Source organism: Microtus pennsylvanicus, chromosome 11 (genome assembly GCF_037038515.1).
Source record: "Microtus pennsylvanicus isolate mMicPen1 chromosome 11, mMicPen1.hap1, whole genome shotgun sequence".
Classification (NCBI taxonomy): domain Eukaryota; kingdom Metazoa; phylum Chordata; class Mammalia; order Rodentia; family Cricetidae; genus Microtus; species Microtus pennsylvanicus.
The window spans coordinates 49,267,980-49,339,037 of record NC_134589.1 but is presented as its reverse complement, the minus strand read 5'-3'; the positions used below and the strand labels follow the sequence as shown (position 1 = coordinate 49,339,037).

The following is a 71,058-nucleotide window of genomic DNA, read 5'->3' as shown; positions in this document are numbered from 1 at the left end:
CTACTCCCCCCAAGGATCTTAGGGGCTGAGAGATGAAAGCACCTGTCTTTGCTTGTTCACACCCACTGAGGAGCAGAAGGCTGGACATGTCATGTGGTACTGCAGCGGCAGAGCCAGCATTAGGTCTTGCTTCCTCCCTGATTACAGTGCCCACTAGTGTCTCAACTAGGTGTTGTGACTGCCTCCACTCTGAGGGCCAGGACTTGCAATGAGGAGGAAAAGGCCAAAACCAGGGGACCAAGACACTGGGACAATATGTATATATACACACACAAATATATATATACAAATTTCTTACAATAATATCAGGATGAAAATGAGCACATAAAGGAAGGAGCATGTACACGCATGTGTGCAAGCCTGTGGGGGTACATGTGCCCTTGTACTATTATATACGATGCTTTGTGTGTGTGTGTGTGTGTGTGTGTGTATGTGTGTGTGTGTGTGTGTGTGTGTGTGTGTGTGTGTGTGTATGCATGATGCAGCATTCATGTGTACCCATGTCTCTATACGCTTAAATCTGTATATGATAGATTGGGAATCATCTCAATCCAATCTAAGGTTTCAACAAATTTAATATAGGGCTGTGAGTCATGCCTTGAGTAAAGGTGGTAAAAACATTGGGGCGGGAGGTGAGGTGGCCTGTACCGGGAAGGAAATATTGTAAATGCCTGCTTATGAGATGAAATTCTTTTTCTGCAATGTCTCCCTCTGGAACATTTCCTTCCCAGGTCTGTCATGGAACAAGCAGGGCTCTGTCTAGGCGGTTTCCGATAGCGACACAGTGCTGTTCGGGGATAGGACGCTGCAGCCCGAAAACCTCTCAATCTGTCGGTGGAAATAAAAGGCAGCAAAGACATGGAACACAGACGGAGTAATTCATTATTCCCAGGAGTCTGACCCCATAATGGATGGATGTTATTATAAGCGAGCTCTGTAAAGGTTATCTTTAAAAAACAATGAAGAGTTATTTATTCCTAGGAGACTGGTCCTCAAGATGGGTAAAAAGGTACTTGGGGTTTGCCACGGAGAAGCCAGATGTCTTTATGGACAATAAAAGATGGTTCTGATGAGGCTTAAAAGAGGAGTTCTGAAGATAGGAGGCTGTGGATATACAGGGGGTGGGGGTCCAGGAAAGAGCTGAGCCTGGAGAAGAAGAGTATGGCAGGGACAGGTGACAGGACAGGGACAGAGCAGAGACTTGCACCAAGGGCTTGTTTGTCTCAGCTGGACCGTTCAGGGATACAGTGTCTCTGAAGTGCCCTATTCACTAGGAGCAGTTTCATCTGCCTGCAAATCGGGGTGACACCATCTTAGTGATTCCTGGCACTTCCTGTCACTTCTTATTTCCCTGCTCTTTGCTGGGCAGATGGAACTGGGTGGAGGCTGGCCAGAGAATCTGACCCACACCTGAGTCCTGTCATTCCTCGGGAATGAGGGATCATTTGGATCCCTGTGCTTTGTTGCTGGGATGTTGAAACTGCTTCTAACCCAGGGGACCCTCAAGGGGGAAAGCGGGTGCCTCAGATATTGGTCCCAAACTCAGTCTGAGACTGTGAGAATCACCCTCATATAAGAAAACCAGAGAATATTTCTCCATGTGACCCACCACTGGTTGCCATAGCAACAGTCAGGCAGGCCCAGAAATGATGGTCAGGACCTACCATCCTTCCTTTCTCCAGATCATGGTTCCTGTCCACTACCAAAAGTCTCACTGAGGCTCTGGACAACAGGAGAAAGGCTAATCCCCTAGCAATTTCTAGTCTGTCTCAAGACTGCCCTGGGGTCCCCTGAGAACAGGAATCTGTTCCTCTTTAGACTTCCCTCAACCATATCTTCCTCTCATCATTATATAGTGCTGTTCATGGACCAGGGCGATGGCTCAGCAGTAAGGACCCTTACCACCAAGCTTGATGAATAGACTTCAATGCCCAGGACCCATGTGGTAGAATTGACTCCTACAAATTGTCTTCTGACTTACACACTTACACACACACACACACACACACACACACACACACACACACATGCCTACATACACATCCAATAAAAATACAAAAAAAAATTGTTTTCCATACAGTTTTTATTTTGAATGTTCTCAAAGTCTGTTTTTCCTTTTAAAATGTGCTTCTTTCTCTTCTGAACTGCCCAGGTCAATGAAAGCAAGGTCAGAAGGCTCTTTTGAATTACAGGCACCTTCTGTGTCCCCAAGTCCTTTGCCTGCCACCCCTCTTGCCCCCTACCCCTCAGTGTTCTGTACCCACGAGGTGCCTCACACTGTATGGGCAGGAATAGAGAGAGAGAGATGATCCATGCAGCACCAGGCAAGGGCAGACATGCCTTCCCTGTGTTCCACCTGTGCAGATGCAACCCTAGTTTCTGAGGGAGCCGTGTGGTGAACCCCAGCATCTGGGAAGGCATGCCTAAAGTCAGAACTAGATGTTAACCAGTAGATTTATGAATGAAAATAGAGCTATGGAGTATGACAAGGTGCTTATGAGAAAAGAAATAAGGAAAGTCACTTATGTATGTCAGGGGTGCAGTGAGTGTTGAGGATCCACCCAGCCTCCTCTCCTTTAATCAGTTTGCTCCTCATCTTTCAGGTGAGGAGACAAGAGCCTCTAGGCCAGTGGTTCTCAGCCTTCCTAGTGTTTCAACCCCTTGGTACAGTTCCTCATGTTGTGGTGAATCCCTCAACCAAAAAAAAAAAATGTTTTCCTTGTTACTTTGTAACTGTAATTTTGCTGCTGCTCTGAATTGGAATGTAAGTACCTGTGTTTTCCGATGGTCTTAGGTGACCCCTGTGAGCCCGGGGGAGGGGGACGTGACCCACAGGTTGAGAACCACTGTTCTAGGACCCACAGGTTGAGAACCACTGTTCTAGGGGAAGGGACTTGCAGAAGACACACAGTCATGTGGTCCTAGAGTAGCAGTCACCTCATCTGCTGTACCGCAAAGGCTGCTCTTTGAGCAGGCTCCTCTCTGTTCATTCTTAGTGCCTTTCCCCTTTGTTCTCCTGGGCACAGAGGAGACAAAGGGACAATGAAGGAGGGGCAGGCTCTTCCCTTAGGTGAGCATCTTTAAGTTCAGGCACCCAGTGGGTATGAAGAAGGAACTGTGTGCAAGTCTTCCTTCTGCAGATCTTCTCTCCTTCTCCCCAGAGGGCATCTCCTTCTGCCTCAGTGACCTCTAAGTGGCCAGGAGCTCCCTGTTTCAGGTCTCCTGTGATTTGACAGTGGCATTGCCGTGTTCCTGGTTAGTAACAACTCAGAAGCCCCTTTCTCTTAAAGTTCTTTCCCACTTTAGGAAATTGGTTGTGAGGGGAGGGGTGGGTATGTTTGTGCTGCCAGGAAGTTAACTACACAGTGAGTGCACCTGAGGCTTCTCTGGAATTTCTATCCCTGTGTGCTCCCTGGAGGTGGTTGGCTTGGGAGTAAGCAGGTGGGTAAACATGGCAGCTAAGGTTGAGCACATGGGGAAGGGATCCTCTGGATCCAAAATCTCTAGTTCTAGCATTTGTACTTTCTAGGTGTGTGGCTTTGGCTTAATCACTTAACCCTCCATGAGCTACAGTTTTCTCATCTGCAAAAAGGAGTTCCAACAGCATGCATTGTGCAAAGCTTTGGGGAGGGTTAAATAAAATGACATGAAAACAATTTTCATAGAGCCCAGTAACCCACAGAGTCTTCCTAAGTGTGAATACATCTCCTGCCTTCTTGGAGGAGAAATCAGTACTTTCTGAACAGTAACTTGCACCAGCTGCAATATGTGCACACATGCACACATATGCACACACATCATTGCATATACACATGTGCACATACACACATACATGCACATGAAAGCACACACCACACGTATGTACATACACACATGTACACACTGCACACCCACACCTGAATGCATGCACACCACACGCACATGAATACACATGAAAGCACACACACATGCATACCACACACACATATACACATGCTGAATATATACAATACACAGATACATACATATTCCCTGTTTCTCCTTGCTTTGATGGGTCTTCCCATCTTGGTTTTTAGTCTGAACATAAAACTATGGGAACCCCAACAGAAAGGCAGAGATTTAATTGCAGGTATAGAATCTTGGTGGTATTATATATTTGGATGGAGATAGAAATGTATCCCAGAACCCTGGAAGATGAAAAGTCTCAAAGATCAAGACAGAACAGAGATGAGATTCCAGGCAGAAATAACAGGGATTAAAGTGTGAAAAATGGATAGCATATGTCATGAGCTGATGGGAGAAAAAATGGAAACGAACACAGGATTCCACGTGTGGTATGGACTTAAGATGGGCTGGGGACTGAAAGGCCTTAGATGCCCAGCCCCAGAGCCTGGGTTTACTCTGTACACAATGAGAACAACACAAAAGGACGTGAGAATTGCCAAGTCTCAATCCATGCTCGACAAGAAGCACTGTGGAGAAAGTCTGAGAAGTTGAGAGCCACCAAAACAGGATTTAGGCAAGTGGGATGAATGAGGGTTTTCAATGAGATGGGCAAAAGGGAAGGGAATATGGAAGCTCAGTTCATTGGAGGATGCTAGAGCCATGAATCAGGAGAAGGTGTTCAGGGGACAGAAGAGGCTTAGGGACAGGAACAGGAGGATCACTGCCAGGTTAGGGATGAGGGGTGTTAGGAGACAGTCAGCCACTAAAAAGAGACCCTGGGTAGATAGCTGTGGCTGAGGGCAAGATAAGAGAGCTGTGGCTTGAGGGTAGAGGTTAAAGTGGAGGAGAGAGCAGATCTAGTGGAGAGGAGCAAACAGTGAAGAGCACTGGGTACAGAAATTTCAGGTTCATCTTTACAAATGAGAAAGAGAAGACAAACCTATGTATGAGAAAGGGATGAAGGTGGGAGTGGAGGATACTGGAGCCCCATGTGGCTGCAGAGTGGGGAGTGAGCCCACTGAAGAGTATGGGGAGGGATGGGGAAGCCATCCCTAGACCAGCATCAGGAAGGAGTGGTTAGCCTCGGGGAAGAAGGGAGCAATTTCTTTTATATCTGATTAGATGGTTGAGAAGAGGAGGAAGTGGAGAGGGCTCCTCACTGGTCTGCTGGGGGGTGTCTTCCATAGGGAGTAGGGGGAAGATTAAGGAAGGAGTATCTGAGGAGGGAGGGCTGGAGACACAGGTGTGTGAACAGAGGAAGAGCCCCAGTCACTGAGGAAATGGATAGATCTGTCCATGGGGTGTGAAGGTCAGAGCTGGACATGGAAGCTGGGAAGAGCTTCTCTTCCTCTTAGAAGGCCCCATCAACACCCTTGGGTCACCTAGGATTCAGATGACACCGGGAATGAATGAGTATCCCTGTCTGTGCCCTGGAGATACCTGGAATGCAGGAGGCACGGGAAAGGAAGAAGTGATCCCTGTGCCGTGGGTGTATTTCTGGATATCTGCCAGTGGCATACTCAGAACTTACCTCCAAAACATTATTCCATCCTCCAGCCATCTGCCAGGCCTGCTTCTGTTAGCACCTCTTCCATGGAAGCATCTCTCCCCTGCCTTTCCTCAAGTCTCTGCCCTTCCTGGCCAGTGGGCCGCATGTCCGGGAGACAGTGTTTATAGACATGTGGTGTCAGGAGCTTCAACAGCCACTCAAGGTAGAGATGCCCGGGAATTTGAGATGAGATTGAACGATATTGAAGTACTGAGGGACAGTACTCTTGAGATTGTCAAGGTCACCTAAAGCTCAGGCACCAGGAGAAACCATCACAGCCCAGAGGACACTGGGCAGACAAGACAACTCAAAGAACTCCGCAACCCTGCATGGCACCCCGGGGCAAAGAAAGGATGTTAATGGGGAAACTGGTGAGATCCAAATTAAGTCTGGAGTTTAGCTACCAGCCATGTGCCAATGTCAGTCAAGGTCTTAATTTTGACAAAATTATTGTAGGAATATAAGATGCAGACCACGGGGAAAATGAATGGGGGCATATTAGAACCCCCCATTCTCTTTGAAACTTGACTATGAGCTTTAACTTATTCTAAAATGAAAGTGATCTTTTATGTCTATGCTATAGGCATGAAGTATGCCAGTAGCTTAATTTAGATCATTTGCAAGTTCATGACCTTTGGTGGCAGACTTACAGGGAGATTTATAAAAGTGGGGAGAAGCTGAGCTGCTGCTTCTTTAGGCATCAGTGTCTGGTGGGCACAGACCAGATAGGCAGAGAGAGTAAAGCAAGGTGGAGGAGCCTCCACTGAAGCACTATTAATAAAAACTCGGAGAGAGAAATTGGGGTTCAACCTGAAGATCTGAAAAGCAAAACAGCCAGCCACTGGCTCTTACCTCAACCTCAGTCTGAAAGGGCGTCGTGCCTCCCAGAATCTCAGAATGAGACTGTATGTTGCAAGCTGCTGTCTCCTCCCATTTTATGTTTTATAATCCTCCCTAGGACTGGGATTAAAGGTGTATACCACTATGATTAAAAACATGCATCATCAGGTTTCTATGGTAACAAATATGGCTACTGGGATTAAAGGTCTGTGTCATTGCGGCTACTGGGATTAAAAGTGTACGTTACCATAACCCGGTCTGTAAGGCTGAGCAGTGGGACTGTTTTACTCTCAGATCTTCAGGCAGTCTTTATTAAAATACATTTGAAATGTCACTACACTCCGCCATCCTTTTGTACCGTGGCTTGCTTGCTAGTCGTATACCTTCCAGCTGACAGCCAACACCATGGCCTTCATGCCTACTGCAGCCCACACAGGTATGTTGAGGTTCTTCATGGTTTTCTCTTCCTCTGAATAACCCAGTTGCTGCCTTTGTACCTATGGGCGATGGAACCAGACAACTATAATCCCCCATCCCAGGACCCTCATTCCACGACATGCCATGCCGTTAGGCTCAGTGCCAGGACTGGGTGTCAGAGACGGATCATCAGAGATATGTTTTTTTTCCTTTTGCACTCTTCTAGATGCACAGTCTGGGCATTCAAACGTTCTCCCATTTTGCAGGCTGAACCATGATACTGTAGTGTTTTCCCCCATGGTAGAATTTCTTCCAAATCAGTGAGTCCTCTCTAATGCCACCTCTGCTTGTCTGCCAAGATGATGTGACTTCGAGACCCTCGGCCATTTCAGCAGTGTTCAGAGCATCTTCACCAGAGCAGATTCCATCTCCAGAAACTGCTTTGTTCACCATGAGTCTGGGGCAATTCTCCCCCATCCTCCAGGTCCGTGTCAAGCTCTTGTTGCCCGGCTCTGGCTTTCCCCCACCACAGTGATAACTACTGATGTCTTGAACTCCTCCATGAGGTGCAGATCAGCTCCTTCCAAACACCAGCTCATGTTACTATTCTGACCTCTTCTGTGGATCATTAACATTGTCAATGGGGTCTAGAGTGGCTAATCCTTTCCAGAAGGTTCCCAGCTGACTTTTCCCCTATCCATCAGAGGCAACAGTAGCTAGAGAGGTCATAGCCTCCAAAAACGTATTTTTAAATAGTCAGACAAAGTTGAAATTTCTCCTAGATCTATGAGCGGCAGCTATTGTGTTAGTAAGTGTGAAATTAAAATTAAACTGAACTAAGACATTACCTCTGAGGGAAGTACTATGCTTTCCTCAGCTGGACACGGGGATTCGGAGGCATAGGTTTGAACCATGCAGCACAGACTTCTCAGGTCTTGCCACCGAAACAAGTCGTTTGCACTGTGCCCTTTTGCTACCTCTGAATTCTTGCAGCTTTCTGGGTGTTTCTGGCCCATGTCTGGGGAGTGCAGAGTCTCCTATCCAGACCAACACTCAGGGAGGCTACCCAGTCCCACGCAGTCCCAGGCAGTCCCAGGCTTGCTGCTCTGTTCCACACCCCCACAGTCTTGTGCTCTGCAGACCTGGCACAGCAGGGGGTGCAATTACCATCTGTGTACCTGGCATTTCACAGAGGCACATTTAAGTCACTGCAGCACTCGCAGGAGAAAGCAAATAAGTATGTCCAGCCCAACGAAGGGCATAACCCAACCTCGAGTCCCACTGTGCACACAGACACAAAGTATCCATAGCACCAGGTGAAAGAGAAAGGAAACTGTGTGTTCTCTTTGGAGACGCTGTCGAAGGTTCTCTCTCCTTAGAGGTCACATCCTAGGGAAAGGGACAGGAGTGGAAGGCAGCCTTCACAGGCTACTTGGGGACTGTCAAGTCCCTGTGACCCTGAAGTCCAGGACAGTGGAGCAACGGCTGCGTGGGTAAAGAGGGAAACTTTCAAACACAGTCAGTCAAAATGTTATTGGCTTCCTCATTTTGGCACAGCCTCCTCCCCGACCATAGATACCAGAGAGTGAACCATTCTCTTTCATCCAGGATCTTCTTGATGGCTGGTTGACTCTGGTAGCCGGTCACGAGATGACTGGGAACCAACAGGGATGTCTGCAACCAGAACATTAGTAAGCAGTGTCTTGCATTTCTCAGAGGGAGCACAGCATCTGTTAGGGACTGACACTGACCTACCTGGGTTCATGGGAAATGTCATGTTAGACACATTGCACCTTAGAAATTGATTATGCTTAAGCCAGTCATGGTGAGTTATCTTGCTGCTAAGACAAAATATCGAACTAAAGCAACTCAAGGAAGAAGGGGTTTGTTTTGGCTCACAATATGAGGGCACAATTCTTCATGATGGAGAAGCCCTGGCAGCAGGAACCAAGGCAGGTGGATCCATTGTATCTAGTTTAGGTAGCAGAGAACACTGAACACAGTGCTTAGATCACTATTCCTTTCTACATGCCTGTTCTAACTGGTAGATGATAATACTCGTATTCAGTATGTGTCTACTTATCCCAATCTTAATAATTTTTCATAGCCAGCTCCAGAGACTAAGCTAATCTAGATAATTCCTCACAGATATGCCCAGAGACTTGTCTTCTAGGTGACTTTGAAGCTCATCAAATTTACAGTGTTAACCATCAAACTGGCTCACACCTTAGCACAGTGGTTCTTGATCTTTCTAATGCTGCAACCCTTTAATACACTTCCTTATCTTTTGGTGACCCTCAACACAAAAATTATGTTCGTAACTGTAATTTTGTTATTGTTATGACTGTTATAAATGGCACTACAAATATCTGATATTCAGTATAACTGATGTGTAACTCCTGTAAAAGGGTTGTTTGACCCCCACAAGTGGAGAACCACCACCTTAGCACCCGGGAATCTGAGCAAAGAGGATTGCTAATGAGTTCAAGTCTCTCTTGGATTATAGAGTGAGTTCCTATCTAGCCTGGGATATGAAGTAAAGCTGTTTCAAAAGCCAAATGAATGAATGAGTGAGTGAATAAATAAAAATTAATGAATATTGAGTAAGCATGTGTATGTACCAAGGATTATGCACTGAATGGCTCTTTAGGAACAAAATCCCTCTAGTTATCCAGGGCCCAAATTCTTGCTGTGTAGCCCATGAAGGTTAAAAAAGGACGAAGAACCAGCAGAGATGCAAGGTGGAGGTTGTGATCAATCTTATGAGGACTGGGAAGTGGACAGTGGGCAGGTGCTCTAGCTGGACTCCCATGCAGGACAGGCCTCCTGGGCAACAGGCCAGTTGGAGAAGGAGCAAACACCAAAAGCCTGGTGGGCCTGGAGAACACTCAATAGTGTGTGGTTACCAGGAAAAAAACCCACATGGGATATTTACAACAATGGATTACACGCTGTGTCCGGTGCTGTTTTATTTACAGATATATTGGCCCAGGTTTGAGGTTTGTTTTCTTGTCCAGCTGTCCATGCCGGATGCTTCTTTAGGGAGCCGGCTCAACAGTCTCCAGTAATCAACAGGAATCTAACACAGGATGGGCATCTTTCTCAGTGAGGAAAAGAAAGCACAACATGAAAGGAAGGGAGGGGGAGAGAAGGAAGGAGAGAGGAGGGGGATGAGGAGGAGAGAGGAGATGAAGGGGAGACAAAAAGTCCCGGAGACAGCATTAAGTTAGGAGGCAATGCATATACTTGGGATCCAGTGATTATGTCCATAAAGTGGAGCAGATGGAGTAAAGAAGCAAACACAGAGACAGGGCTAGGGTGAACCGAGACTATCTTAATTCTTAGTCTTAGACTTACAAGAGGAGAAGGGGCAGCTGCATTACTCAGGAGTAGCTGTACCCGAGGCAACACCATGGTAGGACCACCGTAGAAGTCCCTGAGACACTAGGATGTTGTTGCCACATGGGAACAGGTGATATGGAGATGATTAGCAGTGGATCTAGGCACAGGGAAAGGGTTGGCATGGTTTGAAGGTGACTATGTAAGGTAGCTTCTCAAAGCCTTATCTGCAACCAACACTAGAGAGGAGGGCTCCATCCCAGCACAGAAACACCCAACCTGCCTTTTCCCAGCCCTCTTCAACTACATGTTCTATGGGTTTTTTCTCACACCTCTTTTCTCATCACCTCTTGCTAGAGTCAGCGAGCATCTCCTTTCTCATCTCCCCTTTCTAGAGACAGCAAGCATCTCCTTTCTCGTCTCCCCTTTCTAGAGTCAGTGAGCATCTCCTTTCTCATCTCCTCTTTCTAGAGTCAGCGAGCATCTCCTTTCTCATCTCCCCTTTCTAGAGACAGCAAGCATCTCCTTTCTCGTCTCCCCTTTCTAGAGTCAGTGAGCATCTCCTTTCTCATCTCCTCTTTCTAGAGTCAGCGAGCATCTCCTTTCTCATCTCTCCTTTCTAGAGTCAGCGAGCATGCCTATACAGGTGTCTCTATACACAGAGACCAGGAAGCCCTTCCTGGAGTGCTGAGCATCGCAAGTGCAGTCAGATACGGAACTCTTCCCTTAATATCCATCACATCCTTCACATAGACAACTCAGCTCTCTTGTTTCAGGTTGCTGCTGCTTGAGGTGGCATCTTCTCCCACTTAGCAACTGCAGGGGAGTGTCTGGAATCCTGAGCAGCCGGTTTGGACATCCCCTGGGCTGTCCTTGCCTCAACCCTTGGATAATCAACTCCCTTTGTGCCCCAAGAACACCATTTGAAGTGGATGCATATGAAGTTAGTCTGTCATAAGTATTAAGTGGGACAAGGCTATAAGGGGGCCGTGGGTGACTTCATGGGCTTAAGGCCTGTGCAAGACACAAGACTGTGCTTCCCAGTGGCCGCTGAATTGTATTTTTAAATCATACCTGCATGTCTTGAAATTCTAATAATTTTTTTAGCACAGAGCCCACATTTTCTTTTTGCGCTGGACTCTATAAATTATGTAGCCAGTCCTGGAGAGGGTTTAAACACAAAACAGCATTGTGAAAGGGCACGGCAAGTTACTGCTGATAATGATTGTTAAAGGCTGTGGAGAGGTTACTTTTTTTCAGGCCTGGACTGCTGAGATAGCACAGAATTCCTCCCTCCCTGTGTTCTCATCCAAGACTCCCCCAGGCTCCAAAGAGCTCAGTCGTCATCTCCAGACAGCAAGATTCCTCTGCGCAAACTTCAGCAAGTCCTTCCGCTTTTCAGCTCTTCATGAGGGTGCCTTGACCTTCCAGAACTGGTCCCCTTCGAAGCCCCATTGCTGCCCTGCACCTGTTGAAATCGCACTTCTCTGAGTGGCTGAGCAGCTCTGCCCCTAGCGGAAGTTGGAAGCATAAAACTTCCATTCAGGAAGTCGGTTAGAGCCACTTCCACCTGCTCCTGCTGCCTTCTCTCATCCTGTCCTCTGCCTCCAGCAGTCAGTCCTGGGTGAGACCTGGGCCCATGACTGTTCCTGGCAGAGCAGGGTGGATACTGTGACTTGGGGGCTTGGAGAGGAGGAGTGGGACTTCTCAGTGGGGTAAGCCTTTGAGACTGGGTTCAGCCTTCATTTAAAGAAGAGGCGGTGTATAAACCTGTGTGTCCATTCTCTCTCTCTCTCTCTCTCTCTCTCTCTCTCTCTCTCTCTCTCTCTCTCTCTCTGTGTGTGTGTGTGTGTGTGTGTGTGTGTGTGTGTGTGTGTACCTGTGAGGCAATGTCCCTCTGAAGGTCTGTCATTATGTGTGGGGTGGGCAGAGTGATAAGCTGCTGGAAGAACCCCAGGTGTGTATGGAGATAGCGTGAGCACTTTTGTCATTGGGTTTGTGATTCAAATTTGTGTATCAAATGTGTGTGTGTGTGTGTGCGTGTGTGTTTCTAAGTGGATGTGTGAGACAGTGGATGAGGTGAATGTGCTTACCTCTGCATGGGACAGTGATCCAGTGTGTGTCTGTGTGTTAGTATTAGAGTGGTACAAACCGCGTGCTTTTGTGTGTGTGTGCACCTGCCAGCGTTCTTCCCTGTTTCTGAGTGAGTGGAGCAGAACCCACAGAGTGTGTGAGTGTGGGTGTCTGGTGATTCAGTGTGTATTTGTATCAGCCACTGTGCGTCTGCCACCACGTCTGCATGTGAGTGTGGTGGTGTACTGCTGTGAGTGGCAATGCCCAGTGTGTTCATGTGTGCGTCTGGTGTGAGCACCATGGTGCGTGCCAGAGCCAGTAAGGCTGCAGTGCTAGGCTGGTTGGGTGCATCAGACCGCTGTCAGTGTCTTGGCTTGGTAGTAGCGAGTAACGCGTGTGACCCGCGGTGTGAACGTCCTCCAGCAGGCCAGGAGAGATCACACCCCCCGCCCCTTATCCCGGCTATGAAGCCGAGACCCTTCTTGGAAGCCTAACAGCGGGCTTACGCCGGAGCCTCTAGGACCCGGCGGAGGCCGGCCGCTGTCCCCGGGCCGCGCGAGTGAGCATGTGCAGACTGGGCGCCCGTTCGCCCGCTCCGCGCCCGCCGCTCGCTCCACTCCGCGCCCGTGGCTCAGCTCGGAGCCCAGCGGCTCCGCCACTGCTCAGCGCGGAAGTCCGCAACCTAGGGGAACTGTGCGGCGTGGGCCTGGGCGCGTTGGTGTGCTCACTACGGGCGCCGGGGGCGTGCGGGCGTCTGGGCTCCGGGCACTGCGGGGCTGCGGGCTCGGCGCCCCGGAAGGCGGGCGCCCCAGCCGGCCACGATCTCGGGGTGAGTCCAGTATCCGGGGTCCCCCACCTAGGACCCTGGCGCAGGCTGCGAGCTGGATCTACCCAGTCGCGGGCAAACAAGTTTGTGTAGACACGACTGGGAGCGCGCGGGGCTGCACCTGCTGGGGCGCGGGGCGCACTGGCGGGGCGCCTTCCCCGGGCCGGCGCTCGGCGCTCCAGGACTGTGGCGGATGCGTGGGGAGTGCCTTGCCACGTCTGGTCCTGGCTGGGGTTGCACAGGCAGTTGCACCAGCCGCGTCTCCGCCAGGAGCCGGTGTACATCGGGTCTGAGTCCCCAGCGGGGCTGAGAACAGGATTTGAGGTGCGCACTGCTTCCCTCCTAGGTGGAGATATTCGCCAGAATCTGCTCCCCCTCTCTCGTTCCGTTCCCAAGCCAGGCTTCCGGTCAGCGCAGGGTTTTCTCCAGTCTCTCGGTGAACTTGAACACAGGCAGAGACAAAACCGAAACGTATGTATTTTGTTGGGAAAATTACCCAGTCTCGCTTTTTCCATCTTCCTAAGGTATGGATGGGGGGACTCGTGGCTTGATGGTGTGTGTGGCATTTTTCGTTGCTAGTCAGAAGCGGCCCTGGCTGGGTCAGCTGCTTCAGGGTAGCCTGTCTATCAGCTTTCCTGGTGTCTGTGCTCCGCGGATGGTACTTAGTCCTGCCAGCTAGCCGATGGGAGGTCAGAGTGGGAAGAGGTCCTATGCCTCATCTCCTTACTGGCAAATGGGCAGTTTTCAGCCCTACAGCCTTACCCTGGGATGCGGCCCTCACTCTCCATCGCAGGCTACTTTCCAGACAGACTGGACACACTCGGGACACCACTGTACTTTTGTCACCTCATCTCTCCCGTTACCGGTACAGCATACTTCTGTTTAGGGAGACTCTCGTCAGCCTGTGTGGGGACACATAGTTGGGATCAGGATCCATCAGGCACAGGAAGTGAGGGCCGTAGGGGATGAAAGTAGAGGAGTCTCGAGCTGGGTGACCCCGTTCTGTCTATAGTATCCCTTCTTGATCGCTAGCCCACTTATTGGATACAAGGGCTGGGGAGAGCTCCCTGGTGTAGGAGCAGCTTTCCTTTCTCCCAAGCATGCTCTCCCTCGACACACATAGCCTTAGCTGAAATCCCATAAAATGTCTGTGGGGAGAGGCTGCCAAGTCCACAGGTTCAGTTGCTAGTGGTTGAAGGCAACCGGGCCAGTTGATGGACTGGGAGAAGTAGGGCGACAGTCCCTTTATCTCCTTGTCTCCCTGACCTCGTGTTCCCCTCCATCCCGAAATCATTGTTCCCATAGAGCTTTGGAAGAAACTTATCTTGGGGTGAAGGAATCCCTCTTTTCAGTGGGCACTGAAGTCCTGGTATAGACAGTTCTGCACTGTGTCCTGACCAGAAGTGGAGAACAACTTGGATTTAGACCTAAGAGAGGACCCCTGTCCCTTTCTTCTTTGTGCCTTCCCCAGCAGAGGGCACCTTCTGGACCAGTGGCCTGTTGCTAAATGTGGGTCTCAGTTCAACCAGTTCAGCCCGGAAAGTGCAGCACAAGTAAGTATCATGGGTAGTTCTTGTAAAGTCACTGACTAGAACCTCGGAACCCACAGCCTCCAGGCCCAGAACGAGACATACGTGTGCAGGGCCTAGTGGGACAGATCCACTTCTCTTTGCAGACACTCCCAGCTTGTACTCCCATCTGCCTCCATCCTGGCCACTCTTCCTGAGACCCGCTCTCTGGGAAGTCAAGACCAAGGACTCAGCATTTAAACCTTGGGGATTTACACTGCATGAATGGTAGCCATACTCACAGAGTGGGATCCCAATATCTGATCCCAAGCTGATCTGGAGGTCAGCCCTGCTTATTTGGGGAACATGACCTAATCTGCCTCTGGACTTACTAATCTTGCTGTCTCCCTCTCATCCCTAATTTCTGTGCCTCTTAACTTTAATAACCACTATGTTGAGCTGTATCTGAAACACTATTTGTGTATCTCTGTATCTGTGTGCCTCCTTGTGGGCATTAAGACCCCTCCTCTCGGCTTGGATGTGAGCTCCCTCCCAAAAGATCATCACCTTGGTATGAGGAACCATGCGTAAGGACAGGAATGCAAAAGGTGTCTTGGGCCATCTCCCATAGCTTGAGTCCCCGTCCCTTGGCAAAAATGGAGTCAGAGAAAGACAGGGCTGGCTGACTCTTCTGGCCAGATTTATCCAAGTCCCTCAAAGGTGTTATAACACCCATCTAACCTGTCACATTCTATGCGAGGCCCAAGACCACCCCCAGGGATTCACCATCAGGGGAGGCACAGGAACAGATGAACGAATTAGGGTGAGGGTGCTAATTTAGGAGGGGTTGTGATTGGCTGTGCCATGTGGGTATGGGCCCTGAGTCAACCAAATAGAAAGGGGAACCCCCAGCCGCATGTGGCACTCCAGCACAGTGCATAGAAGGGTCCCCATCTGATACTAGGTAGATGAAGGCTATAGGACAGGGCAAGGGATGCCATACACTTGGAATCAGAAAGCTGGAGTTCTGCCTAGTGTTAACTGTTTATCTCTCTTTGAATTAATTGGCCCCCAATGTTTCACATTCTGCCTCTATGTAACAGGGATAATGACTTGTAAAATAATGTCATGAGCCTGCGAGAAGATCACTCATTCATTTCTTTATCTGCTTATTCATGTCACACACTTGTAACTCTAATGTGACATCTAAAACTTTACTGTTCGTATGAACTCCAGTCCTAAGTTCACTGAAGGTAATACACCTCATTTGCACGGAGTGGCATTTGACCTTATTAAGACTAGTTTTAACTATTTGTGACTGACAAATCTTAATTGTCTATTTTAACGGGATACCATGCGACATTGGACCTATGTGTATACTATGAACTAATTAAGCTAATTAGCTATTATATTTTATACTTGTAAAGAAACCGTGTATGTGGGTGTGGAGTCTGTGTGTGTGCACATCTCTGTGTGCAAGCACCTGCAGAGGCTAGTGGTTTTCTCTGCTGTTCTCCACAGTATTATTGTTGTTTGGGTTTTGTTTTGTTTGGTTGTTTTTGTTTGAGACAGGGTCTTGCTATCTAACTCCAGCTAGCTGGAACTCATTTTGCAGACCAGGCTAACCTCTGCCTCTCAAATGCTGAGATTAAAGGCGTGTACCACCACGTCTGGCCTCCACATTATTTTACAAGCCAAAGTGTCTCACTGACCCTAGAGCTTGCTGCTTCCGCCCTTCTGCCTGGTCAGCAAGTCCCTGGAATCTGCCTGTCTCCCCCTCACCAACACTGGGCTTAAGAAGTATAGCCATGCCTGGCTTCTGGCTTCTGCCTGGATATTGGGGATCTGAACTCAGGATCTCACTAAGCTATCTCCCCAAGCCCCTAGAAACATTCTTATTTGAATTCTTTCTCTGGAGTGCTGAAATTCAGAGTTTTGCCTCTTCAAAGATGCCGTCTTTACCCCATTCCTGCAAGGACCCAGCAGATTTGTGTTTTGTGTGTGCCTTACCTCTCTTTGCAGCCTCAGACCAGGAGCTCAGCACCCTGGAATGAGGGAGGTATTCCCAGAAGTGGGCAGAGATATTGACTGTACCTGGGAGTGACTTGCAGGCTGGGAGGGGATGTAGGGATATGGACAAGCGACCGCACTCCAAGTAGACCCAGATTGCAGCCACAGCTCACTGTGTGTCCAGCCTCTCTGTTGGTGCTGCAGAGCTACTCTGCTCCGGGGGTAAGGAGGTTTTATGGAGAAAGTGTTATTGGGCTGAGCCTTAAGGGCAGGAAAGTATTTCAGGCCTGTGAGTTGGGCAGAGCATCCCTGGCTGTCTGAAGAACATGCACCATAAGGAGACTTGAAACAGCTGATGCTGGCCAGGAACACTGTTTGGGACACTGGGTTCTGTAAGGAATAGTTGGAGGGAGGGGGCTGGGAGTGAACCAAGACAGGACACTGAGTGGCAGTGGAGGAGTTTGGATCAGTTCTTCCAAGCTCCTTCTGAAAGCTCTAGTATCACGGATGCTGTACACCGGTATAACTGCTTTCTTAGGATGCTGGGAGGACAGAATCTCTGGGAGAAGGATGGAGGTCAGTTGACAGGCATTGAATAGGGCAGCAGAGGGTGGAGAACGGAAAATTAGAGGTGGGAGGACACTGGAGCCCAGCCCCATTTACAGCTTCAATGAGGTTCCCAAAGCACAGCACCACTAGCTTCTGACTGATCAGTGACCCGAGGCTCTGAGCAGCTGGGGTTCTCATCTTGACTGGGGAACAAGCCTGTCGAACCCTGTGCTTTGTGTTTACGATGGTGCCCTATGTGCACACAGCTCAGAATCGCCTTTTCTTGGTGGCCACAGTGGCTAAGAGCCATGTGGGGGGCATTTGTTCTCCACTAATGCTTCTTCTCTCTAGCCAGAAGATAGACGGGAGGTGCAGTCACATGACTGAATCCCAGGGGCCAGCACTGGCTAGCCTTGGTGATTCTCTGGTTTATTGCCTTCCTATTTCTGCTGCCACTCCTAGGACTCCAACCCCGACTTGGCCCACAGGTAGGTGCCATCTTCCCTCTTCCAGGAGCCCAGTTTTCTGAGTACCCCTTGCTCTAGGAGTCTACTTTTCTTCCCTAAGACTCCTTGAGGCCTCTGGGTTCAATTATCCTCCTCTCATTCCTGGGGAACCTCAGCTGCTCCTTCCCTAAGCCCTAAAATACTTCCATAATTCCAAGGATGTATAGAGCACTGCTCAAGGTGGTGGATGGGTATTTGTCCAGTCTGCATGAGCCTCAAGGGCGGTCCCTCACCCCAAGTACTCTGTGGTCTCTAAATAAGGAAAAGCAGCAGTAAAGTAAGCCTCGGGGGAGATGTAGGAGACTTCCAGAAAAGGGGGAAGGGATCAAAGGCAGCCTTCCAGCTTGCCTATGGCAGTGACTGTTAGGTTTGGCTCTAGAAAGGCCAGAGCAGGAGGAGTTTCTGCCTGGCATAGTTTTAGCCCTGTGAAGGAGACACACTCCATATTAAAGAATACATCTTGCCACGTGCAGAACCAGAACTGAAGTGAGGAAAGGGGCAGCAAGCTTATTGGCCACATGTTCCAGGAACAGATGTCTGGGTGTGAATACTGACTCAGATCTAGGCAGGTACGGGGACAGTTCTCAACTGACGGGAAGCAGGCCTTCTGCCTCCCATGAGGATCTCGGGGCCCATGAGATACATAGGTCATCTAATCTATTTATTCACACTGTAGAAGCTTAATAAATGGTGTCACTGAAAATTAAGCAGTTGCCAACAGCAGTTAGATCAACTTCAAGCACGAGGAAGTTGTTGGGCCCTTCCTGGGAGGAGGAGGCCAGGACAGAAGGAGCCAGTTTCCCAGGAGCACTTGCTGTGGGCTTGTCGTCCAGCAGCTCCCATGCACCACTTTGGTATTCAGAGCCAGTGTGCGCCACAGTCTAGGCAACTAGAGTGTGGATTGACAACCACACCTACTTTCCCATTCACAGACAAGGAACCTGAGGCTCTGCCCTGGGATTGGGTTGGCTCTAATAAAGGTCGGCTGGCCTTGGGGTACAACAGGTCAAGTGGCCTACTAGGTCCAGTACAGATGAAAAGTGGCCAGATTCCTGCCAGGTCTCAGCTGGCTCTGCTGTCTTACACCTCTAAGCTTGTCTGTGAACTCTGCATGCTGCAGGTCTCCCAGTCCCAGCTCGGCCACTCTTGAGTTAACAGGTTCTTGCTGTTGCTACTCAACCAGCTGTTTGCTGGCATCTGGGGCTATGGAGACAGGCCAGGTCGATCTGTGACCTGGAGGGGCCTCATCCGCCGGACAGATGAGCGGGGCTGCACGCTAGCAATTGCAGCGGTAGAGTGTGGTGGAAGGATCAGGACAGGGCAGGTTCCGGGTGCTTCGATTGTATAGCACCCTGCCCACCCTCATTCAAGCTTTGCCATTTTAAGAATTGAGAGTGAATGCCTGTTTCTGGGATCCTGGGCTGTGGAACTCTGGCCTGCATGTGACTGTCAGACACTACCTGCATTAGAGAGACCGCTCCAAGGACTGGTCCAGGGGACTCTAGGAGGACTTGCCAGGTCTTGGAGAGCGGGAGTGAGTTTGAAGCCTGGTGGGTTCATGCTGAAATCTCTCCCCTACCCCCTTCCCTACTTGTCTTGTATAGCACAACCTATCTGTAGCATCAGATGGAAGTCCCAGCACACCTGGGGGCGCGGGGGGGTATCACCCACCTGTCTGTTCCATCACACCAGAAACTTTCTTCCCACAGTTGATGTGCCACCTTACACCTGTTATTGTGGTTTTCAGCAGTTCACGCCAGTAGGACTTTAACTTTCTGCATCCAGAACCCTTCTGCAAACATTACCTGGGAACCTTCTTATAGCACGCTAAAGGTCCAACATTTAGGTGTTTGGGTGTTCTTGATAATCCATGTGCATCTTACACTTCAACTCTGTGGTGCTGAGACCTCTGCTTGCCCACATGTTGGTCAGTATCTCTCCAGTTCAGGCTTCCTCCCAGCTATGGGTGAATGGAGTTTGAAGTCTGGCTGCTGCCAAACCCCTCAGGAGCAGACTTTTCCTGTCCACTTACCCATCCTTTTATTCATAAGTTAAAAACAAAACAAAGAGCAGTCTTCACTGGCAAAGACTACTGAGGTGTCACTTTGTGTCAGGCTTCATGCTGGGGGACAGTGACAAAATGAATAGGGGATGGCGTCCACTAGGGTTGATCAGAGTCCTTTGGGGTGGTTGAAAAGTGGGGAGACAATGCCAATTGCATCAAAGTGATGTGTGCTGGGAGGGCTCGGCACAGGCTGTTGGGGACCTGGGGTTTGGTCTGTCTGTCTGTCTGTCTACCTATCTTTATCTATCTATCTATCTCTATCTATCTATCTATCTATCTATCTATCTATCTATCTATCTATCTATCTATCTATCTCTGTGGGTGGATGTGATCAGGTAAATCTTGGAGGAAGTGACCTTTATGCTAAGCCTGGGGGTCATACACACTATGATTGCAGGAAACCCTGCTGCAATCATATTGTGTGTATGTGCCAGCATGGTGGAGACCCTGAGACACGGAGATTGGGTCTCGAAGGGCTGTATCACCAGGAGACCTTGTGTGCCATGCTAAGGAGCTTGCAGTTTATCCCCAAGCTCTGGAGCTATTGAAAAGAGGTTTTTAAGCAGGGGAACACCAGCCATGATCAGATTCGCTTGTTAAGGAGGCTCACCCAGGCAGCCTGTGCACTGTGGATTGGAGAAGCCCAGGCTGGGGGCAGACAGATCAGTCCGGATTTCATGGGATTTTCTCTGTAGTTTTACAAATCTGAAGCTGGCAGGGGTGGGTCTGGCGACACACCAGCTTAGACAGAAAGGAAAGACTAGGAGACCATCTGCAAAGGTTTGCCCTGCTCAGCTGGATTCCGCTGTCATTTGCTGATGAGGACCTGTGTTCCCATACCTCTGTCATCTTGGAGGCTCTCAGAACTTAATCCGGAAGGCTCAGCCTGGTCTGGGCCCCTTTGGATGGTCTCCTGGGTCCCCAGCCTCCTTGCAGCCTGGAATGCTGGGCCCCAGAGCCAAAACATTGTCTTTCTTCCCACACCCAGCAGGCCGTGTCTGTGCACAGAACAGCCATTGAAGCGCTGCCCTCACCATGTTAGTTACGGCCAGCAGCTTAGTCATGCTTCCAGGGTCCTTTCTTCTGGGACAGGCCTGTCCTTGTGCTCCGGGCCCTTCTCACACAGCAGCCCAGCTCGTGGCAGCTGCAGGGCCCCCCACCAACCCTAATAGCCACTTTAGAGATGCCGCCAGTGAGAACCACAGCTTAACATGAACACTGTAGCCTGGGCAGGCTTACCCGGTGGACTTTCCCTCCTCCACACCAGCTTCCCCGGCCTCTTGGCGTTATCCTGTCCCTTGGCACCCTAGCAAGGAGTCCACCAAAAATCCTCTCCCTCCCTCGGGCCTCTGTCTTAGTGAGTGTTAATGGCCAACCTCTGTAGAAACTGCTCCCAGAATACAGATGGCAGCGCCAGTGCATCCCAGGGAGCCAGGTCCCTGTGTGTATTTGTTGAGTACCTGCAGTATACCCCTGCCTGCGTGGGGCACACCTGCGTTTTAGCAAAGCTGTGTTTCCGGCCGAGCTGGGTAGCAGTTTAGAAAACAGGTCTGGAGAGACTTTGGAGCGTTGATTCCTGTGCTCCCCAGCTGTGCAGCTTCAGGAAATTGCAGTGCCTTTGTTTTTCTCATCTGTAGAGTGGGGACATTATCTAGCTCACTAGATTGGGGAGAATCAAATGAGATGAAGGCATAACTCATTGAGCTGAGTGCCTGGGGCTACTGAGGAGTCAATGGAAGCCGTGGTTGCTTGCCTTCCTCCTACTGTCTGCTGTCGTCATTACTGGCTCTTCATGGCCACTATCCAGAACAGTATTAACCTCATGTCACACATGAGGAAGCTGAAGCCCAGAGAGGTTCCACAACTTCCCCAGTGTCACACAGCTGGCCAGCAGAAGAGCTGGGATCAGAACTTTCTGTCGAGTGTTCCTGACACAAATCTTACCCCTTTGTTAAGTCAGCCATAGGGCTGGGGAGTACCCTGGTCCAAGAAGGGGGCAGTGGACCCTATCGTCTTAATATTATTTCTTCACTTTCCTAGGTTCCTGAGACTGACGAGGGCCAGGAGAACTGAGGGATGGGGGAGACGGTGACTCTTGGGCAGAAACTACCAACACGGGGCTTGTGGCTGCTGAAGAAAAGCGATGGTGACGTTTGAGACGCACAGGGACAGCAGCACAGGAGTGTACTGACAGGTGTCCAGTGCCAGGATGCTGGGATGACACCTCTGGAGGCCCTGGCGTCCCTCCTGCCCAGGTGCTAGGAGCCGTCCCCAGGCTCCAGCTGGGAGCCCTGCTGCCCAAGGGCATGGCCAAACCTTTCTTCAGACTCCAGAAGTTTCTCCGCAGAACACAGTTCCTGCTGCTCTTCCTCACAGCTGCCTACCTGATGACCGGTAGTCTGCTGCTCTTGCAGAGGGCCAGAGTGGCCCTCCCACAGGCCCTCCGGGCTCCTGGCAGCCTGCAGGCCTTGCCGGTGGCCACTGTGGCACTGGGTATGGGCCTTCTGGATGGCAGAGGTCTCCATGACCCCCACAGTAGCCCTGACCTAATACTTGATGTGGACACACTGAGGAGTCCTCTGGCCCGCCTGCCACCTGGAATCCGCTGGCCCCGCAGGAACCGCAGCTCACTGAGGCGGCGCTGGCTCCATCACCTCAACAATGACCCCCAGGGACCACCCACCCTGGGCCCTGAGGCCCCTGGACCAGTGAGCCGCAGCCAAGGTAGGTACTCTGCTGCTGCCAAGAACCCTACCCAGGCTTCCATGCATTGCCCCTCTTCTTGGCCCTGTGGCAACTAAGGGATGTGATACTGTCACCCAGAGTGCAGGCTTTGATCTTGACTCAGTCACGCCCTACTGGGTGACCTTGATTACAACATTTGTTTCTGGGTCCTCTCAGGTGGAGATAGAGTCATTGACTCTACCGTTATGTATTGGGATGGCCTGGAGCAGTATGTCATGGGTGTATGTCATGGGCCTCAGAGCCGGAGCAACTGCTGTCCTTCAGAACTGGTGACCAGCACAGTCTCAGGTTGTCATACATCAGACAAAGCAGAATCTCCTGCTTTGGTTGCCACCAGAAATCCCCTTAGCTACTCTCTAGACCAGTGGTTCTCAACCTTCCTACTCTGCAACTCTTTGGTACAATTCCTCATATTGTGGTGACCCCCCGACCATAAAATTATTTTCGTTGCTACTTCGTTCCTGCAGTTTTGCTACTATTTTGAACTGTGATGTTAGGATATCTGACATACAAACCCTGGGAGGGGGTCCTGGCCCACAGGTTGAGAACTGCTGTTCTAGGCCATCCTGGTGCACTCCTAAGCTGAGAGCCACTTCTCAGGGCTACCTCATGAATTACTTGGCCTGCTAACTAGAAACTGTTATCACTTTAGTAAAAGTGGCTCGTCTTTACAGTGTTGCTTTTCTGTGAAGCCACTGTATCTGGCACTATTATTTCCTTAATTCAGAGTGAAGACATTGAGGCATGGGGATGTTTAGTGAATGGTCAAGGTTATTCTCCTAGTTTGGGGTTTTTAGTCCCAAAGCCAGAACTCAGATATAAGTAGATCTGGGCAGGAAACCCTGTCTGGGGAGTGGCAGGGAGATCAGGAAAGAAGGCAGCCAGGAAAAGTGTACAATGGAGCAGGTGCAAGCTGATGGAGGCTGCTTGAGGTGGGAGGGGGCGGGAGACAAAACAGAACACATCTCAGGGCAGCCTGGAGTGGCAGGCCTAGGAGTGGGCCACGATGGGATCACCTTCACACTGCTCTAAGTCCCACGATGGTCCACTGTGGCCTGGTACTCTGTGCACAGAGTTGTGTAGATTCTCTGTGCAGGGCCCAGGGAACATGCTGGGTGCCTGGGGAACATATAGTAAGTGCTGAAGTTGTGCCTGAATGAAACTGAACGTGGTGAGCTCTGATCACCCTGTTGCCACCTTATTCAGTCCTGTGCCCCAAGTCACCAGGTTCTCCTGTCCCGAAAATAAAGTTCATGGATTGCTAAACATAGATTTTTAAGCATAGTCTGTAGAGTGCCTAGCATACGTAATAAGCATAGTGCATAGAGTACTTAGCATAGAATATTAAGCATAGCACATAGAATATTAAACATAGTGTACAGATTTCTTAGCCTTGAGTTTTCTTTTTCTTTACATCCCTCCACCAGCATTTATTTATTTTTTTTAGAATTGACAGTGCTTTTATTTTTTTTGATTGTTTTTTTAAATTTATTTATTTATTAAGGATTTCTGCCTCCTCCCCGCCACCGCCTCCCATTTCCCTCCCCCTCCTCCAATCAAGTCCTTGGACTTCCCACAGGTCAGGGAACCCTGATTGCTCTTCGAGCTGATGAGGGAGGGGGCCTTGAGTTTTAAGTGGAAGACTGTAGGAGAATATAAGGCAAGTGGGGCGTCAAGCTTAGGGGATAAGAGAAAGTGTCAGGCTTAACAACATTTGAGATGAAGGATGGATGGATGAAGAAAGGATGGGTGGATTGATGAAGGATAAATAGATTGATTCATCCATTTTGTGTTGTTGAAACTCAGATCCCAGGCCATGGGATACTAGGCACACACTCCACTGTTGAGTGACACCCCAGCTTTGATTTATTCTGAGAATGAGAAGATTCCAAGGCATTAAAAGAGCCCAGCTTCTCTTCCTTGGAGAGATGACTCAGTGGGACCGACTAAGTGAAGACTAGAAGGCTGTGGGCTCTTGTCTCTTGGGAAGTGTGTTTTTCAGACATTATTCAGCTGATATTTGTCTCAGTGGGTTCTTTAGCATGGCCTGCAAGTAAGAGGAGACAGAGGAGCTAGTGGGGCCGCCATTTTATACATGTGTGCCTTCTGTAGTCTCTCCAACACACCAAGAAGCTGGGTCTCTAAGCAGGCATTACCAGGACAATTAATTTAGACTAAAGTGCAGGTGACCAGGAGAAGGCCCCATGGGTTTTTTGAGAGGAAGTTTTGTGAAGTACATGCTTGCTGAAGACAGAGCTGAGTTCCTCTCTTGCTATTGCCACTTCATGGCTCTGTGACCTTCAACAAATTGACCTGAAGTCTTCTCTTCATTTCTTTCCATCCTCTTTTACTGAAGACCTAGTATATTAGTTCCCATATGTGTTTTGCCTTGGGCTCTTGTGTGCTCTGAAGTGGAGTCAGCTATATATCCAAATAATCACTGCACAAACTTACTGAAGGATGATGAAGGCATGGCTTAGAGCTTGAGGCAGAGCAGACATTTTATATCTGCTCTGCATATGAGGGAACTAAAGGGCCCAGTCATCTGGTTCTGGTCATAGATCTATCTAAGAGAACCATTTAGTTACCCCTAGAGACACAATAGTGATGAAAGCAAGAGAGATCACAGTAAGATGTAAGCAAGACAGTAATCAACTGCTATCCAACAATATTGTTTTGGGTGTGGAAAAAGATGGTATACCTCCTTATCTGTTGATAGTCCCTGTCCCTGATCTCCAGAGTGCCCCCATTACCAAACAGAGAAAGGGTTAACTCTGACCACACCAGGATACAATGGGGCATCCAAGGTCCAGTCCCAGGGCTTGGCAGTGAGAACTCAGAATGATCAATGAGCACCACCCCTCCATGAGTGATTAAATATTCTGAATCTTCTGCAGGACTTTAAAGATAAAATTAGTCTCCCTGCAGACTCTTAAAAAGCAGTGTCTGACAGAGGTGTGGTGACATGCTGGGAGTCTTCAGAGATTGCAGAGGAAGGCAGACCGCTGACCTGGGAGTCCCTGTCCCTTCCTCTGGTAGGACTCTCTGGTCCTGCATGGCCAAGCAGGTCTCCTTGGTCTAGAGAGTGGCCCACAGTGTAACCCTCGCCCAGCTGCTGGGGCAGCAGACAAAGCAAGCATCTCTTTGCAGCCTGGGCATGCAGCCATCCCCTGAAAGGGATCCTGCAAGCCACGGAAGCTGCAGGAGTCTCCATCAATCACTGAGCATTTCATTATACCTTGGACAACATCCATAATGGGATAAAATGTCAGTAAGTTTACTAGGGGAAAAATAGTAACTTCTCCATAGCCAGTTTGTTTTTTATTGATAGTAATTTTCAAAGACATTCCAATATCTCCAAAGCCATCGTTAATAGCCTCACGACTTGTCCATTCTGATGTGCAAATGAACAGATGCCGAGTCACAGGCGGTAATGCATCGTCTTCGTTTCAGCCCAGAGTAATAAATCCGCCTCAGGATCGTCCCAGTGCATCCCTGCGTCCCTCGAAAGTTCTTGCTTTTCTGCACATTCTTGCCTCTGTCAGGGATTTAGAAAAGCCATTTGTTATGTTAAGTGACAAAGGGCTCCTTTGCTCCCCCACAACCCAAAGGGGCCATCTGTGTCTCCAACCCTGGCTTCACCCCAAGACAGGACTGCTGGGCGGAGAGGCAGTGGGTGGGGGGCTTCCTCTTCACGTGGTCACGGAGTCCAGCTGCTCAGTACCCAGCCACTTCTAGTTTTCTGCAGTCTGGCTGTGGAAACCATTGCCTTCCTCTCGTCTACTAATGTGCTAATTATTCCACTAATGTTTACTGATCCATTGTCACGCTAGGTCCCAGGTTAGACTATAGGATCAGAATAATAATAGACAGTATTTATTTGAGCATCTGCTATGTATGGAGCATCACTTTGTGTAGATGTCCATCTGTCATCTCGTTTAATGTAATCTTCAAAGAGCCTACTGATGCAAGCAGTGCTCTCGCCACTTTAAAAGCAGCGAAGAGTGTGAGTTCCAGGGAAGTCATTGAGAATTCTTCATTCTTCAGAATGAACTATTAAAAATAAAATAGTCACTCCTGGGTCCCTGCCACTCCGAGGCTTGTGTTAGACATTGGACACATGTTATCTTGTGGAATTCTCACAACCAGCTTCTGGATTGGTACCATGTTCCAGTTTTGTAGATAGGGAACCTACACCTTAGAGAGGGGGTCACATCCCAGGTCACACAGCCCCGTCCTGGCAGAGCAGGAATTCAAGCTTCCACCGTCCCATTCTCAGAAACAGGGTTGTGCCGTTCCAGCACCAGCAAGTCTCGAGCTTCGTGCTTCGTTTTCGGCGACTGAACTTGTGTTTGGAATGTTTAATCGAAAGCTGAGATGGACTTCTTTGCTGTGCCAACCAACACATTGGAAATCTCTCAGACACTGCTTTTCTTTTACTAAGTAGGCAAGCAAAGAATAATTCATGCCCGCTGCTCTGGCTGGGTGTTTTCTGCAGCCTATATGATGGATTCGGGAGTCCTGCGGCTCTTGAGAGAGAGAGAGAAGTTTATAGGGATTCGTACCAGGGAAATAGCCCCCACAGGGAGTAGGTGCCTGTGGTTGGCATGCTGAGTGTGGCCACATGTGTTGATGCCCAGCCCTCTGTGGAGGTGGCCTCGGGAGTCATGGAATTTACAAGAGGCCATACTGAAGAAGGTGGCTTTGGCTTCTTCTTCCTGGCGTCTTCTGACCTGGAGTCCTGGACAGTGAAAGTGCAGCTTCATGCTGCCATGACTGTCTTCTGCTCTGGGAGTTTAGGCTCCTGGAACTTAGAACCAGGTGTGGTCAGCTGGCCCACCTTTCCGTCCTGGGACTCCTCTGCTTTACCCTGAGGCTTTGGGACTACCAGGGTGGTTTGTTGGAGCTGCGACCCACTGTTTCCAGTTAGGTGATAGCAGTGGCATTGTTTGTGACCCTGGTGAGTCACTTGGGGTAAAGATGCTGTCCCTACCCTCCAAGAGGCTTCTGGTTTAGATTTTTTAACAACAAGTTAATGACTGGGACTTGGCTGACTTTGCCTGTATTTTTAAGACGACATCTTTGAGTGCTGAGATCCTGTGGAGAGCTGGAGTGACAGGGGAAGGACCCTGACCTTAGGATAGGTGTGAGGCCCTGGCTAGAATGGAGGAGGGAACTGGTCCAGAGCAAAAGTGGGCATGCATCCACCTGACAGCTGGGGAGACTAAGACATGGACAATCGAGATGATCCAGCAGTCTGAAGTCTTCTTTACCTTGGCAGCACTCACAGACTGAAGAGCCCCCCCTCCCCCCGCCCTGCTTCAGCAAGGAATGGACATGGAACCCTTCCCCACAGTGCTCAGCAGAAGCTGCCATTCCTTGTGAGGGCCCATGACCTCCCTCTTCTCTGGCCAGCCCTATGAAGCCATGAGGCTGTTAGGAAACCTGACCCGTGTTTCTGGTGCACGCTCCAGGCGACTTTTAAGAGGTCCTGAGGTGCAGAGCTCGCCACTCTCAGAGTGTGTGCAGCATCAGCACAGGTGTCCTATCCAGTTCCCAACATAGCACTTGTGGATGTGCCTCTCCAGTTTGGGGACCATGTGAGAGAGTGTTTGCAAATTCCCAAATGCCATTTCTTCAAAATACTATGATGCATGTGACATTTACAAGCCTGGAGCTGCGCTTGCATTCTCCAAGTTTCTCTGCAAGTCTAGGAGACAGCTCCTTCCTGTCAGTGACAGGGCAGGGCTGTCAGCAGCTCCCACCTGTGTGTGCACGTTTGGGTCTATCATGCTACTACCTATGGAGTCGTCCCCAAGTGTGTCGCTGGCTGGGGAAGTGCTGAGGGTGTGGCAGAGGGCTCCACGATCACTTGGTTACGTCAGTTCTATTGGGCACCTGTCTCAAACTTACAGACTGTTTACATATGCTAGCAACACACTGCAGATAGGTTGTTTTAAAGAGACCCCTGCTTATGATGCGTCTTAGGTTAGCTAATTCCAGACTTTCCCTGGATCCTGTCCTCCCTCTGGCTCATGTGAATGTAGCAGGAGGGTGTCTTGGGACCACAGTAGAGGCAAAGGGCCTCTCTGAGCCTAGGAATGGAAGAGAGAGTGAAGTCGTTAAACCATCAATGTTTACAAGGACTCAACTGTATAAAAATGCCAACTGCCTTGATTTGACCATCGCACACATATGTTGGATCATTGTACTGTAGCCCATCAGTATATACAATTAATACTGTGTGTGTGTGTGTGTGTGTGTGTGTGTGTGTGTGTGTGTAACTCATATCCAAGCACAGGGAAGAGGAGTGGTGGAGAAAGCTGCAGTCTGGCTCCAGTTTCCTGGCACTACCTTTAGGTGCACAGTAGGCCATTAACTGGGTGCATATCAGGCCATTAACTAAGCAAAGAAGCAGAAAGCTTCCCGGCTACCCACTTGGCTCTTGTGCTGGGAGAAGTTGAAGAATAGTTCTCATCCCCTCTACTTTCTACAGAAGCTTGTGGGTCAGGCAGGGCTGCCTATCCCCCCTTTTCCTCACTGGTTGCAGGCGGGCAGACTTTCCCATGGCTGGAGGTGCTCCCTGACTCCTAGGCCTGATCTCTATTGTGCTCCCTCTTTGCAGGCACTTACCTGGGATGCTTCAGTGAGGAGGGCCAGGAAAGAACTCTGAAGGGGGCAGTGTTTTATGACTTGAGAAAGATGACCGTGTCGCACTGCCAGGATGCCTGTGCTGAGCGGTGAGTGTTGAGCTGGGCTGTTGACCACACCAGAATAAGGTCAGAAGACAGGCTCCGAACCCAGGGACATCATGGTTGCTGGTTGACTGCCCTGATGTCGTTACACCCCCATTCATCAGACTCTAATCCCAGGAGAAAGTTTGTCAGCATATGACCAAGGTGCTGGAAAGTATCTGGAGACTTAGCTTCCATTTCTGCTGTGCTAGGGACTCTCCCTGTGACCCGTGGGAGTTCTAGGAGTATCCTATGGAAGTATGAGGGCCCACCAAAAACTTAGTTACTCAGGTCCCTCGCCTCAGTTTGCTCATCTGTTTTAAAAAGTCAAATAAAGGGATATCGAGGACCAGTTCAAGGTTAGAGCAACCCTTTCTACTTGTGTGTACAACAAAATTTGCTTTTTCAGATGGTCAGCTTTCCTGTGGCCATCAGACATTTGTCATGTAGCCCCTACCATCAGGACAGTCACAGCTCACTGGTGTATATGTTCATGTCAGAAGACAGGAAGAGCAGCATGAACACCCGGCATCTTGACCTGTTTCTATCCCCTTAGACTCTTTTACCCTTGTCTATGTCAAGTCCCACCCTATTCTTTTAGGCAGTCATGAATTACCCCCCCCCCATTTTATACCTAGAAAAGGCAAAGACAGGTCCCACCTTCTCCATGCTTGGAAACTAAGAGGAGGGTGAGGTTGACCCCTGTGAAAGGGTGGTTTGCCCTCACAAAGGAGTCGGGACCCACAGGTTGAGAACCACTGGCCATGCCCCTGCCTGTTCACCTAAACCTCACTGGAGATTCAAGTCCATCCCTAAGACTCAACTGTCATCACCTGACTCCGACCTTAACCATAGTTTGGATTCCAGCCTTAGCTCTAGGCCCAGCTTGGCCTGACTCACACTATGTCCCTGCAGGTCCTATGTCTATGCCGGCTTGGAGGCTGGTGCGGAGTGCTACTGTGGGAACCGGCTGCCAGTCACACGCGTCAGCCTGAAGGAGTGTAACCAGGAGTGCAAGGGGGAGAAGGGCGCCTTCTGTGGGGCTGTTCGTCGGCTCTCCGTGTACAGCGTGGGGCTGCAGCAGTCGGGCTCCAGGAAGCGTGAGTGTGCCAGCCTCATCCCGAGCTTTATATGTCACCCATGTCCCACTCACCCTACCCACAGCCCATAGGCCAGAACTGGAGCCCCCTTCCCTGTCACCCGCACCAGACTGGTTCCTGGCATACTGCGGAGAGAGAGTTAGGGCCATCAAAAACTATAACTGCCTAGGTTCAAGACTGGGCACACTTTCCCTTGTCCCTGGCAAAAGCTAAGTAGGAAGCCTGGGTTGACGGTGTGGTTACAGATAGCTCAGTTCTCTTTGTGGGGTTCCAGTCTGTTCTCTAACTTCTTTGGATAGAGCTAGGTCTCTAGCCGTATGGTGGTGAACTTGAGGGACAAAAACTGGTTTGAGGAGATAAGACTTGAGAATGTGCATCTACAGCCCCGCATTTGTGTGTGGTTTTGGGAGTTTAACTTATACCATCTACCAGGGCCTGCAAGCTCTAACATAAAGTTGGTTCTGGAGCTTTTTGGAGGAGCAAGAACAAAATCTCTCTCTGGAGAGCTATGCAAAGAAACATAGGCATCAAGGGTTATCAGATAAATTCTCGCCAAAGATGAGCATACAATCCAGAATTACACAGCTTGAAAAGAAATAGCCCAGCCCTGAAGACCATGGGGGGCCACAGCCACTGCACATCGGGCCAAAGTACAGGGAGATTGACTCCTTCCTGGCTGCTAAAGATGCTTAGGTGCTTCTTGCATCAGACAGGTGTGCCTGGCAGCCAAGAGGCCTAGATGGGGCAGTGGCTTAGAATGAAGACACTGACAATACAGACGAGCTCAAGGATTTGCTAGTGAGTGCATTAACTCAGCAGAAACCCACTGACACCTAGTGTGTCCCAGATTTACCTTGTCTTCCCTTGGACATCTCCATAGACTTTCTGAGGACTGGACTGGCTGTGTTCACTTCTTGGATCTTTTATTTCTTTGACCTTAGAGGATTAGTCTGATCTCTGATCCCTTATCCTGATCCCTGGTCCCTTACTCCTGAGATCTAGCAGGATTAGGCCTGAGGTAGACTCTGGGCCACCCTACCAACTTCTAGCAGACTTAGAGACAGCCAGTTTTTTTGTTTATTTGCTTGTTTGTTTGGTTTGGTTTGATTTGGTTTTGGGTTTTTTGTTGTTGTTGTTTGGTTTCGGGTTTTGTTGTTGTTGTTTGTTTTGGGGTTTTGTTGTTGTTGTTTTGCCTCTGCTTTCGATCGGCTGAGGGACAGATGGTCCGGTCATTCAGGACAACCTCTGATCTTGAGTGGGCCAGAACTGCTATCATGGTTCATGTTGGCCATGGCGTCAGTGCCGTCTCTGCAGCCAGCTGTGTTTCTGACCTTTGCATTCCGCTCCACTCTCCAGGAGCTATGCTAACAGGCTGTCAGGGGTGATCAGGTGACCACCCTTTGTAAAGTGCAGCTTGCGGCTGCTGGGACACACGCACAAGTATGCCCTTGCCTTCGAGTTGGGCTGAGGGTCAGTCCTGACACTTCATCAGTGTCTTCCCTCGACAATGTTCGTCTGCCCTGCGTGGCCCCAGGGCTCTCATCTGGGGAATCCTCAGTGAGGGCTCTAGAACAGTCTCCACTTAATGGCATCAGCCACAAACGGTCGCATCAGGGATGTGCACAGACCATTTCTGTGACCACCCAAGCCACATGGGTCACTTCCCTGTTGTCGGTCATGCTGAGCTCCACCCCCCGCCACTCCCCCACCAGAATACCGTGCCTCATTCTGTTCATTCATTCACTCAGCGCCTCTTGGCATCTCTTGTTTTAGTATTGAGGCTGGTTGCAGGGAACCACACACAGCCTCCTTCTGGGAGCTCCATTCTGGAGTCTCATGGCTCCCCATTGCCCCCCCAACCCTGCCATGGCTTGGACTTCCTGAGACACTAGTTACTTTCCTTCTCCTGTGTTTTCCCTGCCTTAGTGGCCCTCCCTTCCCTTGTGCTCCTCAGTCTGTACCCTTGGCATCTGTCCCATGCCAGTGATTGAGCTCTGAGGCCTGAGCTAAGTCTGGCCTTGCCACGGGATGGCACAGAGTCTTGTGTGTGGTATATGTCATTAGTTTGGGCTATTGTCCCACAATCCTGTGCAGGTGGGGGGATGGGGAATGGGTAGGATACAGCTGTCAGGAGCTGGCACTGGGACATGCAATGCATCCACAACAGTCCTCAGAGCTTGGAAGATGTCTGTCAGTGAGGAAGAGCCCTCGAGTCTGTGACACAGGGCTAGTCACAGGCTGGACAGCCCAGGTCCTGAGTACTGGAAACCAGCCATTTTCTCTGTAACAGGTAGCCTTCTTGGCTCTGTATACTGATTCCCAGACCCCTGGTTCTGTGGTCAATCAAGATGGGCTTCCAGGCCCAGGACTTGGCATGACTTAACAGTTTATATGGAAAAATTCCTTCCCTGATGGAGCCTGGCGAGAGTTTGTGCTGCCGGCCAGATGTGGCAGGGAGAGCAAGCTTAAGTGAAGATGTCAAACCTCAGGAGACCTGATAGGAAGAGGAGTGTGGGATGTGAATCAGATGTCAGCTCAAGAAACTTATCCCCAAGCAGCTGGTGCTGGAACATTCCAGAAGGTTTGCTCAGTACCAAGGGAACCAAATAGTGAGTTGAGCTTATGCACCAGAAGGTTGAAGAACAACTTGGCAAGAAAACTCCTTTGTGACACAGGATTGAGGAGTATCCCTAGAACCCGGGCAGGAGTTCAAGACCAGAGTGAGGACAGTGTACAAGAAGGCCCAGGAGTGCCTTGTCTGCCCCAACACAGCAAGAGGCAACAGGCAGTCCAGATGCCCAAATCCACTTATTTTTCCATACATATTCTCAGGAGTCATAGAACTTTCTAGACTACCAGCCTGCCAGATCACTCTGAAAGCTAGCATAAAGTAAAATACAAAATGAAGGGAAGAAAAACAGATACCCAGACCCCCTCACCTCCACCCCCACCCCCAAAGATTTGGTAGGAACGGTGACCCCTTAACTCTGACCCATGTTAAAGACCCTGGATGACCATGGTTCCCATGGTGGATGTTTCTCAGGTGCTTGGCTCAAGCCCGTCTGTACCCTTCTCTCTCTCTCTCTCTCTCTCTCTCTCTCTCTCTCTCTCTCTCTCTCTTTCTCTCTCGTGATACCTGCCCCTCTTGGGTCTATTCACATAGGCCTTAGGACCCAGAGCCAACCACAGATACCACTTCTCACCCAAACCCCATTTCCTTCCCTGCAGGACGGACTGCCACCTACCGAGGGTGCTTCCCGCTGCCAGAGAACGTCACCCACACCTTCTCCTCCTCCCTGACACAGGCCAACATGACTGTGGAGACATGCTCTGGATTTTGTTCCCAGAAAGTAAGAACTATTACCATTGCATGGTGCATCAGTCATACAGTGTGCGTGGTGGGCTTCAGAGCAGGGACAGGGCCCATGCTGGGTCACACACATCCACTCTGACAGCCCAAGTGGCAGCCAAGGAGGAGAGGGCAGAGTCAGGCCTTATAGCCAGTGTCTCGCAGGGTGTTTTGGGTAGTTCACAGGTAACATGATTTGAGTCTGCATAGGGAAGGCCGTAAGCTAGAAAGAATGTTTCTGCCTGCCTTTCTGCATGGAAGATCTTGACACAAATGTCACATGTTAAATTGACCTTGTTTGGACTCAGAGATGCTGGCTCAATCTTAGGGACAGCTGATGGATTTTCCATTTTCTGTGCTAAGGGCTGTGACTGGCTGCAGGGGCCATGTCACAACCACTCCTGTGGTTCAATGCAGGCTTTGGAGGGGAGTGGAACTCTGCTGGGGCTAAGCTGGGCAAGGCACCAAAGCCACTGTCCCCACACTGTGTCCTTTCTCAATGGCAGGAAGAACTGTGGGCAAAGGCTGGTGGAGGTCAGAATTCAAAGTCAGAAGTGTGTGAGGTGTGGTGGGGAGCTCCGTGTCCACAGAGCACAGAGGTATTAGGCTGAGATTCAGCCACCTCACCCTGTGGTGGATTCTGCCTCTCTGCAAGTGACCCTAGGTGACAGTGGTCTGGGGTCTGGGGCTGATACAGTAGCTTTGAGGCTCTGTGGTATTGGACAGCGTAACAGAGCAGAGCTAAGGGGGAGGAGAGGGCATTGTCTGTGATGATGGTGACAATGACCGTGAGCAGAAACTAACACTGATCACACACGTGCTAAGTACTAATCATTTCAAGCACTCGTTAATGCATTCAACTTTCCTGAGGCCTAACGGGTTGACTGGGATGATGACCTGCATTTTGGCAGGTGAGGAAACTGAAGCAGCTAATGCAGAACAATCGCGATGTCTGCCTGTGCTCACGTAGTACTGGAGCTGGGACCTGACAGCGGCCATTGTGGGGATTGGATGGAGTAGGGACAGCCGCAGGGAAGCGGTTGTGACATCCCTTCTCCCGTTTCACCCAGACCCTACAGCCCTAGTAGGTGCTGCCCTCTTCCTGTTTCCTCAGCTCTCTGGAAATGCTTCTCTGGCAAGGTGGAGGAAGAACAAAGCTTTTATAGGCGTTTCCCTCTCGCCCGGGTGCAGTGCTGAAGTACTTCCCCAGCTTTGTGTCACCAGCCTTTGCAAAGCCACTGCCATCAGGGCCCATAAGTCACAGAGCAATCACCCCGTTTGGTGACTCGCAGACATCTGGCCTGGGAAATCACACCTCTTCTCATCCTCATGGTGGGAACTGAACTCAGTGGGAGAGGTAATAAGGACTCCCAAACAACTGCCAGACCTGCCTGAAGTTTTGAGCCATTTCCACCGTAGAGCCCCCCCAAACCCCAACTTCCTTCAGAATATAGAATACCACTGGTCTAGGGTCAGATAAAGGCAGACTTCTCAGCAGCTTTGGAGGGGCCAGGCCTTTGCAAAGAAAGGCTGCTTTAATCTCAGCAGGGGACCCTTCATATCCCTGGTGGCTGTAGGATTCAGCTCAGGTTTGCAGAGGGATAAGCCTGGACACAGGCACCGCCAGGGCTCTTGACTCCACCATCTGTGCTTTTAGGCACTGCAACCTCTTGTGACAGAAGGTAAGGGAGAGATGAGAAAAAGAGCGGGGAGGGGGGGAGAAAAAGTGCAGTCACCAGGACTGCAGGCCTGGACCCCTCTGCTTAGCTTTGAGTAAGTGATGTGTTTATGTAGAGCACAGTAAAGAGATGCTCCTGCCTCCCTCCCACCTAGCCTCCTCCCTGGGAGTCAGCTCATTGCCCTGGCTTCCTATGACCACGTTCAGAAACTGAATATTCAGTCGGTTGCATCCTAGACAGGTCCATTACAAATCCCAGAGCTACGGGGAACACAGGGCCTGCACTCCGCTGAACTAGCCCTGTCCTGCCAGACCATCCACCTTAGAGATCACTCTGTATGGGTTGAGAAAGTGAACTCCAGTCTTTCCCAGCCTCACAGATGTCCTATAATTTATTTAACCGATCCCCTACCGTTCAGCTTTTAGATTGTGTCTAGTCATTTGCTTTTACAAACAGTGCCGCAGTGACTATGTTTAGGTCATTTTGTATGAGTGAGTCTGTAAGGAAAAGAAGAGAGAATAAAAAATACACTGTGGGTTCAGGAGGTATCTTTGTTGTTCAGTCTCTGCTGCCAGAGTGCCCTTGGCAAAGGTTGTACTAAATTTGCACCTCTTTGCAGAGATGAGGGAGTGAATATAGCCACTCCTGAAGGGTTCTCTTTCTTCTGGGAGGGGAGCTCCTAGGAAAATGTCCCAGTATTCTGGATGTGTCTCCCCCGGGCAGTCTTCTAGAGCCCAGAGAGCTCTGCCTGGTGGTTGCAGACAATAATTTAAAGATGAGAAACTTCTTGCTATTTTCAGCTCTCCTTCATATTTACTGGCACAAATCCACATCGCTCCAGTTTTACAGTGACGTGTGCCAGAAGATCCCCGCAGGCTCTCGGTATCATAAGCCGTTTGGCACCTTAGCACCTTGTCTGACTCCCCTGCAGATGCACCTCAGGGGTGAGTTGCTGGCTTAGTTCTAGCATTTGCAGCAGCACAGCTCATCAGAGCCACATGGAAAAGGGGCCCCCGTGCCCTCAGAGCATCAAGTATGGGAATCATTTCACTCCTCTCTTGTCCCAGCCCTGTTGGATGGAGCAGGAGGGGACATTTCCTTGAGTCCTATTGTTGAGAGCTGCAGGGGTTTGCAGCTGTGGAAAGAGTCACCCTTTACAGTGATCAAATTGAAAGTGACTTTTAGCAAAGTGCATTTAGCAGGAATTGGCTGAATTGCCTAGGCTAATGTTTACCGTGCTAAAATCAAAATCGTGTGTTTGGTGCCTGCAGAGCCCAGCGATGGGTGAGGCTCTGCAAGGTAGGGTTTAATGGCTGGGGAGGAGCCAAGATGCTTGGCTGAGTAAGGCTAGTGGCTGGAAGAGAGGTAGGTAAGTTAGAGGGGAGGAGGAGCTGGAGCCCCTAGGGCAGTGTGAGCAAATGGATAAGGAGAATGGACATTGATGGTCACTGTGTGGTAACCACTATGTGAAGACAGCAACATTGCAAGAAGAGGCACTGGGAGTCGGGGTGAAAGGCAGGGTGGGGAGAAAGTTACAAAGAGTCTTGGGAGTCTGCCTTAGTGTTGAGTGGGCCGTAGTTTTCCTTTTTGTTTTGTTTTACTTGTCCCCAACAGGAAACAGAAAGCGACTGATGATGTAGTTGGGGGGGGTGGTGCGGTGAGTAGCGTGACACTCTCCATCTGTAGGCAGGATGCCCTGGACCACAGGGAGCAGTGGAGCTCATCGGGGAAGGGCTTGAGCTGAGAGCTGCTACTGGAGCCAAATCCTCTTGAGAGGATGGGGACCCACCTGGGAGGAAGGTGACAAATTCTGTGTGGGTAGAGAGTGGCTCTGGCTGGTAGAGTTCTCCATAAATCCTTCTAGGAGGCAACATTCTGCAGGGTCAACCTCAGAGATGCTTGGCAAAGCTGCCACAGAAGTCTACCTATGATCTGGCTCTGTAGTACGGGATTACAGCTGTGGCCAGAGCAGAGCCAGTAGAATATCGTCGATGCATCAGAGTGCCCCTCTGGTCCCCAGGCTGCCAGGCTGTCTCCCTTGTCTTCCCCTTACTCACTGGTATAATGGGACTCAAAGCCTCAGCTTGCAGATTTCTGGGTTTGCCTTTGCCCCTCAACAAGGTCTCGGCCTTGGACTGGACCTTGAAGGTTGGAGAGTTCATTGTTTCAGGAAAATTGTAGGATATTTTAGCAAGGACCCCAGATTCTACCCATGGGGTGCCAACAGGAACTCTCCCCTCAGGGGTCACAACTCAAACTTCAGACATTGGCCAAGATCTGTGGAGGTGAGACCCACAGCCCTGGAGAGCCAACTTGAATATGTTGCCCTGCAGTATGGGTCTGGCCATTCCCACTGCATGTGGCATCTGAGCTGATTTTCTGGCCCAGTGCAGACGTGATGAGGCTGGCGCTGGTCAGTCCTGCCGTGCCACTGGCCTTTCTAGGGGAGGAAGTACTTGGACTGGGGACAGGAAAGTACAGCCAAGCATTCCTTCGCTGTTGTCCCACCACGCACTCACTCTGGACAGGAAGGAAGTCAGGAAGGAATCCACTCCCTGCAGAGGCCACGGGCAGGTCAACTTCCAGTGCATTCCCCACCCCAGGCCTTCACGCAGAAAGTGGAATTCAGTGCCACAGGAAAGGCAGGGCAACATATTCAAGTGTCCAGCCATGGGGGGAGGGGCCTGGGCGGTGCTCCCAGCAGGGTGTTCAGTGGGGCAGAGCTAAGCCTGAGGGTGTGAGCCTAGGGCAGCAGATGTGAGAAGCGGTGCTTAGAAACAGGAGATAGAGCACCCCCTCCCTGCAGCACTTCTGAGCTACCTGCTGAAGGATCTCTAGTTGGGACTAGGTAGATAGCACAGATTTAAGGAAGCTCTGGGAAGGTAACTGAGCAATAAAGAACATCTGGGAGCCAAATCCAGCCTCTAATGATCTGTTTTCACTAGCAATGTTAATTATATATAATAATGGATTCCACTCTGGCATTTTCACAGTACACATAGTGTATTTTTATTGTGGGCACCCATCCCACCACCTTCTCCTGTTTCCCTCCTCTTTCTGTTGACCCCTTTTCTCTTCCCACCCAGCGTCTTGTGTGTTTTCACAACTTTATTTATGTTGATGGGAATTTCATTAGGGTTGTTTACAGGATCCTGGGTGAAGGGTTGTTTACAATAGCATACTGGTGGCTCTGCCACAGGAGGAAAAAAAAATGTATTTTTTGAGAGTATGTGAGATTATGTACAGTGATTGCAGTGCCTGCAGCAGCCAGAAGAGGGCATCAGATCCCCTGCTGGACAATCCTGAGCCACCCAACATGGAAGCTGGGAACTGAACTTGGGGCCTCCAGGACAGCCACAAGGGCTCTAAACCACTCAAACATCTCTCCAGTTGCCCCCCACCCACCCACCAAAAAGAAAAATGCATTTTAAAAGCCCTCTAAAATGGTCTTGTCTAATTTCTGATTTTTTGGAGATAAAAGGAAGCTTGCTCCTTTCAGTCACCTTGAGATCCCGATGCCTCCTTTCTTCCATGCAAGGTGGGAAGCAGCCGGGGTAGCAGGTTAGATACTTTCATTGCGCTGGTTCCATCTCCGGTGATTAATTTAAAGACTGATATTTGTGTGCAAGAGCAGAGACTGATGTGGGAGTGAGGACTCTAAAATGGGAAACTGTGAAGTCTGACACCGTCTGCAAGCAGGTTAATAAAGTGTGACTGCCCCCCACCCCCCTCCCGGTCATATTGCCTCTGGAACTGGAAAGGGAAGCGTGACCCTGAGCTTGTGTTTTCCCCCAGTTTACCTGCTCTGACTAAATCCCCCTGAGCCCCAGTAGATGGGAGAGTCCCACCCCAGGGTGACCCCCAGCAACCGTCTTTGCCTACGGTGGAGTCTGTGGGAGTCTGAGATCAGTGATCCTTGACACAGCAGGGTTTTCTTTCGTTGGGCCGTGTATGTGCTTTCCAAGAGCAGCTCAGGACCAGTGTTTAGACCAGACACGGTGGCACCCACCTGCCATCCTAGCACTCAGGAGGCATAGGGACTGGATGACCGTGAGTTTGAGGCTAGCCTGGGTTGCACAGTAAGACTTGATCTCAAAAGAGCAAGGTCCGTGGATGGGGATCCCTGAGCTCTTGTTTTGCTTTGTAAGACCTTGGTTGCATCCCTGAGACAGCACATAGAAGAGTCGTTTAAAAGCCCACACAGAACCTGCGATATTGAACTGTGCATGTACTCATTGTTTTAGGGGGTTGCCAAGGTAGGAAGGTAGCTGTTACAGAAAATTTGAAGGTGCAAAAGTAGAAATAAAACTTACCTATAAGCTTAATGCATCAGAAAAAAAATAAGAGCTAAAAGCATATCAGCCTTTTGACCTTATCCTAGGTACGTGTGCAAGAGCTTTCTTTTCTAATGTAAACATTGGGCTGTTGTGTCTTACATTCTTCCTCTTCTTTACTGTGACCTGGACATTTCTGTTGCTGTGCTGTGATTTTTGTAGATGTATGACTTTCCACCCTCCCCCCTCTTCCCTCTGCTCCTTCCCCTCTCTTTCCCTTCCTTTCCTTTCCCTCCCCTCTGTCTGCTTCCCTTCTTTCTCTTTCTCATTTCTCCCCCTCTCTTGCTCCATTCTCTCCTTCTTTCTTTTATGCATATGTATGTGTGTATGTGCACACAAGCGTGGATGTGTGTGTGTCTTCACAGGTCCATATGCATGTGATGGCCAGAGGACAACCTTGGCTATCATCCCTCAAAAGCCATCCACTTTGGGTTTTATTTAGGCAGGGGTCTCTCACTAGCCTGAGCTCACTAAGTAGGCTGGGTTGATGGCCTGCAAGCCCCAGAGATCAACCTGACTCTACCTCCCCAGCTCTGGAATCCCAAGTGTGCACCACCATATCTGCCCTTTTTAATGTGGGTTCTGGAACTCAGGCCCCCGTGCTTGTAGGGCAAGCACTTCACTAATGGACCTATCTCAGGCCTACTTCCTTATTTCTTTCGTACTCTTTGCTTTCTTTTCTAGCCTGTGAGCACATTCATAATTATTTCCTTGAGCCGCGTTAACAAGGGAGCTAAGGATTTGTGGTTTCATATGTACACATGGAAGTACATAACAAACTTTGGGTATGTTTTTCTGACTGTGTCTTGTCTTTCTCAAGTTGGTCCTGAGAAGGGCTCGAACTTGTGACGGTTCGAGTCCTAGTCCCTGCCTGCTATTTTTCATTTGTGATGCTGGCTGGTCCTGCCACTTCCATCCTCCACCTTTTGTGCTGCCTGGAGGGAGAACGCCTTGCAGGCACAGATCCAGTGATGTCACGACTTACGTTTTGTGCTTCCCGAGTAGCTCATTGTCCAGGCGACGATTGTTTCTCTGAGTCCTCTGAGTCTTTCACTCGTGGGACATGTTTGAGAAGCTGACTCAGGAGGATCTGGCTCTTGCCCTGATGGTTGGATGCCAGGTCCCTGGGCTGTTGGTGGTTGGGTGTGTCTTTGCCAGTTCTTCTCTCTTACAGTGTTTGGCTTTCATGGAAGATAATCTCTGGGAAGTTGGTCTAGTTTGCCTATTACCCGTGGACTTGGGTCTTCTCAAAGCCATGACAAGCCTACTGATACCCATAGGTTTCCCCAAGCCATCATGTTTGGACTTTTCTTGTACCCGTGGGATGGATGTTTAGCATGAGCTCTGGCATCTTGAGGCTGGATGTGTGCAAAAGGCCTGCATGGAGAGCTTTACACTGAGTGGGTGCTGGTGGTCTTGCAGGTGGAGCCTCTAGCACCATTCTTTGAGCCACACCCGCATCCCCACCATCCTAGCTGTTGGGTACTTTCTGGAAGGCACTTGGAGCTCATTTCACCCCTAGATCCCACTCCCATGAATGGAGATATCCACAGCCACAGCTCAGACCTTTGCTCATGGCTCCTTACCCTCTATCTCAAGACCTGGCCCTTGCCTGATGCCTTCTCCTGGGTCAGGCTCAGTCCCATCCTGCCCAAGTCTCCATCCCAGGCAGGTGCAGGATCAAGACTACTATGCTGTGCATCCATCCTGCCCCAGGACGCCGACCTAACTGCCTCTCCTCCCTCTCTGCTGGATCCCAATAACCCCACGCCATGCTCAGGCTTTCTGCCTGGCTTTTTTCAGCTTGTTCCCTACCCCCCTTTTCCTTCTGTCTTTTTTTTTCCTCGCTGAAGGTTGGAGTGGGGGCAGGGGCATGGGAGAACTGAAAGTTGGAAGAGAGATAAGATTCATCAATATTTAATTTTTATGGAAATCGTGTCCTCGAAATCCCACGGGACTGAAAATTGTTCTGTGTTTTCAGGATCCAGTGATGTCGCTGAGGCGGTTATGTTGTAAATAAAACTGTATTACTATGTGCAGCTCTCCCGTCGCTCTGCAAACACCCGGAAACTTGACAGTTTAATCCACTCAGGGAGGCAAAAGGGTTTGGGTCACTGGTGGGGGCAGTGACATGCTCATGAAGTGGGCAGCCCTGGGATATGAGAATGGAAGGCTCGACCTCGGCAGCATCAGTGCCACTGGGGAGAGCTAGGAGCCCTCCAGCCTCAGCAGAGCACAGGCTGGGGACACTGTTGGCCTCAGCAGGGATCCCAAGATAGCAGGGCCCTAGGGGTGGGATGGCTGACTTCAGAGGTAACTGCTTTCCCCTCCCTTACAGCCTTTGATGCTCTTGACCTTAGCTAGCAGGAATATGGCAGGTTCGTTGTCAACAGGTTTTGATGGTGGTGGAATCTAAAAAGGATGTTCATTCATTCATTCATTTGTTCATTCATCAAACACTTACTAAAAACCTGTCACACATTAGAAGACTGTTTTAGACCCTGAGGGTGTGGCGACACACAGGACACAGAAATCCCTTCCCTGTTTATATCCTTGCGAGCAGGGCAAGACTACAAACCAGGAGAAGAAATAAAACCTAGGGTATGCTGCGCGGTGGTGAGTGCAGCGGTGAAGAGAAAGGCGGGGAAGTCCGTGGGAGTTTACCCAGGAGACATTCATCCTTAGATGTCTCAAAGCCGCTCTGTTCACAGTGGCTGGAAACAGCTCGGGGGACGGCCGTCACAAAGTGAGTTGGTCAACGCACAGTCCAGCCACACATGGAATTCTATGTGACAGTAAGAAGGAACAAGCTGCCGATGTGTGAAGCGGCGGGGACGGATTAAACAAATGGTTTTCTGAATGAAAGAAGCCATGCTCACAAAAACACACACTCGGCGATTCTATTTATGTGACACTCTAGAATGGATGCTGCTGATTCGCAGTGATCGAAAGCGGGATGGCGGTGGCTTAGGTTGAGGCAGGGAGAGACGTAGGAGAAAGGACAGTGGGACCTCTCGGTGGATGGAAGTGCTGCCTGCCTCGATGTGTGTTCGTCAGAGCTGGCCAAGCCCTAGATGTGGGGTCAGAGCACTTCATCAGGAACTTAACAAGCAGTATGCACACACAGCGGAGAAGAAGGTGGGAGAGCACTCAGTTTGGAAAGGGGTGGACAGAGGAGGCCTCACTGAGATGAGGGCTGGAAGAAAGCGAGAGTGGTGCGTGGGGAGGAACATTCCAGGCCGTTGAAGTAACAGGTGCAAAGGCCCAGGGGTGGGAGCCTGGCTCAGTAGCCAAGGAACAGAGAGAGCTGATGTCTTAGCTGACTCAGGCTGCTGCCTCAGCACCACAGACTGGGCAGATTAAACAGCGGGTATTAATCTTCACATACCTCTGGAGGCTAAAGCTGGAATCATAACTTGGAGGTACCAGCAGCCTTGGTTTCTCCTAAAGCCTCTTTCCTTGACCTGTATCTCCCAGGGTTGTTGGATGCTTACATTGGCCTGCTCTTCCTGTGAGATCACCAGTCACAATGAAGGGCCATCCCAACCTGACGGCTTTATTTTGACTAACTCTATGGAGAATTGTTTCTAAATAAGGTCCACTCTGAAACTCTACTGTCACAGGCTGTGTGGGAATGAGCAAGGCACCGCCAAGCCACTGTGTGCTCCCTAAGGGTAACACAGGGGCCTGGAAGCCCCCTTGGGGTGAAGGTTCTACTGAAGGACAAGGCAGGACGCTGGTATGGTGAAGGAAGGGGGTGAAATTGCAGGGGCCATACACCACTTTTCACCAGTTCACATCCACGGGGACTGACTTCCAGGAATGTCCCTAGTCAGGCTACCAACGGGGGGGCTTATTTGTAAAGCAGTGTGGGGCCCCTGTATGGAATCTACTTAAAGACACAGTGGGACCTGTCAGTCCCTTGTGTCGGTGAGCACAGTGCCATCCTAGCATGAAGAGGAACAGGAAGGTGGGGGACTGGGATTTCTGGGCTCAGAGGAGAGGCTCCACAGTGCCCTGGGAGTCAGTGATTAGCATTTCTTCCTGGCTGTGTCCCCCAGGCTCCACTTCGCCTCCCCTGGCTGCGACACTATCTCTTGTCTAACATGAGTGCATAGCTCCTCGGCTTTACCAAGCCATGCACAGAAAGCGCTATTGATTTTCCTTATTTATTTATGAGATTTCTTGCTGAGGGCAAAAAATAAAAAGGTTTGTGCAGTGGCTCCCTTCGCAACAAACACCATCCTCCACCCACTGCCTCCATCTGTCACACAGGCTGTGGGCCTAAGAGGCCTGCTGTGCCCCTTGGGAGACATGGGGGTGGGGCTGAATGTCCCACCTACTGCCCAGCATGTAGTGGGTGCTCACAGGCATGTGTTGGGGAGGTGACTGAATGCGTTTCTTGAATGAACTGTGGCAGACACTCAGAAGGGTAAGGAAACCAAACATGTCCCGTTCCTATGTGAAATGCCTACTGGATGTCAGGAATAACCACTGGGGCCCAGCTCATCTAGCCATCAGCCTACAGGATCTATTTTATTGTCTTTTATCAATGGTGAGAGTCTGAGTGGTTGAGCATCTTGCCCATTGTTGTACACGTGAGCCAGATTTCACATCCAGGCCTTCAGGATTCTCTTTCATGCTGTGTGATGTGGACACTCCAAAGCAGAACAAAAGCCCACTTGAAAGCTGGCTGAGCCCTCAGAAATAGGTGTGTCCAGTCTCTGTCTGGTGGGGACTTTCCATTCTCAGAAAGGTCCCGTCCATCATCGGAGCATGTCAGGAAGGAACAGGATTTGTGTTTCTCTACTCTTCAGTCTTTGGAGAAACGACTATAGGATCTGTCCCCATTCTGCTGTGAGACCTCTCTAGGCCAAGGGTTGGCTTTTGTCCATTTCCAGGGGGAGCGTAACTAGCCAAGGGTCTGTTGTCTAACGATGCAGCGCTCCACATCCCGAGCTGCCCGTGTCAGCAGAGCTGGCTTCCTGTCCCCACAGCTTCACTTATGTGGATGTCTTCCCTGATGTCCCCATTCTACCACTCCTGCCAGATGCCGGCCACAGCCTGGACCCTGTTCCAGGACCGCCCAGCGTTCTGGCCTTTGTTCACCTGTGCCCAGACGCTCACGCAGTGTGGTGACAGTTGTCACCCGTTGGCTCTGAGCTCCTGCAGGGCAGAAGTCATATCTCACTTCTGTGACTACCTCTGGTTTAAACCCAGAGCCTGGTGGTCATCCCTGCTGAGCCTGTGTGAGTGGTAGCACCTCCACAGAGTACAGCTAACACCTGAACCGGAGGTACAAGCCACTCCCTCCCTGGCCTCACGCTCCTCCTCTTCTTCCCTACAGGAGTTTCCTCTGGCCATCCTCCGGGGCTGGGACTGCTACTGTACCTACCCTACCCCCCAATTCAGCCTGCGGGATGCTGTGGATGGAACACTGTGCAGCCAGGCCCCTGAGGCTCAGGAGCTGCCTGGCTACTGTGAGGTTTACCAGACACCTGTACAAGGTGAGCTCTGCATACCCTCCTGGACTGTGGCATTGGTCTGGAGCAGTGATTCTCAACCTTCCTAATGCTGTGACCCTTTAGTACAGCTGTGGTGATCCCCAGCCATGACATTATTTTCGTTGCTGCTTCATAACTGTAATTTTGCAACTGTTATAAATTTTAATGTAAATATTTGATATTTCTGGCAGTCTTAGGTGACACCTATGAAAGGGTCATTCTAACCGCAAAGGGTTGAGAACTACTGGTCTGGGCCCAAAGTGCTCCCAAGGCTAGATAGACTAGGTATGCCTAACTATAAAGCCACAGGGTACAAGTTATGTAGAGTTCCCTGTATCTCTTCTCAGTAGATAAGGGAGAGGAAAGGTCGGGTGAGGCCAGGCTTCTTTTGAAAATATGAGCTATTGGGGATGGTAGTATAAGAGGCAGAGAGGAAGAGCAATGAAAAGGGGAATAATGCAAGACTCAGAGGCACAGGAAGGGCACTTAGGCCTCAGAAGCCTCCATGTGCTTGCAGTCCCCTGGGTGAGCATCATCACAGTTGGGCTCTGCTGATCCCAGGGACTGATGGGGAAGACTAGCTCATAGAGAGAAGCATGCCCGCTGTTGTCCAGTGCCTCCAGGGATTGCCCCCAGCCCTGGGGAGAGACCATAAGAAGCACAGCTGTTGGCCTGAGATCAGCCCAGCTTCAGTTCATTGCGCTGCAGTGGCATGGTTGGGTTCATAGTTCTGTCCATCTCCCCTAGCAGAATCTGGAGTTCTCTGTGTTATGTCCCAAAGAGCTAGAGTGGGGTGAGTGTCCTCAGAACACTCAACTCCTAGCCACGAGGGATGGGAGGCTTTATCATATCACTCAAGGTACAGGTAACAAATTGCTTAACCACCAGTCCCTGTCCAGAGGGCTTCAGCAACAGCTCTGAGATCACAGTGCAGGTGAGTGACTCCTTGGTGACTTCTGGGCTTTCAGACACCCGGTGCACAGACAGGAGGTTCCTGCCCAACAAGTCTAAAGTGTTTGTGGCTCTGTCAAGCTTCCCTGGAGCTGGGAACACATGGGCAAGACACCTGATCGAGCACGCCACTGGCTTCTACACAGGAAGCTACTACTTCGATGGAACCCTGTACAACAAGGGTAAGCCAGGGGTGCTGGGGAAGAAGAGGCAGCCCCATACGGTCCCCTCACAGACCAGCCCTCCTCAGAGCACTGGAATTTCTCCATTGCTCCCCAGACAGTAAGGGATTAAGGGTGAAAATTAATCTGCCCATTCCTCTTTTTTCCTGGCAAATGGTAACTCTTCGAAATGCCATTTAAAAAAAAAAGTCCAGAAATGCTCAAGAACTTTATGATTTCTAATCTTTCCCCTGTAAAACTAAGCGGTCTCATTACGCTGAGTAAATTAACTTAACCGGCTCAAGTTTGTGAGCTGCTCAAGAACGCAGACCCTCAGACAAGTCAAGTGGTGTCTAAATTTGGCAAAATGTATTCCTCAGTTGTCACGGGGTACAGCATTTGCTCTGGGCTTCTGTACCAGAGTTTGGATTGCAAAAAGAGCTGATACTGTCAGAAACCAAACAACCTAGTGTGCTTGGCAGCGAGTTCTTAAAGTGGTTGTGCATGTGTAGCCTAGCCCATCTTCCCTGAGAGGCTAAGGGCACCTACAGATGCGGGAGACAGTTGCCAGATAAGCACACGGCCCTGATTTCTCTCACTGACCCCTGTGCCCAGGCTGTAGTGACCTACAATATTTGCCTAGGAGGCCTGTACCAGCTGCCTGGATTCACATGTAGATAAGTGGCCAAAGAGTGGAATGCCAGCTTCAGGGCTGCCAAGAGGCACCTGGGCTGTGGGCTCTCAGGCATGGTCTAGCACTCATTTGGCTATAGTTTGAATTTTCCTCTTAATGGCATCCTAGCCTGTTTGATAAAAATCAATCAAGGCAAATGCTTCTGGTGTTTGACCCATGACATTAGCAAGCTTTGGCGGGTAACCTCCAGTTCTGGGTTTGAGAGTTAACATTTTCCAGGTACCAGGAAAGCGCTGATGCCACCGTAGATATGGATGTTTTGCAACCACTACCGAAGGAAGGCTTCTGTGTTTTCAAAACCCCAAAACAAGTTTATGGAGATTTAAGGAGCCTGTTCTCTGAGCTGGGTATCCTCACCTATGGTCCAGAGACTCTGGGCATCATCCAGAAAGCCTCCAGAGCATCCCAGTTTGTGGGTTCTCCTGCTCTGCTCCCTTAAGCCCCTGTGCTCCACACTTGGACCACATTACCTAATGGTCCACAGCCTTAAAGTTGGGATCTGCTCTTGTTCCTTGATTGCTGTCATATTTGTTCTTCCTGTTGCTGTGACAAAATAATGCAGACGGAAGCAACTCAAGGAAGGGCTGGTTTATTTGGATCACAGTTTGAGATGGAGTCCATTGGGGAAGTCAAGGGAGCAGAAGACTGAGGTGGCTGTGTCTGCAGTCAGGAAAAAGAAAAGCAATGGATGCTTATACTCAGCCAGCTTCCTCCTCTTCTGTGGTACAGGACCTGCTTCAGGGCAAGGTTGTCACTTTCCTTTGGGGCAGGTCTGGCTCCTTCAATTAACCCAATCAAGATTGTCCCCCATGGACATGCCAGTGCCATATCCTTCACGCGTGTGCCCAGAGGCTTGTCTCCTAGCTGAGTCCAATCTTATCAAATTATAGCACTAGCCACCAACTGATCCAAAGTCCAACACAAGGAGCCACAAGAGCTTTGTGGAATCTTGTGACTCTGGACCAATGAGTCCAGTCTGATCTTTCCTCTCAGTCAGCTGTCACTGAGATTCTAAGTGCACAGTGCTTCACCAAGGATCCAAGGAAGGGTGTGGGTAGCAGAGCTATTGGTCTGGGGGACAACCCTCCATTCATGGGAGTAGGGTTATAAGCCCTCAAATGCCGTGGGTGAGGCCTTTTCCAGACTTGCCCTGGATCCTGTAATAGAGAATCTCTACTCTTGTGATAGTCCAGGGACCTGTGATAGGCTATGGCATAAGGTCATAGGGAGGCTCCTGTTGTTTACAGTCACTGGCCCATGATGGCTGCCTTGTCTCTCCTGGAGAGGTGGCTAGAAGATAGGGGCTTCACAGGAACACTCAAGGGCTCAGAGACAGAGCTCTAGCACAGTTGTCAGGATGCTGTGTGACACTGTGTAGGTCACATACCCACTCTGAGCCTCTGTCTTCGTCTGGGCCAAAATTCTTTGCAATGCTCCTCTGGAATTATCTCCCTGGAAAGTCCAACATTTGTATCTATAATCAGACCCTGGGGACTGCAGAAGGTAATTTGCCTCATGCCGATGTGAGCATCCTCTTCCCTACTGGTAGACACCTCCTGTTCATACTTTCCCTGAGACAACAGTCACTCCTGTGAAGGCCTCTCCTGCCCCCATTCATAGAACCCCCAGTACCCTCTCATCAGTCCTTGTGTTATTGTGGAAGTGGGATCACCCCAAGTGAGGGTGAGGATACCTTCCTCCATAGAGGTCCTCTGATTCCTCCTGAGCAGGCTTCAAGGGTGAGAAAGACCATTGGCGTAGCCGGCGCACCATCTGTGTGAAGACACATGAGAGTGGCCGGAGGGAGATCGAGATGTTTGACTCCGCCATTCTCCTGATCCGGAACCCCTACAGATCTCTAGTTGCTGAATTTAATAGGAAATGCGCTGGACACCTGGGCTATGCCCCTGACCGCAACTGGAAGAGCAAAGGTGAGGGATGGATGGCCTTGGCAGGGGACTGACAGGTGTACCAGGGTGGTGCAAGGTCAGAATACATGTTCCTGGCTGTGGGAAGGCCTGGTCGCACTCATTTCTCCCCATCTTCCCCAAGCGTGCTCTGTCCACACTGCCATGCCGATGGCAAGCCAAAATCCTCCTCTATCCACCCCCAGTGGTGGGTGGTGAGGTCACATAGACCTAGGAGTTGCATAGAGCTGAGACAGCCCTAGGCACACATGGCCCTGTCTGCCCCTCAGCCTGAATCAGGAAGCCATGTTCACCTGCCATTCAGAAGTAGGAAGAGAGTGTGCACACCTGGTCTGTGTCCAGGGTTTAGCATGATCGTCCTTCCTAAGCTGCCCCCACTGACTTTTCTATGGTTTGTTACTTAAGTAACTCTCCAGATGAGCCCAGAGTACTTGATTTGTCCAGGGTACGGGGGTGATGGTGGGCAGGGCTGGGTCTTAATCCTGCTTCCCAGTCAGCTTGGACAACCACAGCAATACAGTGGAGATGGTGACTTGAGGCCCTTCTCCCAGGTTTCAGACAGTACTCCACAGCCATATGGCAGAGACCCTCTTCTTGTAGGGACACGAATCTCATCTCAAGGGCCACACTCTTATGACCTCATCTAACCTAGATTGTCTTCCAAAAGCCTCTTTTATACACACTATTATATTCAGGTCCAGAAATGCAGACATTCAGTCATAACACCCTCGTTTCCTGATATGGCATGGACACTCTCTTTATGAAGTGATCCTCTTGACCTCAGCTCCTGAAATTCTACCATTTGCCAGGCCCTGGCTGAAGATCCTGCCCTTGAAGAACTGTGGTCTGGTCTTTGACCCCTCCAATCATAGATTGAACCCTAGTCTCCATTATGATGATATTTGATGGAGGTGCACATCTGGAGGTGACGATGTCAGTTAAGTCATGAGCAAAACTCTACCCAGGGCAGCATTGGGTGGAGATGCTACAGGGCCAGCATTAGCTGAACCTGTGCTACCCAGGGCAGCATTGGGTGGAGATGCTACAGGGCCAGCACCAGCTGAACCTGTGCTACCCAGGGAAGCATTGGGTGGAGATGCTACAGGGCCAGCACCACTCCTCCTTGTCCAGGATAGTCCCAAAGGTCAAAGAACTCACAGCACACAGGAGAGGGCCAGCTTTCGCTTGATACATGGCAGGCTATATCTGTCTTAAATTGGTACCCAAGATCACTGTCTTTCAGGCAGACCTAGGCCTCTGCCAAGTTGAACTTGACAGGAACCCTTCATTCACACTGGACACCCAAGTGGATCAGCCTCAGGTCGAGAGGTCAAAAACAGGCAGCACCTTCTCCTCGACAGGCCCTTCAGAGCCAGCAGCCCCAGGAGGCAACCCTGACTTTATTACTTCTCTCCCTGTTTCAGAGTGGCCGGACTTTGTGAATAGCTATGCCTCCTGGTGGTCCTCGCATGTCTTAGATTGGCTCAAGTACGGGAAGCGGCTGCTGGTCGTGCACTATGAAGAGCTGAGGCGCAGTCTGGTACCCACGCTGCGGGAGATGGTGGCCTTCCTCAACGTCTCTGTGAGCGAGGAACGGCTTCTCTGTGTGGAGAACAACAAAGAGGGCAGCTTCAGGCGACGTGGCCGGCGCCCTCATGACCCGGAGCCCTTCACCCCGGAGATGAAGGACCTGATCAATGGCTATATCCGGACAGTGGACCAGGCTTTGCGTGACCACAACTGGGCTGGCCTGCCCAGGGAGTATGTGCCCAGATGATAGGCCCACCCTGGCTACCTGGTCCTGCTGAGATGCAGCTGGACTAACGGGCTGAACACTGCTCTAGTGCACTGATCTGTGGACCCCTGGGCTGCATGGCTGCTGGCACACAGTCAGCAAGGTGTTCTCGCGGGTGCAACTTCATGAGCAGGGCATCCACCAAGCCTGCCCAGACAGATGCGCATCGCAGGACACTCCTTGCCAGACACTTGCACATCATCAGACACACTTAGACATCATCCACCACTCACAGTGCCCATCTTTATGTGCCTAAGCCATTTGAGTAGGGTGGACCAGACACTCCCAGCTTTGCAAACACAGCCAGATGTGGACACATACGTACAGTTGCCAGAGTGTATGCTTACAGAGACTGACTGTCTGCCTCATATAGACACACGTGCACACACTCAAGGCTACGGGAGGCCTTTGGCTTCCTGGGTCCAGCTGGGCACAAACTGGACTTTTGGGGCCCTTGGCTCTGGGGGCTGGCGGTATTGCTCCGGGCAGTACAGTGGGGACTGGGGGGATGGAGGTACACAGACAGAGTGTTGCTGATGGGTACTGTGTAACCCTGGCTGCGTGTCTGACATCCCATAAATGTGTGTGCTGTGACATCCTGGCACTGCAAACCACTGTGTCTCTGCCTCTCTCTTCTCTATGGATGGGGACTGGCAACACTGGCAGCATGGGGCCTGCTGCTGCCCCCACCCCCACCCCTGCAAGTGTACACGTGCTGACCTTAGAACAGCCACTGCTATTCAACACAATGCTGTTACCCTCTTTTAGCTAACAACACCAGGGCATCCAAGAGTAGTCCACTTGCTTTTCCATCCAACTGTTTTGGGAAGCTGCAGCTTCAAACCCTGTCCATAAGGAGTGAGGGCCAGAGGCTGGGATGATGGCTTGGCCTACAGGGGACCTCTAGACTCAGGGGAGACCACATGCCAGCAGGAGGGGTTTGTGGTGAGAAAAAGAGGTGCTAGGTGATATGTCACTTCAGGGACCACTAGGAGCAGTTGCCCCTCACATTAGCAAACCCATGCCCTGTGGAAGTCACACAGAAAATTCTATACAAGCCAAGTATAGAGACCTCCACCTTCCTTCTCAGCACTTTAGAGGTGAAAGCAGTAGACTCAGGCCCTCAGGCCCATCATCAGCTTTGTATCATGAATCTGAAGCTAGCCTGGGCTACACAAAAGAGCACAGAGTGCCAGGTGATCCTTGAAGAGACTCGACAAAGCCTCTGCCCGCCCCCTGTGGCAGAACCCTCCCTGATACCACATTCACTCTGGCTTTGCCTGTCTCTGCTACCATGACACTGCCTCCACCACACTTCTGGCTTTATTTCTGTAGCTAGCCTTGTTCCCCATCCTTGGTCCATGTCTTCAGCAAAAGACAGTAAGATAGAGATATAGTCTTCCTTAGTCATCCCCACTCTGCCCTCTGTGCTACTCACAGGGCCATGATGAGTGTGACCCCCTTCCTGCCAGTCTCACCAGTGTGGGTTTGTCCCAGTGGGTGTGGGAAGCCAGTCACAGAGGAAAGTATGTGTTATGTGATCTCAGAAGGGCTAAGTGAGCTACATCCCCAGGATCTTCAGGGAATGCTTCACAGCAGTCTAGAGGTGGTTTTAAATGAGAATGGCCCCTGCTAGGAAAGGAGGGACAGCACGTGTGCATGTGCGGAGGTTTGGAGGTCCCTCTACCTCTGCAGTAGGAGGAGGGACGTAGAAATGGACTTGGCTCTCATAGCCTTTTAGCGTTCAGCCTGCCAGCCTGCCAGCCTGAGACCAGAATAACTGCTTATGCTCACAAGCCTTGTTAGGTCACCTTTGCTGTCTGTCTTGTGCTCAGAAATGGATGCAGTTTGGGAGCAAGGAACAAGAGAGGGAGTAAGAGGTGGGGGTTGATGGGCCCTGGCAAGGGTGAAGAACAGGTTGGGCCTAAACTCCATAGGGCTTCTCCATGAGAGGTAACCCTGGCAAGGCATAGGCTCTTGCCCTTGGAATGCCCTCGGGGAGACATCCCTCAACCCAAGCAAAGCTTATAGAAGGAGAAGCAGTGTGGACATTTGAGAGGATGGTCATGGAAAGGTCCCAACCTGCTCCCTGGCTAGGTAGGTGTTCTTACCTGGGAATATAGGGTGGTAGTACGTACCACAGAACACCTCCCCTAGCTGCATATCTGCTCCTAAGTTTACAAGTCCTTCCTGTAGAGTTTATCCTTTTTTAATCACACCCTGCCTCCTGCCTACAAGTCCTCTTCCCACACCCATATCGTTTTATTTTGTTTTGTAACCCACTAAGTTTAATCGGGGCCATCTGTGAAATCACAGGTTTGAAACTATTTGTTGGGGCATAGCGAGCTCATCAGTGAAGACACAACATCATCAGTGAGTACACAACATCAGTGAGGACACAGCATCATCAGTGAGGACACAGCATCATCAGTGAGGACACAGCATCAGTGAGGACACAGAATCAGTGAGGACACAGCATCATCAGTGAGGACACAGCTCATTAGTGAGGACACAGCATCATCAGTGAGGACACAGCATCAGTGAGGACACAGCATCATCAGTGAGGACACAGCATCAGTGAAGACACAACATCATCAGTGAGGACACAGCATCAGTGAGGACACAGCATCATCAGTGAGGACACAGCATCAGTGAAGACACAACATCATCAGTGAGGACACAGCATCATCAGTGAGGACACAGCATCATCAGTGAGGACACAGCATCATCAGTGAGGACACAGCATCAGTGAGGAAACAGCATCATCAGTGAGGACACAGCATCATCAGTGAGGACACAGCATCATCAGTGAGGGCACAACATCATCAGTGAGGACACAGCATCATCAGTGAGGACACAGCATCAGTGAAGACACAACATCATCAGTGAGGACACAGCATCATCAGTGAGGACACAACATCATCAGTGAGGACACAGCATCATCAGTGAGGACACAGCATCAGTGAGGACACAGCATCATCAGTGAGGACACAGCATCAGTGAGGACACAGCATCATCAGTGAGGACACAGCATCATCAGTGAGGACACAGCATCATCAGTGAGGACACAGCATCATCAGTGAGGACACAGCATCATCAGTGAGGACACAGCATCATCAGTGAGGACACAGCATCAGTGAGGAAACAGCATCATCAGTGAGGACACAGCATCATCAGTGAGGACACAGCATCATCAGTGAGGGCACAACATCATCAGTGAGGACACAGCATCATCAGTGAGGACACAGCATCAGTGAAGACACAACATCATCAGTGAGGACACAGCATCATCAGTGAGGACACAGCATCATCAGTGAGGACACAGCATCATCAGTGAGGACACAGCATCAGTGAGGAAACAGCATCATCAGTGAGGACACAGCATCATCAGTGAGGACACAGCATCAGTGAGGAAGACAGTATCTGCCCCATGCCCAGAATCCATCAGTATCCCATTGTTCAGCAGTGAGGAGTAAAGCCATCTACTGACTTGCTTTCCTGGACTTGCTCAGTTACCTCCCTTACAGCCCAGGACCACCTGCCTATGGGCAGCACCACCCACCGTGACCTGAGCACTCTCACATCAATTACCAATCAAGAAAATGCCCATGAATGTGGCTGGCTATAAGCTAATCTTATGGGGAAAACTCAGTTAAAGTTCCCTCTTCCCAGGAGGTTCAAGTTGACAATGAGAGCTAACTATGACAAAGTCTTTCTCCCAGCACCCCGGGCCAGTAGTTTGCCTTGCACCTTTCAGTACTGTGAAAGCTGGCCGTCAGGGAAGAGGATGCCAGCTCAGCTACAGCAATAGTGTCTTATCAGCTAGTTCTGGTGGCCATTCAAGAAGAATGACACATGTTGTTTTGGTTTCCCATGACTCTGGGGCCTCCATGGCTGCCCTGCTTAGTTTTTTTGTCAACTTGACACAAACTCAAGTCACTTTAGAAAAGAGGGTCAAAAATTGAGAAAATGCCCCCAATCATATCTTCCTGCAGGCAACTCTGCGGTGCATTGTCTTGATGAATGGTTGTCGTTAGTGCACTCAGGCCATCGGGAGTGGTGCCATTTCTGGGTAGAGGGTCCTAAATAGTTTAATAAGGCAGGCTGAGGAGGCCATGAGGATCAAGACAGTAAGGAACACTTCTCTGCAGCTTCTGCTTCAGTTCCCTCCTCCTGGTTTTTGCTCTGGGTTCCTGTCCTCACTTCCCTAAGTGATGGACTTAATAAGCTGTAAGGTGAAATAACCCTTTCCTCCCCAAGTTGCTTTTGGTCATGGTGTTTTGTTACATCAATAGAAACCCTAACTAAGAAGACAATGGCCAACAACTCAGGGAAGTGTCCCATACCTGGCACTAGAATTTTTGTTTAAGAATCCCTGGCTATTGGGCTCAGCATTATTCAGTCGTGCAGGCAATCACCCTTCAAACTAACTTCAGATGCCCATGTCTCGCTGGCGTAACATAAGCAATACAAGAAGACAGCCTGTCCCCAATAAGAACTGCTAGTCCCATCGTAAGCACCCCTCATGAGAACAATTTAGGGAAAAAAGCAAGACAAAGAGTTCAAAAGAACTATTATAAACATGTTCAAAAACTTCAAATAGGACACAGACAGACACCAGAATGAACTCAGAGAGAATGGGAATAAAGCCTCTGAAGTGTGGAAAGAGAACAAACAGCTGAATGAAATTTAGGATATGAAAGTAGAATTCAATGAATAGGTAGAAATTCTAAAGAAAGCCCAAACTGAAATTAAACTGGAAATGAAAAAAGTAAATAAATCAAATAAGAAACTCAATGGAAAGCCTTGCCAGCAAAATTGATCACATGGAAGGCAGAGTTCGAGGGTTTGAAGACAGGGTAGAGGAATGAATTACTCAAAGGAAATAATAGGTTTTTGAAATCACATAAATGGAGCATGCAGGATATTTAAGGCACTATGCAAAGACCAACTCTAAGGAACCTATTCTTGGCCTTCTCTTAGGATCACTCAGTTCAGCATAAGTCTGGGAAGGCTGGGGTCTCCAGCAATCTATTCAGGCTTGGGATATCTCCACCACTCAATCTGAAAGAACAATCGAGGCAGTTCCCTAGGAGAATCCATGATATCTTGAAGGGAAGCCAGGAAAAACCAGCGTCCCAGAGTCTCAAATATACAGCAGACATGATGTCAGACTTTGGAGAGCAGAGAGCTAGAGTCTTCCTGAGATGATTCGTGGCCTCCTGCTGGTCACCCAATAGATCCCAAAGGTAGGCTTAGAAGAGTGTGGAGGGAGACTTGGCAGGGTCTACAGCCAAGCATGATGCCCTGGTCTTCCCCTGCCATCCCAGGAGTCTGGGAGAATAGCAGTTCCAGAGAGTTTATCTGGGAAGTTGGGGTGATACGTTCACAGCTGCCAGGTACCCGAAGGCCTCGCCTCCTGTCAGCTGGAGCACTACCAATTCATGTGGCTCACTGTGTTGCATGAATAAATGAGTGCAAAGGCCCTGTGGTGGCGGCTGACCTTCCACGGGTCAACCCAATCAGCTTCATTAGGAGGGGGCATCTGCCCGCCCTTTTAGAGAAGTCCATTAGAGTCATCCATGACTCTCAGCTGCTCACTAGAGAGGATGCTCCTATGCCCACTAGCCAAATCATAAAAGCCAATCTGTCTGGAAAGCAGGCGTGTGACAACTGCATCAGGACCCAATTAGAAGAGAACAGCAAAGCCCTAACCGTCTACAGATTCCAACTCCAGTAGCAAGGCTGTGAAGTGGCACAAACCTGTGTTTAAAACATGCAATTTTCATGGATTTTATCTCCTGTTGTGGATCAATTTGGAAAAACCAAAATATATAATTTTAAAGAACTAAAACACATTCTGATAATCTCAGTGATGTGTAAATGAGAGAGAAGAATAGACAGGCTCCCAGGCCCTAGGAAGAAAACTGCTTAATTATGTGAACATCTTATAATGAAGCTTCTTGCAGCTAAAATTAGATTTTGAGTGCATGAATATGCGAGCGTGTTTGCACATCAGAATGCAGTTTTTCCTCTTAAAAGTAGCAAGAGCTCCTTGGTTCTCATGGCGGCCCCAAGAGCAGGGAGGCAGGGAGGAAGAACTGAAGGTTCTTCTTGAGGCTGCAAAAATCCTTAGGGCCCAGCTTTCTTTTAGACTCAGGAAACAGGGATGTTAGAATCCAGTGTATCCAAAGCAGCCCATGGAGAGCTGGGGAGGAGCTGGTTGCTCTGATCGCGTGTTGATTGCCACTGGTGTGGGGTGTGTTGAGCTGAACAAGGATGAGTAGAGGGGTTTTTGAGTGATGGGGAGTGTGATGACCAGGTTGATTTGTTCTCAGTCTCTCACCCAAAAAATGAGAGGTGTGGTGGCTGTTGGTTCCGTTGCCAATGTCTGTCCCCCCAGCTTCTGTCATCACAGCCCCTCATTTCTTCTGGATTTTCATGTACTGTGAGTCTCACCATCATCAGGTAGAACCCTTGGCCTCTACTTACATCAATAACATCGTCCACCTCTATGGCTACAGTGACTGGTCCTTGTGCAACCATGTGAGCCAAGTTCATAGACTTTCCTGGGAACATTGGGTAACACTTGTAAGCCCCAACTAGATGTGCAAGAGGAGACAGGTAACACTGGGCCTCCAGAGTAGCCAGATGACTTGAGACCACCATGAACTTGCTTTCACTTTGGTAAGGAAGAAAGATTCTGTGATTTGAAAGGTCACTTTCTTCAGTGTGAGACTGGATGTCAGAGACTTAGTAAGAAGCTGTGCCAAGACAAGTGTGTAAGTCAGTCCATGAAGGTGACCTGGATGTCCTTAGGAAAGAATTCCTACTGGACACTTGAGCTACACTGTCCATTATCATAGTCCACCTCAGTCCTCTGATGTTGTTGCTACTTTATTACTGTCTCTGCTTGGCAGAAAAGAAGACCAAGGTAACAACTGTAACAGCTGTAAAAGCTTGGCCCTGTTGTGTTTCTCATAATGCATTTGTGGAGAAAATCTGTGGTGTTGGGAGACATTCTTGATAACGGATTCAGCCTGCAGCTGAGGCCCACTTTAAGCACTAACAGATCCACTGCATGTGCTGTAAACATGCCGAAGGAAGGCAGATATGATGGTTAATATTGAGCGTCAAGTAGACATGATCCTGAATCACCTAGGAGACAAACTTTAGGGCGTGTCTAGGAGAAGGTTCTAGATTGGATTCGTTGGGCGGGAAGACCCAGGCTGACTGTGAGCAGTACCGTTCCACGGGCTGGGACCTCAGACGGAGTGAAGAGGAAAAGGCACTGGTCTGTCTTTGCTTCCTGGCTGCTGATGTCGTGTGTCCAGCTGTCTCATCCTCTAGCTTCTGTGCCTTCAGTGATGGACTGTCTTCAAACTGTGAACCAAAGTACACATTTCCTTCCTTCAAGTTCTTGTGACAGGTGTATTGTCACAGCAGACAGAAACCTAATGCACCAGGTGTGGTGTACCATCCAGCTTTGGTATTTCTCCAAATGAAATATTGGGTAGAACAGGAGTAGCGTCATTGGAGGGGAGGGGGGTAAAGCCAGTAGAGTCCTTTCTTCTGCCCTGCCCCCATAACCCCATTGTGGACTAGAAATTGGAGGGACAAAAGAAGTGATTCTGTCTCTTCCTTGTAGCAATTCTTGGAAAGTCCTAATGGCCTAGAGAGAACGTCCTGAACACCAGGGTGGAGGTCTTTGTGTAGAGAAAGGCAAGGATCTCAGGAGGTTAATGTGAGTATGCTTATCCATAGTTACCACTTTGTGGCTGAAACTAGATTTTCCTCCATACACAAATATAAAAAAAATTCAATAACTCAATGGAAATTAAATGTGCTTATCAGCTCATTTGGAAGTGACACTGTTTATTTTGCTGCTAATCCTTTGCCAAGAGACTTTACAGTGGGTGCTCAAGTTCCCTCCTTAAGGCCATCGATCAAGCATCCTTAGTACTTGGAAAGCTGCTCTGAGGAAGTATGCTGGGCCACCTCCAGACACACGCTAGATGTGTGCCCTTCCTTCCAAAGTGGGAGTGAACCACTGTATCATCTGGGGATGGCAGCTCTGCCTGCTGGAGGAAGAGTAATCAAGTGAGCTAATGCCAAAGCACCAGTGACTGTTGGAATAAAGTATGTGCTTCCTTGGCCTACTACCAGATCGCTCATCTATTATTTTATATAAATACATATATATGTATATATGAGAAAGAGATACTTGCTGATCAGTCTATTGCCAGTCCTAAAATATCAGGCCTTTGAAACTGTCAGACATCCTAAGAGCTTCACACAAATGCTGACTTGGACCAAGATGACCTGGGCTCCCATCTGGGAGGATAATTTGCTTGTTACATGGCCTTGGGAAAGTATGTCCTCTCTCTGAATCTCAATATCTTCTTTTAAAAACAATTAAAGCTTAAGAATTATCTAAAGCCTCATCTAGCTTGCGGATTCTAAAATTTGGCTTAATTCATTCACATAATCATGTGAAAAGAAAATGAGTCGTCTCGTATCCCACTCAAAGCACAGGGCCTCACCAATGACGTCATAGCAGATGGACTTGCACTCGCTTGGTTTCTCACGTTTGATCACATTCCCTCAAATGGACAGTGTCTAATAGTCGTTTTATGGTAATGATAATAGTAACGATAACTTTTCTTTATCCCTCCCATTCTTTATTTTTTTATCCGCTTCTTTTAATTCAATGAAGATGTTCTCCAATACTTCTCATTCTCTTGGAAAGCTGTATTTATATATTACCATCATTAGAATTTTAAGCTGCTGGAGCCAAGGACAACGTGCAACCTCTGCCACTAGCAGAGAACCTGGTTTGCACAGCAGGCCGGGAAACTGTAAGGAAAATATAAAGAGGAAGGAATGGAAGCCTAACCTCACCTAGGTTTTAGGAGTTTCCTAAGAAGATAGTATTGTCCTGGAAAACACAGCTGTGCCTTTGCCATTTGGGAGATGCTGAGGAAGACAGCTGGTGGAGTTGCTACCAGGGGTTCGTTAACTAGTTCAGAGACTGATCTGGGCAGTTGAAACTGCCCAGAGTGGCAGGTGTGAGGAGGAGAGAGACACGGCACACACCAAATTCTGTCGGGGTGCCATTTTGAGTCACCACATTAGTTTGTGGCCAACCATCTGCTCCTAACTCTTGGAGAGGAACAGGATACAAATTAGTAAAATTCCTGACCATGGACATTCAGAAAGTCAGCCTAACAACAGGCTCCACACCTTGGTCTCCACCAGAGCCTGTGCTGGTCTTCTTCGCCTCAGAACAGGTGGAGAGTGGCAGCTTCCCCACCTCTCATGGCTCTATAGTTCCTCACCTAAAACCAGCCACTAAGTTTACAGCAGAACTTCTTTCTTTTGATAGAAAGCTCCCTTCTGGGGTTGGGGATGTAGTTCAGTTGGTAAAAACGTTTGCATAAATCCTGGGGTTTGATCCCTAACACCACAGAGGCAGTGAGCAAGCTACCAGCCACCGGCCTCTGTAACCAGGTCTTGGAAATGGCACCACATCACCGATCATTACTGTACCCATGAGAAGCAAGTCGCCCAGCGCAGTCCAGGAGTGCAGAAGAGCACAAACCTCCAAAGACAGTAAACCTCAGGATCTACCCTGAAGTCATGGCATCCTGATACTGGGCTGATGTGGGAGTGTCATATATCAATCTGTTGATTTCATTGTTTAAGCAATAAAGAAACTGCTAGGCCCATTTGATAGGCCCACCCTTAGGTGGGTGGAGTAAACAGAAGGGAAGGCTGGGAGGAAGAGGAAGTGAGGTCAGACTCTGCAGCTCTTCTCTCGGGAGCAGACACCTCAGAGAGACACGCCATGCTACCTGCTCCAGGGAAGACGCACGCTATGAAGCTCCAACCCAGGATGGACTTAGGCTAGAATCTTCCCGGTAAGCGCACCTAGGGGCGCTACACAGATGATTAGAAATGGGCCAGAGCAGTGTTTAAAAGAATACAGTGTCCGTGTAATTATTTGGGGCATAAGCTAGCCGAAGCCGAGCCGGGCAGGCCGGGCTGGGGTGTTGGGAACGCAACCCCGCCGCCGCTCCCTATTACTACAAATGACGCCCAGACGTGTGGCTAACTAAACCCACTTAAAAAACCTGAGAAGTCTTAAAAATAAGGGAGAGAGAGTTTAACACAGATTTTTGCTGTTTGTTGGTGGCGTGCTGTAGAGAGATTTCCTGATTCGGCAACAGCAGCAGAAAAAAAACGCTGTGTCATTTCAAAGTGTGGCTTCCTGGGGCTGTGCCGCCAGTGCAAACTCTGGCTTTATGTTTGTGTTCCCGCTTGGGATCGGAAGGAGAGTGCTCTGAGACCTTGACGATGACTCAGAGCTCCCCGCCTGCCCCTGGGCAGAAGGCAGAATCAGGCTTAGGCAGGCGGAAGAGCATGGCGGATTCCTGCTGCCATACAGAGACGTGTTTTCAGACTGCGTAGTGCTCTGCGTGTCAGATTTGGATGTAACTTGGATGAAAAGAATTTCTGTGCTGCATGCTCAGTCTCAGAATTAAAGTGCTGAGTGCCGCTCCTACCTGGTGGCCCCAGAGCTAGCACAAAATGGTATGTCCTCCATTTTGAAATTTTCCTGACTCAGCAGCAGGAACAAACCTGTGTTGTTTAAAAATGCCGGCTTTCTGGGCCATCCTGCCAGGGCAAACTCTGACTGTTTGAGGCAGGAGGGCCGGCTACCGAGAGAGGACTTGAGTGTTGTCTGTTGTAGCTCTCTGGCTGGCAGGGACCTTGAAATGCCAGTTGTGGCTATAAACATGGCTGCAGCCTGTACATCAGCCATGAGGCTGGAAAGCTAAGGAATGGGCTGGATCCAGCCGGCAAAGCCACGCCTTTAGTCCTACTGATATTGCTTGGTAAAGTAAAGGCTCTTGTGGTCAGAAAAAGAGAGATATACAGTAAAGAGAGATTCAAAGACAGAGAAAATTTCTGAATGGTTTAAAATGTGTTAAAAATATATGCAAGCTGAAAGTTGAAGTTCTTAAAGCAAAAAACAAAGGAAGCAAGTTGTTGTGCTTCGTAGTACACACCTTTAATCCCAACACTTGGGAGGCAGAGGGAGATAGACCTCTGTGACTTGAAGGTGTGGTAGCACACGCCTTTAATCCCAGTGCCTAGAAGGCAGAGACGAACAGATCTCTGTGAGTTCAAGTTGTAGTAGCAAACACCTTTAATCCCAATGCCTGGGAGGCAGAGACAGGCGGATCTCTGAGAGTTCAAAGACAGTCTGGTCTACAGGGTTATTCCAGGTCAAAGATATGCGCTCAAAAAGCAAAAAGTTAACCTAGGAATGTAGATTCTTAAGCGCCTCGTGATTTAAAGGCGCAAATCAAAAGTGCTCCTGGATAGTAAAAATTTACAGATTCACAATAGGACAGATTCAGACCGCTAAACGAGTCACACTGTTGCATGGATGTACGTAGGCTTGGGAGAGAGAAGAAAAAGAATATAGAAAATAAAGTTAATGGTTTAAAAAAAAAGGTAAAGTCTTTAAAGAGACAGAGTACAGATAGTTAAGAGATTAAAAGAAATAAAGAAAAATAAGCCGCGTAAAAATGAAAAATTCACAAAGAGTCTGGATTATGTACATTGTGTTTTCTTTAAAATTTTTGACTGTGAAGGAGCTAAGTACAGAGAGACATTTCATTACATGGGCTGCCAAGCTAAACCAGAATGGATATAAGGGTATTATGATTTCAGAATTTGGATCTAAGGATATGATACTTTGGAAAAGAGATTCTTCTTTTGTTTTCACAGAGGATGAGACTCTATGGATTTCTTCTATTCCGATTTGGTATGATGGACCACGTCCTCCTGAAGGGTTGCTGTGAACATCTTCAGAAAATTGCTTTGCTCAACTGCCAACTGAGATAAACCTGGCACACAGGTTACACCCTAAATAATCTGATTAACGACGCCCCCATTCAGCAGGAAGCAGTTTGGAGAGAAAAAACTGCGCCCATGTTCCCAAATATGGTTTATAAATGTTCTTTTACATTTAAAGGGGGATATGATATAGGTATGAATAATTTGCATTAGTATAGATTTTGCTTTATTTATAGAGATTTAAGGTCAATTTTGTTATATGTATAAATGTTTCTGATGTAACTTTTACTTGATAACTGTTTTGTTATATGTAATTTTGCTATGTTAAGGTTAAAGCCTTCCTTTTTTTGTTTAAACAGAAAAAGGGGAAGTGATGTGGGAGTGTCATATATCAATCTGTTGATTTCATTGTTTAAGCAATAAAGAAACTGCTAGGCCCATTTGATAGGCCCACCCTTAGGTGGGTGGAGTAAACAGAAGGGAAGGCTGGGAGGAAGAGGAAGTGAGGTCAGACTCTGCAGCTCTTCTCTCGGGAGCAGACACCTCAGAGAGACACGCCATGCTACCTGCTCCAGGGAAGACGCACGCTATGAAGCTCCAACCCAGGATGGACTTAGGCTAGAATCTTCCCGGTAAGCGCACCTAGGGGCGCTACACAGATGATTAGAAATGGGCCAGAGCAGTGTTTAAAAGAATACAGTGTCCGTGTAATTATTTGGGGCATAAGCTAGCCGAAGCCGAGCCGGGCAGGCCGGGCTGGGGTGTTGGGAACGCAGCCCCGCCGCGGCCCTTATTACTACACTGGGCCTCACTTCACCCTTATACAAGCTTCAGCATCCTCAGCTGAGTTTCTCTGGACAAAGTAATCCTGCTGGGCTCCTGCCTTCATTGTTGTTGGAGATGAGGATGATTTTCTAGCATCTCATTGCTTCCAACCACGGTCATCACTGCTTTTAATCACAGAGAAACAGAGAGAGAGAGAGAGAGAGAGAGAGAGAGAGAGAGAGAGAGAGAGAGAGAGCGCACATATATAGGCATTGCATGCCATAGCACATGTGTAAGATCAGAGAACAGCTTCAGATACCGGCTTTCATCTTCTGCTTTGTTTCAGACAGAACCGCTTCACGTTTGCTGCTGTGGAGGCCAGGCTAGCCTCCCTGCCAGTCCCCATCGTCTCTGCCTCCCATCTCACTGCCAAGAGCGTGGGGATTACATATGCTGCTGTATGCCTGTCCTTACAAAGTTTCTGGGGCTCTAAACGCAGGTCCCCATGCTTGCACAGCAAGGAACCATAACTCCAGCCCTGCCATCACTTCTTTCATGGCCTCCGCCTCCACCTGTCATGCAACCAGCAAGAATCACTCTGGTTAGACACCCTAGTGGATTGCCCACGCTCCCGGCCCACCATGAAACCTATTCTTAACGGAATACATTAGTCCGCTATATGCCAAGTTCCCCCCCCCCCATACCATGGCCACATTAACCTCCATCAGATAATTAAGGGCTTGGCTTACCATGAGAGACCTCAGATGTCACCTTTCTGCCACTCGATACATCTTTAAATGACACAGACTCTAATGAGATGTTCAGATATAGAAAACTGAATGACTCCTTGCTTTCATGTGACATTTATTCAGCCAGAGTGATCGGACTCCACCACTACATTACTTCCAATTTCTACCTGACCTTGGGTGGTGGAGGGTAATCTTTAAGGAAAACTATCCATTTAATCTCCCTTGCCTTATTAGCATTTAATTGCTCTGACAAATTTTTAAATGTACTAAGGATGTTAAGATTATAATTCAATTTTCCTCTCAAACAGCCCAGTAGCCAGGAGAGTGGGGCCATCTCTGGCACAGCTGGGTTCTCTTAAGGGTGGCATCCTGGGCCTGGTGCTGCCTTCTGCTCCTCTGAGTACCCAGACTGATGATACCGATATTCACGCCACAGGTACCATCAGGACCTCCTCCGTGTGCCACCCCCCCTTCTCAGTGGCCTGAACTTGGCTCTGCAGTTCAGAGCAGTGAGCTACATAAAGATCCATGTGATTTTGTATAGGACCAGGAAAAGGACAATCTGTGCTTGGGATGCCAGAGAGCAAATCTTCTAACTGAATAAATATCTTGGCCCAGAAATGCCATATGCAAATTTATGTGTATCTTCAACTGCTGAAGAACAATAGATGGAAATGAGCCAGTGACATCATGTGTTGCCCACCCAGCTGCGCTGGTGTGGCTAGGCTTACACATGGCTACCTTACTGTCCTACTTCTAGCTAAGGCAGGGCCAGCATCTATGCCCGTACTGGCTCCTGCTCTTTCCTTTACACCTGGTGGAGGGTCCTTGTCTCAGGTAGCCCTGTCCTGACAGCGCAGCATAGCTTAGCAATATGGAATAGGTCCCATTCCTCATATCAATTTCTGCCCCGGTTTGCTTTCTGTGGCCCTGATGAACACCACCACCAAAAGGAACTTGGGAAAGAAAGGGTTTATTTGACTTACACACCCCAATCACAGTCCATTATGGAGGAAATTCAGGACGGGAACTTGAGCATGAACAGAAGCAGGAACTGTAGAGGGATGCTGCTAAGTGGCTTGATTTCAAAGTCTTGTTCTTACTTCTTACAGCCCAAGAGGTGGCCCCGCCCTCAGTGAGCTGAGCCTTCCTAATCAATAAAACATCCCACAGGGGTGCCCACAAGCTGATCTGATAGAGGCAGTTTCTCTACTGAGCTTTCCTCTTCCCAGATGACATTTTGTGTGAAGTTGAGAAAAACTAGCCAGTACGGACCCCATCACCTACTCTGACTCTTTAAAACAGTGCAGTTGCCCAGTGAGTTAGCCTCTCATTTTCTCAGAGATGCCTCCTGTTGATTCCTCTTGCTTGCCCTGACCTCCTCAATCAATGAGCCATCTTTTGTCAAAGTCACCAGCCCTGGGAGGTAGACGATGAACTTCAATGAATGGGAAAATTCCCCTCTTGGAGTCCCAACGACTTGGGTTTTAGAAACAACTTTAGCACTAATTGGCTGTGAACCTTTAGGAGATACTCTCGCCTTCCTTAGGACGGTCACTGTCATAACCATTTATGAGCAGACACTGGATTTGACCTTGTGATTTGTCTCCCTGGACAGAGAGAGCCCTTTGGACCATTGGAGCCCTAGCGCCTAGCTGAAGTGATTGGAATCTTAGACCTGAGAGACCCTCGCCTGTTTCCTGGCTGTGTGGAATGAACACATGAGAATGTGGGTCCACGGAGCCTGTCACATGGTCATTCTGAGGTCTCTGCAGGATAAATGGTGTCACTGTGTTGAGAGAAGGAGGCATTGCACATAATCCTAAAATGATGATCTAAATACAAGACAAACACTGTCACCTCACCAAGACAGTTCTCTCATTTATCCACTCTCTTGTCCCTTTTCATGCTGATTTGGTTCGAACCAGATGAGCTAAAATAGCCCATAGAGGCACAGATGTTTTGTTTTGTTTTGTTTTGTAACAAGGTCAAAGTCTGATGATCAGGCTGTTCTTGAACTTGGTAATCTTCCTGCCTCAGCCTCCCAAGTGCTGGGATTATAAGCTTGAGTCTGTTTATTCATAGCTTCCAATTCTTTTCATTTAGCATCCTTTTATTGATATTTCTCATTTTCAGTGACCTTTTAAAATCATTTCCCCAAATCTGTCTTTTTCCCACTCTCCTATGAGCCTCTCCCAAGAGAATGGGCATAATAACGTCCACTCCGTTCTCTGCATTCGTATAAACTCAGTGGTAACAAGTGGCCCTGTCTGCATCTACCTCCACCTACAAATACTGACAGAACTTAGGGGGACATATGGTCATACAATGGATGCCCTGATTTTTTCTTTTCTGCGGAATCACATGCTCTGCTCATTCCTTTAGTATGCAACATGACCTTCTGCGGATGAGATCTCTCAGATGGGTGGCTCCACCCCACTGGCACGAGGAGAAACATATTCAAACTTTGACCCCTACTTATTTTTGTCTGAACTCTTTAAAATTTCTGGTTTATGTTTGTTCATCATGCACACAAGATAATACATACAAGTAACTATCTGTAGTTTGGAGGTGTGCACTCTTATTAAATAACATCAAAAGTGCTGGCTTGAGACCACTAATCTGCAGAATCGGGGAACGATTTGGTCGCCCACCTCTTCTCTGTCTGAGTGTGTATCCAGGCTGATTCTTGACGGTAAACAAACAAGATTCGTTACAATTGAGGCCGCAGCCAGCCCCACTCCACAGGGGTGTTTATATGCTGGAGTCCCCGAAGTATAAACTGGGGATTCAAAGAGCATGTGCTATTTTCATATTAACCAATGTGTGGCCTGTTCTCTGACAGGTCTGTAAAAATTCATATTTCTGCTATCAGTGGAGATATGGATTCCATTGGCATTCATAGCCCCACACAGACCTCATAGTTCTTACTCTTTTAAGCTTGGCCTGTCCAATGGGAGGGTGGCGAAGTGAATCCTATTTGAATCTTTTTTTAAAAGCATCCTCACATGTGAGGATGGGTACTGGACCACATGACTTTCAATGTTTTCCAGCTTTCATATAGATGATTTCACCACCTGCTCTTGGGGTCACCCGTTAGCAGTGTGTACTCAGTCTCCCCTCTACCAGCTGTTGTGAATCCCAGAGACATCTTGGGGAAAATAGACAGGAAATAACAAACCAGAGGCTGGAATAAAAGTTGAATCTGGTCCAGGAGATGGTTTGGTCAATACTATTCAGCCTGTGAAAACCACCGAGGCTAGATCTGTGATTTCACCCAGAACAAATACTAAAAAGCGGGGTGTCATCTTTCTAGTGGCAAGTGTATTCATAGGAAATATTTTAAGATCAATGGCTGCAAAAGATGTGGTTTTCCTCAGAGATTCACTTTTCAAATGGCTCTGTATTAAAAGTGCTATCTTAATAAATATTCATGGAGAGAGCGCGGTTGATGTGTTTTTTTACCATTTATAGCTCATACTTCAAAGGTCCAAGAGAGGGAAAAGACACATGATACACTTCTTGGCCTCTTAGGGGAAGTGCAAAAGGATGGGTGACCGAGCTTCACTCTCCTCTGGCTGCAAGCTCCTGGCAGGGGGCTGCACTCTCCACTTCCACTCTCCTGTAGCAGCACTTCCTGCACCAGCCAAGCCCTGCTCAGAGCACAGCTGGGGGAGAAAGAGGACATGGGGGTTAGAAGGCACGTGTGAGCAGGCTTTGTAATAACTGCCTTTTAGCGAGGATTTGTGGTATGCCCAGCATCCACACGGATGCTTCCTAAGCCTTCCTTCACTGAGTCCTTCCTGTAGCCCTGTGAAACTTTCTCTTTGACAGATGAGGAAATCAGGCTTCAGAAAGGTGAAGCTGTTTGTCCCCGGTGTTCACACAACGAGTCAGATGGCAGGAAAACGACGGAAACTCGGGCCCATGTGGCTGCCACTTCCACTGTGATTCACCTCAGTGCCTCAGTTTCTTAAATGTGATTTCCCCCTCAGAGCTGCTGTTCCATGCCCTGCCAGAGCTGGAGAATCAGGAGAAATCTTGAGTGATGTTAAATTCTTTCTTTCTCATGGTCCTTGGTAAGCTCAAGTTGGCTACCTGCTCTGGACATGAGGGTTTCACAGCCCCTGGAAGGTCAACCTTTTTGACCCTCGCCAGATAGCAGCCCACCTCGCTGAAGAACTGAAAACCTGGCCTCTTAATCCTGAAAATATTTCTCAGTACTGAGTAAATGTACTTTGTTTTTTATAATAACAGCTTTCACCATTGGCAGTAGCCAGAATCCCTTGCTTAAGATGTTCGAACCATTTTCCATGGCCTGCAGAATAAGACCCAGAGGCCCACTTGGTGAGGCACTGGAGACTTTCTGTAACATGCACACAAGCCTAATGACTCTAACTTCCCATGTATGCTTCAGTCCATCTCGTTAGTCAGTGTAGACGGCAGTTCTTCCATCTGCTCAGAGTGTCTTTTTCCCCTCTTGGACCATTCAAGTCTTAAGCATCCTTCATAGCCTGAACTGAATGGACCTGCCTCCTCCGGGAGCCTCTTCTCTCTCAGGCAGAATTGAAGGGTCTCTCCTGTGGTATCCCCACAGCCTCATTTCCATCCTGCTGCCTCTCGCTCCTTATCTGCCTTGGCAACTAGACTGGGAATTCCTCATGGGCAGGACCCATGCTGTTCACCCCCATTGTCACTCCGTCACCGTGACAACATCTACGGCAATAATAACAGATGGCATTTATGGAGAGTTAGGATGTGACTGTCCTTGGTCCTCAGCACATCCCAGGAGGCAGATATTATACTGACTTTGATTTAACTGGTAAGGAATGGAGTTCCCTGTGGTCCCATTGAAAATGGCAGCTCTCATAGTAACCGCTGGCTTCATTTGGTGCTAACTGTTAACTGTTTGATGAATCAGACATATGTTAGCAATCAAGTAAGGAATAAGACAAAAGTCACTAGCGAGAGAAGCTGTCTATCCACTCACTACAGGAAGACGTTTTCTAGAATCCAAGCAATGAAAGCGAGCCGTCTCTTTGGTTAGTAGCATTCCATGGAGGCACTTGCTGTCACAGCCACTCCAGTGAGTATCTTTTGAAAAGCATGCCAAGGAATATGAATATCCTCGGGAGGATGGACTGTAGAGCTGTGTCCAGCTCCAGCAGAGGTGCATCATCTAGGCTCTTTCAGTTTGTGCTACACTATCCTCCAGCGCAAACTTCACCCAAGACTGCCACACGATGCCATAGTATAGAACAGTCAGGAAGCCAATGGGATGCAGAGGACCAGAGAAAGGGTGGATGGTGAGCAGCAGAGACCATGGGCACTGGTGAAAGCAAGAGCACTGATGCAAGAACTGGGGAGGTAAAACCATGGCAACAATCTGTAAAACTGTAAGTCACACAGAACACTATGTCAGACACACTTAGATCAGGAAGTGGACACAGGACCTGGGGCTTATACAGAGGCAACACAAAGACAAGGGCCAAATATCTGATATTCAGAGGAGGACCTCAGGGGCGTCCCCTATGTGTCCTCTGCCCCACTTGCTTTGCACTGGGAGAATTCTGGTGACATAGCAATAAAGAAACACTGAGACTGAAAAACAACACAAACACACACACCTTTACATACACACTTATATACGCATGCAAACACCTTTAGTCTCACACATATGCACATTCACATATAAATGCTGACGTGTGCAGACATGTGCACACATAGATAGATACAATTTCTGCCTCACTTAGACATGTACTCACATACATATATTTACATATGAGACACCTCTGCACATGCACACACACACACACATCCATGGGTGCCTGCACACATACCCTTAAACACAGATGCAGGGATCTAATCACTTCAAAGCAAAAATATCGGGAAAATATCATTTCTAAAATGAAATCAGAATGCTCCCAAGGTCAGCGAGACCCTCTGAGAGGATGCCAATTAGCGACTCCATCCCCTTATTCTCCATAGGTTGCTGGCCTTGTAATGGTGAGAAAATGTCTCTTGAATCCAGCAGTCTCTCTCTCTCTCTCTCTCTCTCTCTCTCTCTCTCTCTCTCTCTCTCTCTCTCTCTCTCTCTCTCACACACACACACACACACACACACACACGTGCGGGGGGGGGTGCTCACACACACACTTCACGTGGAGAACCTAATTTTCATTAGTAATATAGAAACCATTTCTTTTTTCATGTATTTCTGGAAACACATGAAAGCATCCTTTTGCTGTTGCTGTTGTTCTGAACATGAGAGCCTGCTAACTAGTTCCCAGGGTGTTCAACAATCCAGTTCTGTTTCCAGAAGAGCTAAGAAGCAGTGGCAGTGGACCTGAAGTCTCTGCCACAATCTCAAGGGATAGGATTTGAGAAGTCTCAACCAGTCCAATCTGGTCTACATAGCCTTTAAGCACCTTTCATTCCTTCGCTGCCAGCCTTGGTCCTTCAGTCCTATAGTTAACGCTGGTCATCCCTGCCCTTGCCTTGGCCCAGGGTTCTGGTCTCCTGCAAGGACTTCCAGAGCCTCAGGACTATCAATAGAGAGGAGAGTCTGTGGCTTCAGACTGTTGGCTAATTGAAATGAGAGCCAGGGAATAAGAGCTTTCAGGTGTGCTGCTCCTCTGGCTTGAGAACAGTGTGGTTGCCCATGCTGGACCTGGCCCAGGTACCAGGCTCTAATTCAGGATAATGGGAACCACCTGCTCCAGTGCCCTTGCTGCACCCCACACTCTCTGTCTTTGAAAGTCTTTGATGACGGGAGCGAGGCTGAGCGATTATGGAAGAGTGCTTTCCGCGCTGCATTTATGGGTGTATTCTGAAGGAAGCAAACATATGCCTATTAAGCATGGGGAGAATTATCAGCGAATGTTTTTAAATGACCAATAAAAATGAAATTATCATTGCTCATTGTTTTTATGGATCATAATGTCTTTTTTTTCTTACGGAAATATCTAACAAACTCCCTTCCTAGACGAGGTCGCTAATTATGTAGTTAGCACACAGTAATCCATGCAAGTGGGTTCTCGCCTGTCATAATTTATCTTCATAAATGTAATTGGCCCAATGAAAGAGACCACAAAAT

At 49.2% G+C, this 71,058-nt stretch overlaps 1 protein-coding gene across 11 annotated transcripts; it reads left to right on the top strand.

The window, feature by feature from the left end:
- The first annotated feature begins 11,621 nt into the window (after window positions 1-11,621).
- Wscd1 (WSC domain containing 1) lies at window positions 11,622-51,194 on the top strand. Of its 11 annotated transcripts, none has more exons than XM_075991785.1 (12): window positions 12,520-12,971; window positions 13,315-13,439; window positions 14,443-14,521; window positions 17,387-17,523; window positions 21,647-22,330; window positions 28,977-29,091; window positions 30,001-30,185; window positions 33,414-33,535; window positions 44,895-45,054; window positions 46,020-46,184; window positions 48,588-48,788; window positions 50,210-51,194. In XM_075991785.1, exons 5-12 carry the CDS (start codon window positions 21,913-21,915, stop codon window positions 50,560-50,562), a joined length of 1,719 nt encoding a protein of 572 aa, XP_075847900.1. In that variant the 5' UTR covers window positions 12,520-12,971; window positions 13,315-13,439; window positions 14,443-14,521; window positions 17,387-17,523; window positions 21,647-21,912; the 3' UTR covers window positions 50,563-51,194. The 11 variants fall into 11 exon arrangements, with proteins under 11 accessions (XP_075847907.1, XP_075847904.1, XP_075847903.1 ...); XM_075991787.1 differs by having other exon boundaries at window positions 14,440-14,521; XM_075991788.1 differs by lacking the exons at window positions 12,520-12,971; window positions 17,387-17,523 and adding an exon at window positions 11,627-11,784.
- The last annotated feature ends 19,864 nt before the right edge of the window (window positions 51,195-71,058 follow it).

Coding starts and splice junctions, on each gene's coding strand:
- Wscd1 (XM_075991792.1), top strand. CDS start 21,913: ATGGCCAAACCTTTCTTCAGACTCCAGAAGTTTCTCCGCAGAACACAG. Junction 22,331..28,976: donor ACCAGTGAGCCGCAGCCAAG/GTAGGTACTCTG, acceptor CCCTCTTTGCAG/GCACTTACCTGGGATGCTTC. Junction 46,185..48,587: donor TGGAACCCTGTACAACAAGG/GTAAGCCAGGGG, acceptor CCTCCTGAGCAG/GCTTCAAGGGTGAGAAAGAC.